The sequence below is a fragment of the Medicago truncatula genome, chromosome 7 (assembly GCF_003473485.1).
Source record: "Medicago truncatula cultivar Jemalong A17 chromosome 7, MtrunA17r5.0-ANR, whole genome shotgun sequence".
NCBI lineage: Eukaryota > Viridiplantae > Streptophyta > Magnoliopsida > Fabales > Fabaceae > Medicago > Medicago truncatula.
The window spans coordinates 25,619,947-25,692,035 of NC_053048.1; the positions used below are offsets into that span (position 1 = coordinate 25,619,947).

Genomic DNA, 72,089 nt, shown 5'->3' on the forward strand with positions numbered 1-72,089 from the left:
GTATAACAGAGAACCAATCATACCTCTGTAAAGCTTCTGGTCTACTACTGTTCCAGTATCTTCTTTGCTTAAGGTGCAGGTTGGATGCATTGGAGTGTTCATCATTTTACAGTCTTCTAGCTTGAACTTCTTCAGAAGCTCCTTTGTATATTTTGTTTGATGAACATATACTCCTTCTTTACTTTGGTTGATTTGAATTCCCAGAAAGAATTTCAATTCTCCCATCATACTCATTTCAAATTCATCCTGCATTAACTTAGAAAATTCTTTGCAAAGAGATGCATTAGTAGAACCAAATATTATATCATCAACATATATTTGCACAATCAAAATATCTTTCTTAAGAGTCTTTCTGAAGAGTGTTGTGTCAACTTGTCCTCTTTCAAAATCATTTTTAATTAAGAAATTACTTAGTCTATCATACCAAGCTCTGGGAGCTTGTTTCAAGCCATATAGTGATTTCTTAAGTTTATAAACATGGTCAGGATGCTTAAGATCCTCAAACCCAGGAGGTTGTTTAACATACACTTCTTCTTCAATGACTCCATTAAGAAAGGCACTTTTGACATCCATTTGATATAATATTATGCCATGATTAATTGCGTAGGATAGAAGTAACCTGATTGCTTCCAATCTTGCAACTGGAGCAAATGTTTCAGTGTAATCAATGCCTTCTTGTTGACTGTAGCCTTGAGCAACAAGTCTGGCTTTGTTTCTGGTTACTTCTCCTTGTTCATTCAGCTTGTTTCTGAATACCCATTTTGTTCCAATAATGTTCTTCTGAAAAGGTTTGGGTACCAGATCCCACACGTCATTCCTTTGGAATTGATTTAGCTCTTCTTGCATAGCTAATATCCATCCATCATCTGAGAGAGCTTCTTCAACAGTTTTAGGCTCAATTATTGAAAGCAGTCCTATCAATGATTCTTCTTGTCTAAAATGTGATCTTGTTCTTCTAGGACTTTCTTTGCTTCCAATGATTAGCTCCTCAGGATGTGAAGATTTGTGCTTGAATTTAGGTTGAATAACCTGCTGAGTGTTATCTTGAAAGTCCTCAGAAGCAATTTCATTCTGTGCTAATGGGCTAGGTTCTGCTTCTGAATTAGACTCAGCTTCTGGAGTGATTTCAGCTTCTGGACAAGATTCAACTTCTGTATACTTTTCAGAATCAGAAGGTTGATCAGATTCTGATGCATCTTCAGAATCAGTTGTACCTGCATTACTTTCACTTTGCTCTGAAGTTTTACTTCCAGGCTCTCTATCATCAAATTTTACATGCATAGATTCTTCAACACATTGTGTTTCTGAATTATACACTCTGTATGCCTTTGACCTTTCAGAGTAACCTAAAAAGATTCCTCTTTGAGCCTTGGCATCAAATTTCTTCAGATAGTCTTTAGTGTTTAAGATGTAACAAGTACATCCAAACTGATGAAAGTAAGAGATATTGGGTCTTCTTCCTTTAAAGAGTTCATATGCTGTTTTCTCCAACATAGGTCTGATATAGATCCTATTTTGAATATAACATGAAGTATTGACTGCTTCTGCCCAAAAATGTTTAGCTAAGTTGTTTTCATGGATCATGGTTCTGGCCATTTCTTGTAAGGTTCTGTTCTTTCTTTCTACAACCCCATTTTGTTGTGGAGTTCTAGGAGAAGAAAACTCATGGAGAATCCCATGTTTTTCACAAAAAAGTTCAAATGGCTCATTTTCAAATTCTCCACCATGATCACTTCTGACTTTCAAAATTTTCAATTCTTTTTCAGATTGTATTTGAGTGCAGAAGCTGCTAAACACTTCACATGCATAGTCTTTACTTTTAATGAATTTTACCCAAGTCCATCTGCTGTAATCATCAACAATGACTAATCCATATTTACTTCCATATAAGGATGCAGTGTTAACTGGACCAAAAAGATCAATATGGAGTAATTCTAAGGGTCTGGAGGTTGATACAATGTCTTTAGATTTGAACGAACTTTTCACAATTTTCCCTTTCTGACATGCACCACAAAGTGCATCTGAATGATAATCAATGTTAGGCAATCCTTTGACCAGTTGTAACTTGCTAATTTTAGAAATTAATCTCCAATTAGCATGTCCCAACCTTTTATGCCATACCCATTTTTTATCATTCATTGACAGAAGGCAAACTACCTTCTGATCAGCCAGATCAGAGAAATTTATTTTATAGACATTCTCAACTCTCTTTCCCTTGAATGTAATGGATTTGTCATCCTTGTTAACTAGTGTGCAGTTGGTCTTACTGAACGTTACATCATACCCATTGTCACAAAATTGACTTATGCTCAATAGGTTATGCTTCAGACCATCTACTAGCCACACATTATTAATTGAGATGGAGGAATTACCAATAGTACCTGTACCAATGATCTTTCCAGTTTGGTTGCCACCAAACTTCACTTCTCCTCCATCTTTCATTGTAAGGGTAAGGAACAAAGCTTTCTCTCCAGTCATGTGCCTTGAACATCCGCTGTCTAGGTACCATGACCTTTGTTTCTCTCTTGCCCTTAAGCACACCTGCATTTTTGGCCAATTCAGATTTAGGTACCCATATCTTCATGGGTCCTTTTGGGTTAGTTTTGGAGGTTTTACTTTTCCTCCCTTGTACCTTAGGGTGAATGCTGAGTGGCTTCTGATCATTCAATACTTTAGGTTTGACACCTTTTGGTATTGTTTTCTCAGAAGCAGTAGCTGCTTTGTTCTTCTGATCCTTTTGTTTTGGAATTTTAGATTCTGGTTTAATCAGATTCTGATGAACAGGTTCTGATCTTTTCAGAATTTTAATCTTTTGACTCTTAGGATCAGATTTTATCATTACCTTGATCTTAAGATTCTCTGGCTTTGATGTGATCTTAGCCTGTGAACCTGAAGCTTCAGGTTTTGACTGAACAGCAGTTATAGCATTTGTACCTTCAGGCACAAAGGTGGATTTCAATCCATCCTTGATACAATCACAGTAGCTCTTGAGACTGTATTCTTTGGATTTCTCCTCAGAATATCCAATCCCTTTGCCTTTGTTCTTGTATGTGCTGTAGATCATAGAAGCAACTTTGCTTCTGTCTATTCCAGCCATAATAAAATCATCCAAGGCAATCTCATGTTTATTGCCTGAACCTTTATCACATTTTTCTTGTAGCTTCTGACAAAGACTCTTGAGTCTATCTTCATATGTTGCTGATATGAGGTTAAACCCTTTGAGTTCTTCTTCAGAAGCTTTTAGTTCCAATAGAGTTGACTTTTGTTGTTTCATCAAATCAACATATTTTTCTTTTAAATCTGTCAACTCATTGGTTCTGTGTTCAAACAGTGATAAAAGTTCTTTTAGAGAATCAACAAGTTCTTGTCTAGGGATTTTGGAATATACCTCATTTTCATCTTCTGAATCTGATTCAGCTTCTGATACTGCTTCTGATGATACTGTTGCCACTAACCCAACGGCTGCCTTAGCATCATCATCAGCTTCTTCTTTATCAGAACCAGATTCACTATCCAAATCTTCCCAGGTCGCCATCAAGCTCTTTTTGATTTGCTTTCTGAATTTACTGGAGTTGAAGCTTGATTTCTTGGATTTGCCTTTAAACTTCTCCTTCTGAAGATCAGGGCAATCAGCAATGAAATGACCAGGCTTCTTACAATTGAAGCATCCCTTCTGATCTTCTTTCTTGGAGTTCTTGTAGCTACCTCTCTTGCTCAAAAATTTCTTCTGCTTCCTTGCCAGATACTCAAGCTTGTTGGACAGCATAACCATTTTTACAGATTGATCTTCATCAGAATCTCCATCAGGTGATTCTTCTTCAGATTCACTGGCTTTGTAGGCTTTGGAAGACTTTGAGGTCTTTCCTTTAGATGGTAAAGCAATGGATTTACTCTTCTTAGAGGTTTCATGCTCATTTAAACTCATTTCATGCACTTTGAGTGAGCTAACAAGATCTTCAACACTTAAAGTATTTAGATCCTTAGCTTCCTCAATGGCAGTTACTTTGGGTCTCCATCTTGAAGGTAGGCTTCTCAAAATCTTACTAACATGATCAGAAGAAACATAGCTTTTCTTCAGTATTTGCAATCCAGAAACTAAAGTTTGAAATCTTGAGTACATTTCTTCTATACTCTCATCATCCTTCATTCTGAAAAGTTCATACTGATGAACTAGCATCAAAGCTTTAGCCTCTTTTACTTTCTTGCTGCCTTCAAAGTTTGCACATAGAGAAGCAAACATGGCCTTCGCAGTAGATTTGTCACTCATTTTCATGTATTCGGTGCGAGGTATAGAAGCCACAATGATTCCTCTTATCTTGTGGTGTTTCTTATAAAGCTTCTTCTGAGCAGGAGTATGTATTCTTCTGTCTATAGCAGCTCATTCTTCATCCAAATCCAGATCATCAACTCCATCTTCCAGTATATCCCATAGCTCTTCATCCAATCCCATGATAAAGCTGTACATATTAGTTTTCCACCATGAAAACTCTTCTGGATCTCCATTAAACTTTGGAGCTTTTCCAGAGTCTGTTTTCTTGTCAGCAGTATCATAGTCATGCTTGACACTTGTGTATTTTGTAGTAGTTGATTCCTCATCTCCAGACATGTTTTTCTAATAGATCTTGAACTGTAACACGGTTAAGTGCTGTGATAACAGAGCAAGCTCTGATACCAATTGAAGGTGAAAAACACAAGAAGGGGGGGGTTGAATTGTGTTTTCTTTTTCTCTTAAAAAAATACTTCTTCTGATAAAACTTCAGAAGCAGTTTGATTGCTTCTGATGAAATGATCAGAGTCAGATTGCAGCGGAAAAGAACAGAGCAGAGAAAAGAAAGACAAAGACACAAGCAGTTATCCTGGTTCCTTCCACAACACGGAAGTAGTCCAGTCCCCCTTGCACTTCCAAGGAGATTTCACTATAATCACAAAGATTACAACTGCTCAATACTTTCAAAGTATGAGACTTCACAAAACAATGCTCAAGCACACAAGCAAGAGTCTTCCAATGCTCAAGCACTAAGCAAGAGACTTCTAATGCTCAAGCACGCAGGCAAGAGACTTCTAATCAAACAAAAATACAGAGAATTGAGTTTGAATTGAACACTTGATATACAATCAGTGGTGTTCACAATACAATACAGAAAAGACTCTAGACTTTGAATTTCTAAGATGTATCAAATCAGTGCAGAAATTCAGTGTGCTTTGTAGAATCAAATTGACAGAGTTTTGGCGCTTTTAAACTTATGTATTTCTCTATCAAATCTTCAAGTCTTCACTCCTTTATATAGAGGCGTGAAAGAGACGTTGAGATAATCAGCACGTCTAAAGAGTCGTTTGAAATCCTTTGATTATCCACCAGTGATCCTTTGCCTGATTTGGGTGTAGTCCTTTGAAGGATAAACTTCAAATTCATTCCCATCTTGAGTTGTACAAATTCTGCAGGCATGGCTGTTGTTTTGTCTTGTAGCGTAGACAGAAAACAGAGTAGTGGAGGTAGTGGTTGTACACTTGTACTTTGTCAACTCTATTAACGAGAGACAAGAGCTCAGTGCTATCCATATATCCGTTGATACCTCCCTTTCAATTCTTCGTTCTTCTTTGATAAGACTGAATTGAGAATCAGCAACTTTGAATCTTCAGTTTGATTAAAGGATCAAAAGTAGCTTCTGGTGAAGATATTGCTTCTGATGAAAACTTTTGCTTCTGATGACTTTCTGCTTCTGATGACTTTCTGCTTCTGATGACGTCATCTCTTCAGGAGCAGTTTAGCTTCAGGAGCAGTTTTCTTCAGATGCTCAGAATTTCTTTTTCTTTCCATTGTTCTTCCAAGACCTATTGAAATAACTTGAGTAGCCTTTGGTCCTGTACACTTGAACAATTATTAGTAATAACCAATTGACAATTTTTAATACCTTGTTATCATCAAAACTTAATAAGGTTCATTGTGAAACACATTTTGTTCCAACAAAGCTATCAATACGATAGTAGACAATCATTTTCCCCGGTGAAACTACATTCCCCTAGCGGAGTCGGACCCCTTTTTCTTCAACGAATTAGGGTATCCCGTTATTGTTTCTCATTCCAGTCAAATCACATTTGTCGTCCTGCATTCATACTTGCATCACATGCATTCATAGCATCTTAGGTCAAAAATGGTGTACTTTGTATTTAAGTCTCTTCGACTCGTCAAATCAAAGATTTCATCTTCAAATCTCCGGACGAAGAAACTTAAATAGGGGCATCTGTCATATCCAAATTTTTGACCTAAGGCCCCACTGACACATGTCACTCGACTCTGATTGATCTCTGATTTTTCAGTAAAAAAATTCGGCAGGGAGGTATTTTAAAATACCTCATTTTTTGATTTCGAGTCGGACCCTCTTTTCTCTTTTTTATTTTCTTTCCATCTTTATTAATTTTAATTTTAAGATAAGTTACTTTTTTTATATTTAATAATTTTTATTTTCCATCTTTTAATTTTATTTTTCTTTACATAATTTAGTTTAATTTGTTTTTATTTTTATTTCGTATTAGATTTATTTTATTTTTATTTTATTTCTTTTTAATTAATTAGTGTCCAAAAAAACAAAGTGTCACTAGGTCCAAAAATAAAATGCCCAAGGTCAAAAAAAAAATTCAAATCAAAGTGTCAACTTTAACATTCCTTTTTCAAAATTCACATAATTGTCCATTAAACCAATTTTCCTTTTTTCATCAAACTCCTCACCTATAAATAGAGCCCTCATTCCACACAATTTCACACACCAAAAGTTCTCTTGAGTTGTCAAAGAACTTTTCTCTCTTCTCCCTCTTTAGCTTGTGTTGACGAGCTATTCTTTTCTTCTCCCTCTTTTTTCTGTCCCTTCGGAATAAGTCCCTTCGGAAAAGTTCCTTCGGTAATTTTTGCCCCTTCGGTTGTCAATTTCTTTTATTTTCTTGCATTTTATTTCTTTTTAGCATTTTTGCATTTTTTTATTTCTATTTAGCATTTTAATTATTGTTATTTATTTTGCAGCAATTAGAATGTATTTAGGTCCAATGTAAATATAAATGAGAAAAGTGTGTGGGTGTGTGTGTCCTTTTATTTCTTTACCGCCTTAGATATATCCAAAAATGCAAAAAAAATAGATTAGGGATTTTGTGGTGATCCAACGTCACTACAAAAATCCACGCGCTTTTATTTTTATTGCTCCGTTAGTTTAATTTTTATTTAATATTCCAAAAAACAACAAAAAACATGCAAATAATCAAAATCACAAAAATATTTTCATAATAAACCTTGATCCAAATCAAGTGACCGCATTTTTATTTTCTTTTCTTAATCAAACTTCAATCAATTTAACTTTACTTAAAGTCTCTTTTTTCAATATTAAAAAACACAAACAAATACTTATTTGCCACTTGGTTTTTCATTTTAAAACCTTTTTCAAAACTAATAAAAAACATAAAAACCAATCAAACGTCATTTTCTACCCCGAACTACGAGGTTTTGATCCCTCACGGGTACGTAGGCAGAGAACCATGTCCTTCCAAATCAATAAAAAATGTAGATAATTAGGTCTTTATTTTTATCAGTTTAATTCCTTCTTTTCAAAAATAATAAGCAAGTTATAGCACATTAATTAAATAAAATCAAGAGGTTCTCGTAGAGTACTACGAATATTTAGGGTGCTAATACCTTCCCTAAATATAACTAACCCCCGAACCCTAAATCTCTCAATATGGGGTGTTTTGAACTTTTTTCACCTTTTTCTTAAAAAATAAAATGTTCAGTCGTGAAATAATTAGCGAGTCAAAAGCTAATCAAATAGCCTTGATCTCCGAAAAATGACGCGACACTTTGCTATTGTTTTTGTATATGCTGTAGATCATAGAAGCTACTTTGCTTCTGTCTATGTCAGCCATTATAAAATCATCCAAGACAATTTCATGTTTATTGCCAGAACCTTTATCACACTTTTTTTGTAGCTTATGACAAAGAATCTTGAGTCTGTCTTCATATGTGGTTGATATGAAGTTAAACCCTCTGAGTTCTTCTTCAGAAGCTTTCAGTTCCAATAGAGTTGCTTTTTGTTGTTTCATTAAATCAACATATTTTTCTTTTAAATCAGACAACTCATTGGTTCTGTGTTCAAATAGTGATAAGAGTTCTATAAGAGAATCAACAAGTTCTTGTCTGGGAATTTTGGAATATACCTCATTTTCATCTTCTGAATCTGATTCAGCTTCTGATACTGCTTCTGATGATACTGTTGCCACTAACCCCATGGCTGTTTTTGCATCATCATCTGCTTCTTCTTTATCAGAACCAGATTCACTATCCAGATCTTCCCAGGTTGCCATCAAACTCTTCTTGATTTGCTTTCTGAATTTGCTAGAGCTGAAACTTGATTTCTTAGGTCTGCTTTTTGACTTCTCCTTCTGAAGATCAGGGCAATCAGCAATAAAATGTCCAGGCTTCTTGCAGTTGAAGCATCCCTTTTGATCTTCTTTCTTGGAGTTCTTGTAACCACCCCTCTTGCTCAGAAACTTCTTCTGCTTCCTTGCCAGATATTCAAGCTTGTTAGACAGCATAGCCATCTTCACAAATTGATCTTCATCAGAATCTCCATCTGGTGATTCTTCTTCAGATTCACTGGCCTTGTAAGCTTTGGAAGATTTTCCTTTAGATGGTAGAGCAATAGATCTATTCTTCTTAGAGGATTCATGCTCATTCAGACTCATTTCATGTACCTTGAGGGAACTGACAAGATCTTCAACACTCAAAGTGTTTAGATCCTTAGCTTCCTCAATGGCAGTTACTTTGGGTCTCCATCTATAAGGCAAGCTTCTCAGAATCTTGCTTACGTGATCAGAAGCAACATAACTTTTCTTCAGTATTTGCAGTCCAGATACTAAAGTTTGAAATCTTGAGTACATCTCCTCTATACTCTCATCATCCTTCATTTTGAACAGCTCATACTGATGAACTAGCATTAGTGCCTTTGCTTCTTTAACCTTCTTGCTACCTTCGTAGTTAGCATAGAGTGATGCAAACATTGCCTTAGCAGTGGATTTATCACTCATCTTCATATATTCAGTGCGAGGTATAGAAGCAACAATGATCCCTCTGGTCTTGTGATACTTTTTGTAAAGCTTCTTCTGAGCAGGAGTGTGTATCCTTCTGTCAATAGCAGCTCCTTCTTCATCCAAATCCAGATCATCAACTCCATCTTCAAGAATGTCCCATAGTTCTTCATCCAATCCCATGATGTAGCTGTACATGTTGGTTTTCCACCATGAAAACTCTTCTGGATCTCCATTGAACTTTGGAGCTTTTCTAGAATCTGATTTCCTGTCAGCAGTATCATAGTCATGTTTGACACTATTGTATTTTGTAGATGTAGTGGATTCATCTTCAGTAGGCATGTTTTTCTCGGATCTTGATCTGTCACACGGTTAAGTGCTTTGATAATAGAGCAAGCTCGTAAATTGAAGGTGAGAAAAACACAAGAGGGGGGGGGGGGGGGGGGGGGGGGGGTTGAATTGTGTTTTCTTTTTCTCTATAAAATTCTTCTTCTGATAACACTTCAGAAGCAGGTTAGGAATGCTTCTGATATGATGTTCAGAATCAGATATGCAACGGATAAAACAGAGCAGAGAAAAGAAAGAGAGACACAAGTAATTATCCTGGTTCCTTCCACAAACTGGAAGTAGTCCAGTCCCCCTTGCACTTCCAAGGAGATTTTCACTAATAATCTCAAAGATTACAAATGGTCAATACTCTCTAAGTATGAGACTTCTCAAAATGCTCAAGCACGCAGGCAAGAGGCTTCCAATGCTCAAGCACTAAAGCAAGAGTCTTCTAATGCTCAAGCACGCAGGCGAGAGGCTTCTATTCAAACAAAAATACACAGAAAATGTTTGACTTTGAACACTTGATATATTATCAGTGGTGTTCACAATTCAATGCAATAAAGACTCTAGACTTAAGAATTTCTAAGATATATCAAATCAATGCAGAAATTCAAAGTGCTTTGTGGAATCAAATTTGGCAGAGTTTTGGCGCTTTTAACTTGTGTTGATTTCTCTTTTGTTTTAATCTTCAAGTCCTCACTCCTTTATATAGAGGTGTGAATTGTGTTTTCTTTTTCTCTAAAAAATTCTTCTTCTGATAACACTTCAGAAGCAGGTTAGGAATGCTTCTGATATGATGTTCAGAATCAGATATGCAACGGATAAAACAGAGCAGAGAAAAGAAAGAGAGACACAAGTAATTATCCTGGTTCCTTCCACAAACTGGAAGTAGTCCAGTCCCCCTTGCACTTCCAAGGAGATTTTCACTAATAATCTCAAAGATTACAAATGGTCAATACTCTCTAAGTATGAGACTTCTCAAAATGCTCAAGCACGCAGGCAAGAGGCTTCCAATGCTCAAGCACTAAAGCAAGAGTCTTCTAATGCTCAAGCACGCAGGCGAGAGGCTTCTATTCAAACAAAAATACACAGAAAATGTTTGACTTTGAACACTTGATATATTATCAGTGGTGTTCACAATTCAATGCAATAAAGACTCTAGACTTAAGAATTTCTAAGATATATCAAATCAATGCAGAAATTCAAAGTGCTTTGTGGAATCAAATTTGGCAGAGTTTTGGCGCTTTTAACTTGTGTTGATTTCTCTTTTTTTTTAATCTTCAAGTCCTCACTCCTTTATATAGAGGTGTGAAAGAGACGTTGAGATTTTTAGCACGTCTAAAGAGTCATTGAGTTCCTTTGATCATCCACCAGTAATCTTTTGCCTGATTTGGGTGTAGTTCTTTGAAGAATCAACTTCAAATTCATTCCCATCTTGAAGGAACATTTCTGTAGGCATAGTTGTTGTCTTGTCTTGTAGTGTAGACAAAAACAGAGTAGTGGAGGTAGTGGTTGTACACTTGTACTTTGTCAACTCTAATAACGAAGGACAAGTACCCAGTGCTCTTCAAATGACCGTTGATACCTCCCTTTCAATTCTTCGTTCTCTTAGACGAGGTTGAAACGAAAAACAGCTCCTTTGAATCGTCAATTTAAATTTACTGATCAAATGTAGCTTCTGGTGATGATATCGCTTCTGATGAAATTCTGCTTCTGATGAACTTCTGCTTCTGATGACGTCATTACTTCAGAAGCACTTGTTACTTCATAAGCACTTTAGCTTCAGACGCAGTTTTCTTCAGATGCTTTGGATTCCTTTGCTCTCCATTGTTCTTCCAAGACCTATTTAAATTGATTGACTTTGCCTATGGTCCTGTACACTTGAACAATTATTAGCAATAACCAATTGACAATTTTTAATACCTTGTTATCATCAAAACTCATTAAGGTTTATTGTGAAACACATTTTGTTCCAACAGTTGTCAAAAGCTTTCTTGAAATCAAGTTTGAAAGCAACCATACCCTTTTTCTTCATAGATCTACACATGTAGTGGATGATTTCCTGCAAAATAACGACATTATCATAACATAGCATATTGATATGATAAATGTTTGATGATGCTATATTGATTGTGAAATTGATGACAATGTGATATTCATGATGAAATGACGATGATGTAGAATAGTGACGATGAATATATATATATATATATATATATATATATATATAAAGTGACGTTGATGATGATGTGTGTTGTATTGTATGAATATATGCATTGTCGAGTTATATGTTCATGCGTACATGGCCAATCCAGTGACAATGAGATCCCTCATAAACATACTTCTGATATCCAAAGTGACAATGGGATCACTAGGTAACATAACTCTGATATCCAAAATGGTACCACATGCGTATAGAGTCGTGTCTAGAACATAGCATGTGTAACACCCCGTTTTCCCAACTTGAAAAATTAATACATAATAATCAGAGTAATCAACTTAAACAGGATGTCACACTACTTTAAAAGATAAATAGAGTAGAATTACTATTTATTTAAGGCTTAATTGCACTTTTGGACCCCTATCTTTCCAAAAGTTGCGGTTATAGACCCCTAACTAATTTAAATACATAACAGCCCCCTATGTTTTGATTCTTTGGCAGTTTTGGCCCCCCAAGGCAAAATAAAAATAAAAAATTTGACACATGGCACCTCACTTAGGGTGCCACGTTAGCGTTGACCGAGTCAACACTGGACTGGGGGTTCAAAACTGCCAAAGAATCAAAACATAGGGGGCTGTTTTGTATTTAAATTAGTTAGGGGTCCATAACCGCAACTTTTGGAAAGATAGAGGTCCAAAAGTGCAATTAAGCCTTTATTTAAACATCTTTCATCAATAATTCAAATTACATCGCAGCGGAAAAACATTTCATTATTCAACAAAATGGCACTACGGCATCAACATAAACAACTTATTAAAATTTCATTCTAGGTAGTTCATCAACATAATTCATAATAATACGTAACAAATGAAAAACAACACAAATATCTCCATTCCGTTACGTATCAGAGAGACCCTAAGACGACGCGTGAGAGAGTCAACTCACTTCAACAACTAATCCTGGTTATCTGCACGTTACCCACGTAGACACAACGCGTTAGACCAAATCCAATGGAAAGCTAACAAAATTATCTAAAACTTTCATGTTTACACCAAAGGCCAATTCAAAACCGAAACGTGTGAAAAAGACGCAAGAACATAAAACAGGGTATGCTATCACTGTGCAATTTCGCTAATGGCGAAAAGTTAGCTAGTAGCGAAATTGTTACAGAGGATTTCGCCAATAGCGAACTTCTAGCGAGTTTTTCCCCTGCTGTTACGATTTCTGCACATTTTTCACCCAAAAAACCCAAATTTCATCTACCCAAATCCCAAATTTGATAGGAAACTTAACCTATGATTATTCTACAATCTGAATAACAATTCTCACCATGATTCATTGGATTACATACACTTTCAAAAATCAAATTGAAATTCAAAACCTAATTTCATTAACATCATAATTTCAATAATCAATTTTAACCCGAATTTCTATAACAACAAAACTAACAAGGCTAAACTGCATTTTTCACCCCCTATGTTTCAAAATATTGCAATTTTGGTCCCCTATTAAAAAAATAGCAATTTTGGCCCCTTTCATCCAAAAATTGTTGAGAAGACGCCACATGTCCCAAAAAAGGGGCCATAATCACAACTTTTTGTAAAGATAAGGGGTCAAAAAACATATTTCCCTTATGTTAGGAGGTCAAAAGAGCGTATTTCCCTAAACATAGGGGGTCACTTTTGCCATTTTTTTTAATAGGGGGTCAAAATTGCAACATTTTAAAACTTAGAGGGTGAAAAGTGAAGTTTAGCCAACTAACAAAACAACATGTTAAACCCCTATTCCAGAATTATAAACCTAATTCCTATAACATCAAAACTAACAACAACTACAAGGTTAAACCCTTTTCAGAATTATACAACTCATTATTAGAGAAAGCTAGTCCCACCCTTACCTTAGATTAGATGATCGGACTCTACAAGATTGTTCCTCCTATCTCACAAGATTCTTCTCTTCTCTGACTTCTCACTTTCTCCCTTTTTCTCCCAAAAACTGTTTTCACGTAATCCTTATTTTCTAATTCTAACTCTCCCCTTGTATATAAGTCCTTAACCTACTTATTTTCTCTTATTTCCAAATCTGTCATCCAAGTCTCAATATTCTATTCTAATATATATATAAAATATTTCTATAAAAAATAACAAATATATTTATACACCAGATAACATATATATTTCTACACCAAATAACAAATATATTCCTACACCACATAACATATATTTCCACACCAAATAACATAATATTTCCACACCAAATAACATAATATTTCTACACCAAATATCATAATATATTATACTAATAAATACCAACATATAATATAACAAAATATTACTCATCAAAATAAATCGACTAAATTATAAAAAGACATCTAAACTCAATAAAATAAATAAATAATAAAATAGGGTTTACAACATGCATACAAGTCTATGTGAGAGCCGTGATTTGATTATGTGAATATATGTGAAGATGTGTGCCTAATGATGTGTGTTCATGTGATATTTGGTGATGGTGTCGAAGCATGAATTATATATTTTTGATTTAGCGATGAAGTGATAATGCAATTACTTTTTATATCATGTGTTTATGATATGAGATTTAATATGTTTGTTGATTGACTAAGTATGAATGTAATGATGATAGTTTAGGAAATGAATATGTATATCCATATGCGATGTTTTAAATTCCTAAATACTATGCTTTTATTCATATCTTTTTATGTGAATGTTGATCTTACCCTCTAGTGGCAATTTGGTCGCTTGATCGACGTGAGTACCGGAGGAGGACTTGAGGCCTATCCTCCTTCTTTGCTTTTGTTTTTGGAGTCTTAGTGGTTGTACTATGATTAGGGTGTTTGGGAGACTATTTATCTTTACTTTTGGATTTTTATGTTTTAGAGGAGCTTAGAGTTATCTGGATGATGTAGTATGAGATGTTGAGATGATAACTTTATGTTGTGACTCCGCTGCGACTGTTTTATGATTATAATGATTTATGACTATTTTGGATTTATGATGAAGTAGCACCTTGAACCTTTGTGATTATCTGTTGATTTATTATTAAATATCGTATTGGGGTTTGAGAGAGTTACATGATTGACATTTTTTTATACTACAACTTAGACAGTGTATACTTGCACTAAGTTTTTCCACCTTAAAATATTTAGTGTTTTGGGAGACACCACAAGTGCAGAAACAAACAAAGAAATTCAATGACAAAGAAAATATAACAAGTCATTTTATTAGAAGCAAAGTAATTTCAAATGACTACTCAACGACATTATCTATTTGAGGCAATTTGATGTGCTATAACTTCTTCAACAACCGCTCTCTTGTTCTCTCATATATAAGGACCTTAGCAGTTGAATAAAGACAACAAGACTTATATCATTTTTCACAAGTCCCTTACTCTATTTGCCATGATCTTCATTTCTCTATTTGTTGTTGCATTGAATGTTGACGGTAAGCCATTTTGTATCATCAATGCAAAATACATATGATAAGAAAGAGTTCATATGATTGGTCATTTTTTTATATTACCTTTTTACAAAGTTTACTGCAAAGACACACAACACTTTAATGTATTTAAGACATAATTAATTATAAGTTTTTAAAAAATACTAACACAACTCACTCAAGTACTTAAGAGATAGGTAATAAAAATTTTGGTTTTCTTGAAGGTTTTTTTTACTCCTCCATCAGCTCTAAAGCCTAGCCTTAAATGTTTTTTTTATTAAAACTGTTCATTGAGTGCAAAGATAATGTGCATAAAAATTGTAAAATCTATAAGATTTGAACAAATCCATACTCCATCATTGATTAAGTTTGTATATGCATTAAAATATATTTGTTAGCTTGTTCAAGATCCAACACTAAACATTATATTTATTGATATTGTTCATAGATTCAAATAAATATTATAAACATAAAGGACAACACAAATATACTCTATCAGTTGTCAAATATAAGCAAATTTTGACTTTTTAGATTTATTCCATTAAAAATGTATGTGGTCTATAATATAGACCACATACATCGTTAATTGAATGAACCTAGAAAATCAAAATTTGATTATAATTAACAATGGAGGAAGTATATAGTAGTTATAGCTCTGATTTGGCTTAAAGTTCACATGAAATCCTTTTTTTATTTTATACTTTTTAGTGATTTTCCTCTCTATCATCAAAGTTTATTGAATAATAATGAATTTTTATGATTGATAAGTTTTTTTATGTGACATATTTACTAAGGGTGTTAAAAAGACAAACACAACTCATTAATGTACTAAAGAGATGTTACAACTCATTAATATATTAAAGAGATGTTTAATAATGATTATTAATTTATGAAGGTTTTTTACATCTCCATCGGCTCTTGAATTATTTACAGTTTTTAAGGTGAGAATTAGCTTTATAAGTCATAAAGTGATAAAACCATATTCTATTTCTTACATGCATATGGAAGAAAGTATGGCTGAAAAGTTAAGTTTGTTTATGTTATGATTATCTTTATTTCTCTCTTTTTTGTTGCAATGAATGTTGATGGGACGTCATTTTGTATCATCGATGCAAAATACATATGATAAGAAAGAGTTCTTATGATTAGTTAATTTTTTTATGTTACCTTTTTCCTAAGGTTACTAAAAGACACACAACACTTTAATGTACTTAAGACAAATCTAATTATAAGTGTTCAAAAATTACTAATAACACGCCAAGGTACTCAAGAGTAACATAATAAACTTTTTAGTTTTATGAAGGGTTTTTTCCTCCTCCATCAGCTTTAAAGCCTAGCTCTAATCTTTTTTATTAAAACTATTTGTTGTTCATTGTGTGCAAAGATAATGTGTATAAAAACTGTAAAATCTATGAGAGATCTATAAGATTTGAACAAATCCATACCCAATCTTTGATCAAGTCTGTATTTCCATTAAATGCATTGAAACATACTTTTTAGCTTGTTCAAGATCCAACACTAAACATTATATTTATTGATATTGTTAATAGATTGTAATCATTATAAAAACAAAGGACAATATATATATATTAGTTATACCTTTGATTTGGTTCAAAGTTCACATGAAATCCTTTTTTTTTTCTCTTCTTTTTTGTGATTTTCCCTTTCTATCATGAAAGGTTATATTGAATGACGGAAATTTTATTAAGTAATAATGAATTCTTATAATTGATAAGTTTCTTTATGTGACCTCGTTATTAAGGGTGCTTAGAGAACAAACACAACTCATAACGTGCTAAAGAGATGTTTAATAATGATTATTAATTTAGGAAGTTTTTTTATATTTTTATCAACTCTTGAATGATTTACCATATTTAAGGTAAGAATGAGCTTTATAAGTCATAAAGTCATAAAACCATATTTTATCTCTTACATGCATAGGGAAGAAAATATGGTTGAAATTGTTAAGTTTGTTTATGTTATGATTATCTTTATTTCTCTGTTTTTTGGTGCAATGAATGTTGATGGTATGTCATTTTGTATCCTACACATGTTTTTTTAGTTACTTTCTATATTATATTTCATCTCATTTTACCAAAATCATTTACTCTACTTTTTTTTTTTATTACAGCACGTACTATTCGTATATGTTCTCACGATTATGATTGTATAGGGTATTTTTGCCCGTATTCTATACAACCGCGTTCTACAAAACCACTTTGTCGTCTAGTTGGAGGGATTTGGAAGCCAAGTGGAGAGCCGGTAGGTTTGTGTACATGTATTTGAGAGATGACACCCGATAGTTTGTATTTTTTTTTCATTTTTTATTTTAATGGACCATAGTCATAATTTTGTACATTGTAATAAATTAAGTAAGTAATTAGAAATTAAAGATTATATTGTCTTCTTCTTTATTAATTTTGGAGTATCTTAAATAGTTAAGTTGGTAAATGGTTTATGTTACTTCTGTGACTATCATTTTATATTTATGTCATAAATTTTTACACTTATGATTTTCATAACACTTCAATTCACATTTATCTTTCATTTTAATTTTTCTAATAATATCAAATGCTTTGTTCTCCTTTAGAACATATGAAAAATAAGAAAGTCACCATAAAAATATAAAAATCTATTAAAATAATTGTGAAGGTGTTTATAAGACAAATTTATTTTATTTGTTCTTTTCTACCTTTTCAATAAATTTCAAGGTGTTTTAAAAGATAGGTTATATGGTTGAGGCGCAAACATAGTTGAAATGTCAATCTATATCACATGATGTTTTTGCACTATTTTCTTGTTAAAAAAAATAAAATATCATTAAGGTTTAAACTTGAGGCTCTAGCTAATATGGTAAATTTGTATTGTTGTGTTGGGTACAATTGTAAAACGGAAATTAGTGTCACTTAAACTAATAAAAAATATATTTTAAAAACCTTATGGTGCATGAAAGGTGCAAGGTAAGACATGTGGACTTAGAAATAAATGAGAAGAAACATGCCTTACTCATTGTTATAATCTGTCGACACATATGTAGTTACAAATTATGAAATAGAAATGTTGATTAAGGCAACATTAAAATAACTAGTTGTGAATAATATTTCTTTATTAGACTTGATTTGGTTTTGATGATAACAAACTCACATCACAAAAGAAGAGAAACTATGGAGGCATAAGATGAAGATAAGAGGAAGATGAATACTTTTATATTATCTAGTGTGAATCATTGTAAGTGGTCTTTGTGTTTCATTTATTACTTTCAACGTCTATATAACTTTGAATGCTCAAAAATTCATTTGAACTTAATCACAATTCATTTGGTAAGTTAAATATAAGAGTTCGTATGAAGCAGCCTTTGAAAGATGTTGTAAAATTGACTTTTTGACATCATATAATCGATTACCAAGTGTTGATTTCAAATTTTTTGAACGTTGGAACATGGTAATTGATTACCACATGCTGAAAGTCAATTTTATGAAACAGTGTTATTTCAAACATGTTCATTTTGATTGTCGAGTCTCTTTTAATGGATGCCTTGCTTCATGCACGTTTTCTAAATCCTCTATAAATATGTTTCAGATCAATACAACATAAACCAACTTTCATATTCAAGAAATGTAAGATCAAATATCACTTTCGCACTTAAACTTTCAAACTTCAATTTTATGAAACCTTAATTATATTTTCATATCCAAAAAGTTTTTTGAGCATTAAGTTATATTCATTTGAAAATGATAAGTTATATGATAGAACCATACAATATTTTCTTCAACCATTTCTTGTAAGATTTTCCTCAGTGTTTGGTGAAAATTCTTGCTAAAGATAGTGTAGTGCTATCTTGTTTGATTGTGAGAATTTCATCATGGCTTTAGGACATACGTGTATCATAGAAAAGAGTATGGCTGAGAATATAGGTTACTTTCACCAAGTCGGGCCCGTTTGAATGTATAATGATAAGTTAGTTGTTGCTCTGCTATAAATGTGATGAATGATTCCTAAGCACAACTCCTTAGAAGGTATGTTTTTCATGGAAAAAAGTGCAAAGAATAAATTATGTTTTTCTTTCGTTACTTGAGAACAAGCAACAGTCTATGTTTGGGGTTGTGATGACAGATCATCTTACGTTATTCTTAGCATGTTTTTCAGTAATTTTTATTAGGCTTTAGCAGCAAAAAAAAAAGGAGTATTAGAAAACCTGACTATGATTTTGGGACTTTTGTAATGTTTTCTATATGGAAAACATAGGCAATCGTTCTAATAGTCCACCTTTTTGCTGCTAAATCCTACTGAAAATAACAGAAAAACATGTTAAGAATAACATAAGATGACCTGTCATCACAACCCCAAACTTAGACTGTTGCTTGTCTTGAAGTAACGAAAGAAAAACATAATTTATTCTTTGCATTTTTATCAGGAAAAACATACCTTTCCGGGAGTTGTGCTTAGGAATCATTCAACATACTTATAGCATAGCAGCAACTATATTACCACAGAACATTCAAGCGGGCCCGATTTAGTGAAAGTAACCTATATTGACAACCATACTCTTTTCTATGGTACACATATGTATCTCCTAAAGACAGTAGGGCTGGTCACAATATTTGCCTACTCCAGTCGTCACATGAATGTATCTTGCTACCAATTTGAAACAATTCTTAACAGATAGTCAAGTTAAAGTTATTAACACACTTGGAGGACTTTGAGGGTTATAACTTGGCTTAAGTTAAGGGTGGATTTATTTTGGGAAAACATGCTAATAAAAGAACTTGGAGTTAGTTCACTAACCTAGGGATTCCTACTAAACATTAATGTATTGTCATCCTTCCTTCCTTGATTCAAACAAGATGGGTAAAATAGTAGAACTTATTTGTCTTTCTTTTATTTTGACATAAATATACTTTTTTTTAAGAGACCATTTTTATGGCTCTTGATTTTTTTTTTTTGTGTAGATCCATGTTCATCTACATTTTTTCATTTTTTTCTGACAAAAGTGTTCTATTACCCCACCCCAAACTTAAAATGTTGCTAATTCCAAAGGTCAACCCCAAACTTAGTTTCAAAGCATGTGCAGTCATAATAATACCTATCTAACTGCAAGTGAAATCAAGCAGGGTGCATTTAAAGTGTAGGAATGTGACATGATTCGTCGCTAATAATGAAAAGAAATTTTCGTCTAGAGGCTCAAGTGGTTTCACAAAAGACAATAAGAATATAATAGGGTGGCTTGAAAGGCTCTAGGTACCAAAGAAAAATTGTCTCGTGTGTAATATAACCTAACTGATCGTTCGTAAAGAACGGCCGCAAATTCAAGCAAAAATAGCATTCATATGGAACACTCATAATATGTATTGGAATATTTAAATATCTAACAACCTAGAATGGATATGGAAATATTTGGCTCTGAATCTCACCGGTTATGATATTCGGAAAAGAGAAGGTTATCATATAAGTACCTTCACTAGCAAGCCCCATAAAGTATCGTGCTCTTGAATGTAAGGGTAAACTAGCATCAGTCTAAAATGCTTTAAATGAACACCTAAGACTAAAAAAAAATTAAGCATAAAAGGAAAGTTCGTATATGTAAATGCAAAAGAAATAAATTTTTATTAGATAATACTTGAAAGAAAAAGCAACAGAAAAAGAAAAGAAAATGATTAGTCAGATCATCTCAGCTTAGCCAACATAAAAATGCGGAAAATAAAAATAATGAGTTGCCTCCCATTCAGCGCTTGTTTAACGTCTGAGTCCCGACGGTCAATAGGTTGCCTCCTATTCGACGCTTCTTTTGAGTCATTAACTTGTCGAAATAGATTGCCTCCTACTCAGTGTGTGGTTAGCTTCCTGAGCCTGACATATATGTCTAAGTGTTAAACTCAGATCCTGGAGCAGACGGTTTTTCCCTCCAACTACTTAGACATGTAATATAGTCTCGCACGTGCATGACTTCCTCAATTGGGACCTTTGTCATCCACCTAGTGTGGTCTTTGATCTCAACACGATTGTTCTTGCATATGCGGTTTATTTCGAAAGGCACATACCAAGCCTTATGCATGAGAGTAGGTGGATAGAAAAGTTCATGGGATTTGATCATAACCCTGTCCCTTCTTCTGAAAGTGTTCTTGTCTTTGAATTTGACTGAAACTTCATCCATGAAGCTGACTTGTTGGATCTCTTCTGGTGAAACTTTCTTTGCTTCTTTAGCTTCTTTAACACTTTTTATTGTAACAATTGTGATTAATCTTCTGCTCTTGTTTATGACTAGATCATACTCGTTATCATACTCAATCTATGTAATTGAATCAAACAAACACAAAAATAAATATGAAATAAAAAAATAACATGATATCATGATCAAATTAAACTAATCGGTGCAAAGAAATTAGACGAAGAAAAATTCTTAGAATATAGCCTCTAAGATAATTAAGAAATTTTATATTGAATATTATAGAAAAATACAATGAAAGGGATAAAGAGATAACAAGTATATTGTATTTCTTCACAAGTGTGTCTTTATATTGTAATATAGATCCTGTTTATTGGACACAAATAGGTAAATGAATAATCACATTACAATCCACTAATTGATATATTCATAACAATTTATATATTAATCATGTTTGAATTTAGCGTTAAATATGTTTTTGGTCCTTATAACTATGTCAACTTTTCGTTTTAATCCCTTTAAAAAAAATTCTTCAACTTTTAGTCGCCCAAAAGTTTTCCATCTTCACTTTTGGTCCCTCCTTTAAAGTAAACTCATATGTAGAGTTTCTATTTTTGAATAAAATTTATAATATTATAAGAATCTCTCCAAAACAAATTAGAATTTTTTAACAAAACATGAATTAAATATGATTTTATATTTTTTACAGTTAAAAATTCAAAATTAATTTATGTTTTGTTAAATTTATTTTTTTACAGTGTGCAATATTCTACACATTTCTGCAAAATTTCATTAAAAAATAAAAAAATTGACTTCAAATAGGAACCAAAAAATAATGATTGAAAATTTTATAGGGACTAAAAACTAAAGGAAAATTTTAGAGGGACTAAAACGAAAAGTTGATATATTTATAGGAATCAAAAACATATTTAACCCTTAAATTTATTGACATTTTACTATTTAATTATTTTAATAGCAAAGTAAATGTAGGACAAAATAATTTGTTTGACTAAATCTTATTTAATAATAATAATAATAATAATAATAATAAGAAGAAGAAAACAATAAAAATTATTTATTGAAAAGTATAAAATATAATTGATTGAAGGCTTAAATATGTATTTGATCCTTGAAATTAGGGGTCGTTTAAAAATTGGTCCCTGTAATCGTTAATTCTGGCAATTTACCCTTGCATTGTTTAATCATTTAAAATTTTGTCCCTCTCCCCACTTAATCATTGCCACGCCACATGAAATTCCAATTTTATCCCTGGGTTTCCAATTCTTTCTTCAATATTTTGTCCTCTTCTTAAGGGCAAAATTGGAATTTCATGTGTGGCAGTGATTGCCACGTCATCAAATTAGTGACGTGGCAGTGATTAAATTGGTCAAATGATGAAATTTTAAATAATTAATGATTGCAAAGCTAGTTTGCAAGGATTAGCGATTACATGAACCAATTTTTAAACCACCCCTAATTGTAAGGATCAAATTCATATTTAAGGCCTTGATTGAATGTAAGGAAATTTTTCTTAAGGAATCAATTTATATTATTATGTTCATTGAATGTACCGAGAAACAAATAAATACTAGTCAATAGGGATTGGATGAAGAAAATGTTGGAGAATGGAATGTAATTATTATATTAAAAAAAAACATTTATGATTAGTTTCTTTAATAATTAAAAGTATAAGACTATTGAGTACTGTTTGAGGAGTTTGGAACGTTTTCTTATACAAATCAAAGAAGAGAGTGGAAGAAACAAGTGTTTGAGAATGAGCATAGTTGTTGAAGTTATGGTTGCTCTTGTAGCAGTTTTGGTGGCACTGATCCATTTTTTACATGTTTTAGTTTTGAGACTAAGATCATTAAGAGCAAAGCTTCATAGACAGGGTATTCATGGACCTTCTCCTGATTTTTACTTTGGTAATATTAAAGAGATGAAGACACTTTTACTCCAACAACAAACACAAGTCAAACAAATCAAACAAGAACATGAAGATGAAGATGTTTGTGCTTCTATATCTCATAGTTGGACTTCAACTGTTTTTCCTCATATTCACAAGTGGAGAAAACAATATGGTAAACTACTTTCTCCTTGATTATATTTTATTTTCTGAGAAAACAATCATTGATCACTATCTTTTTATGTTCCATGTTTGGTTTTGGTTTTTTTTTTTCCTTTTGGTGTTTGTTTGTTTGGTTTTGATTAAATTTTAAGAAACTAAAATTAAAATGGATGGTTTGTGAAAATTGAGAAGGCACTTTATGTTGTTAGTAGTGAAGTTGTAGAAATGTTATGTAGTAGACACTTTATCAGGTTCTGCCAAATTGTGAAATGGTTAGGTTACAGTTGTTCTGAAAGGTATTGTTTGCACAAGGTTTTGATTTTAAAGTTCTTGCATTGGTTCTAATACTGAATCAGTTTGTGATATGGAAAATCAAAGCAAGAACACAAAAGTCAAAAATATCATCAGGAAGGAATAGTCAATCCTTCAGAAATATGGAAGAGGGTTTGTACCATATAAAAGATATTTAGCTAAAAGACATGAAAATTCTTTAAATTGTTGCAATTGGATGACAGAATGAGGGTCAAAGTGCTTGTGTGTGTTTATAGTCTTCTATCTATTAAGCACGGATACCAGACACGACACGGACACCAACACGCCGACACCGCTAATAATTTGAGAAAATCACATAATTCATTATAATTATATGTGTCGGTGTCTTGTTGGTGTCAGAGATGACACATATCTGACACCGGAATACGGCTAATCTGAGAGTGTCCGTGTCAATGTTTTATAATTTTCACTTTGTTTGTCAAAAAAAAAAAAAAAAACACTTCCTGACATAGGTAGCTGTGATCTAATTGCCTAATTGTAAGTATATGATTGTCAATTCTTTTTGCAATCTTTCCTTATGATCCTTTGTAATATCTTCCACTTGATTTTAATTCTATTATTTTGAAGTTGAGAACTTTGATTTGATACATGTAGGTCCCACATTCTTGTACTCTACTGGGAGTATACAATGGTTATTGGTGACAGATGTGGAAATGGTGAAGGAAATCCTCTTAAACACCTCTTTCAATCTAGGGAAACCTTCTTATCTTTCCAGAGATATGGGTCCACTCCTTGGCCAAGGTATAGTATCATCAAGTGGTCTGATTTGGTCTCATCAGAGGAAGATAATCGCGCCTGAATTGTACCTAGACAAGGTGAAGGTAAGCGGCAATACACCACAATACTCTGCTCCGTAGAAATTATGTATTGCATAGAAGATAAAAGAATATATATGTTGGTAGATTTAGAAGGAGCTAATGATAGGCATGTATGCAGAGGTAATGGTATTCACTTAAGTATTGTCAAATAGCGGCTATGGCAGTAGTATTTCGGTATGGCATAGTGGAACTTGAACAATTTGTCGTTGTCCTGCAATACGCTATTTAGTACAAAGTTTTGTCAAATAGCGAGCACTAAAACATAGTGGAATTTGCACAAAACCCTTTTTTTTTTCACGATTTGCAATTGACAACACTAATGGTATTGCTGTCACATACAACTAAGTGCTTATAAATGTTGATTAAAATATCATTGTAATAATTTTCTGTTTATGTAAATCATGTTGAAGGCAATGGTTGATCGAGTAATTTACTCCACAAACATACTGATAAGATCTTGGGAGAGTAGAATAGAAAGAGATGGAGTAGTTTCAGAGATTAAAGTTGATGAAGATCTGCGAAGCTTGTCAGCTGACATAATTGCTAGAGTTAGTTTTGGGAGCAATTATGTCGAAGGAAAAGAAATATTCACAAAGCTTAGAGATCTTATAAAACTCCTCTCCAAGATATATGTTGGAATTCCGGGCTTTAGGTATGCATGATCATTGAAAGACTTTCGTACCGATAAATCGTGAGCAATATAGTGTACTGTTTTTCCATTTTAATATATTTCTTGTTCTTGTTAATGATGATACTAATGTGGAAAATGGTACCATGATATGTTTTAGATACTTACCAAACAAAAGCAATAGACAGATATGGAGATTAGAGAAAGAGATAAACTCAAATATATCCAAGCTCGTAAAACAACGCCAAGAGGAAGGTCATGAACAAGATCTCTTGCAAATGATACTTGAGGGTGCAAAAAATTGTGAGGGCAGTGATGGCTTCTTTTCAAATTCAATCTCACAAGACAGATTCATTATAGATAACTGCAAAACTATATTCTTTGCGGGACATGATACTACTGCAATTACATCATCTTGGTGCTTAATGTTGTTAGCTAAATACCAAGATTGGCAAGATCGTGCTCGTGCAGAGGTGCTTGAAGTATGCGGAAATGGTAATCCAGATGCAAGTATACTTAGAACCATGAAAACGGTATGTTTTACACCAAATTTCCATTAAATATATTAAAATCCATTGCCTTTCAGATTAATCATCTTGACCATAGACTTCTGATACTTGAATGACGTATATTGAATTTCGTCTGTCTTTGTGTAAGCTAAACAATATGCTTGTATTAGAAGAATTTCAAATACAACATTTTTGCATGTCAATTATCAATATTTTCAATATATGTTTGTCTCAATTATCAATTTTGTACTACATCTTTTTAAAGCTTCGATAACATTCTTATGCCTTAAGTAAACATCTTATATAAAAATGTTGCAATATTTGCAGTTAACCATGGTGATTCAAGAGACTTTGAGGCTTTATCCACCAGCAGTATTTATCACCAGAACATCATTCCAAGATATTAATTTAAAAGGTATCAAAGTTCCAAAAGGAATTAATATGCAGATTCCAATTGCGATATTGCAACAAGACATTGATATCTGGGGGCCCGATGCACACGAGTTCAATCCTGAAAGATTTGCAAATGGTGTGCTTGGAGCCTGCAAGATTCCACAAGCTTATATGCCATTTGGAATCGGTTCCCGTGTCTGTCCTGGACAGCATTTATCCATGATAGAATTGAAGGTGTTTTTGTCGCTCATCCTGTCAAAGTTTCGCGTCTCTCTTTCGTCAAGTTACTGTCATTCACCGGCCTTTCGTTTGCTGATAGAACCTGGTCATGGAGTTGTTCTCAATATGACAAGAATTTAGTTGAGCAACAATTTAACTAAAATGATTTTCCCCTTGTTCATTGGGGTTCCTTTTTCATTGTTCTTGCAAAGGTTGAGAAATCAGACCGTCGATTTTATTTCAAATGGATAATAAGAACATTATTTCTACCTATGACTTATGAACCATTTGCACTCTCTTTTGAATTCTCACTTTTAAGAGTTTTTTCATCATATTGATTATTTCCTAACTCTTACCAGCATATTATATTCCTTGTGGACTTAATATTAATGGCATAGCTGTGCATACAAAAAAATTAAAGGAAGTTATTATTAAACAAAGTGGTACTAATGGTCAGTTTACAATTGTCTCCGACGGGATTTGAATTTTGTCCCTCCAAGTTACAAGGTCAAACCCTTATCACTGAGTTGATACCTCGTATGCATTCTTTGTATGGCAATAATATATTCCTTCGACCCTATTAAATATTATCCATGTCTCATGTTCAGTTCATTCAATAGATTTATACCATTGTCCCTTATGCATATATATTTGAATAGTAGGCTAGTAACATTATAACGATACAAAGATGTCCAGTCGTAATCTTTTTCTTGATTATTTAATGGAAAAGGAATAGAGGACTGTATGTTGAGAGAATAAGATGGGTGAGGAAGGAATAAAGTGTGGTTACTGGAAAATTGGTAATTCAAGATAGTGCTGCTAATAGTAGCCAAAAGTCACTCATGAGTATGCTCATTTTTGCTGCATTAGTCTGAAAATGTCGATTTGGCATTTATGAAAATCGGGCAATATGATTGGTCATCACGTCATATTCTTTTCCATGAGGTTTATGATGTGGCTGTTGCGACTTGATGATGTAAGGAGATAAAAAGTGAGATGTGCAGAAGATCTGTAATCTATTCACTCCTGATAATCTATTACCACCTGATGTTAGTCACTCATTCTGTCTATTTCATTACTTTTGGAGGATCATGAAGATGTGTTGATTTGGAATGAGAAGAATGATATTTACATGGTTAGATCTGGTTATTGTTATGTGATGCGTATGTCGATGAAGGAAGAGAGGTGTCAGGCCCAGGGAGATTGGGATAGTGCGTGGAGTGCACAAGTTCCTCCAAAAGTGTGGAATCTAATTTGGAGGATTTGTAGAAGTTGTTTACCAACTCGAGATCGGCTAAATGCATGCCATGTTTTCTGCCCTTTACATTATGAGCTGTGTGAAAATTATGTTGAATCAGATTGGCATGTCTTTTTTGATTACCATACAAGTGCAGATTGTTGGACAGTAACAGGATTGGCTACAACTCTACAGTCTCAGTTGGCTCGCTTCGATTCGGTTGGAGCAGTTCTATTGGATGTTTGTGTGTGTGAGCCAGAGAGCACTGTTAGTCGAGTGTTGATGATTATATGGGGAATTTGGCAGAACCTGAATTATTTTATTTGGAATCAGAAGCAGTCAAGAGCAGGACAGATTGTTAACGCTGTGCAAATGATGCATGCTGAATGGCGGATGGTGCAGAACGCGACTCAGAATGTTGTAGCAGCAGACAGCCGCGACTGGAACAGACAAGTACTAGCGCAGCGTGACTTCCGGTGTAGCATGGATGATAGTTTCTTTCGAAATTGTGACAGAACAGGTTATGGAGGCTGCATTCGTGGTAGGGAAGGTGACTTTGTGAAGGCTTGGACAGGTTGGATGCAGCCTGAGATGCAAGTGTATGAGGGAGAGGCCGTTGCATTTCAGACTGTCATGAGGTTGGTACAGACAATGGGAGTATCAAGTGTGACGTTTCTATGTGATTCACAAGTGGATGCAATTCCTGCGAGCACTGAAGGCTTATCTGAGTTTAATGTTCATGTCAATAGTACTCGGAGTATTTTAGCTTTGAATTGTACCTTTGAGGTTAACTTTATCGGAAGGCAAGCGAATATGATAGCTCACTCCTTAGCTAGAGCCGCTATTTCTTATGCTAAAATACTTAACTCTATTGAAAGCCCCATACATGATTGTTTATTCCTTAATAGGGTACTTAAATTGGTAATTAATATATCCATAAATAAGCTTAGAGGCTTAACAATGTATATAGACTAACATACATGGTTGTCACACTGGTGAGTCAACTTGTACACTCGTACGAATTTGCAAGGCTAGGTGGTCAACAGGAGTTGACTCGCACTCAGACTTGTTAATGGCAGACTTGATCAGACTCAAATAGATCTGTGAGTTTGAGGCAAGTTTACGAGTTCCGTTTAGTTTATAAAAAAAAAAATACAAAACACAAGCACCTTTGGAATTACACAATTTCACTAAAAATGAACTTAAAAGGAGTTTAAAAGACCTACCTTGTCTCTTCCTTTTCTTTTAGAAGTTAGAAAACTCGATAGAACAACATACCTTTTCTCACTATCTCGCGTTCACACCACACGTTTATTGTCGTCTCTTTCCTTTGATGATTTTTTGTGTTGTTCTTTCATACGTGCTCTATTTCGTTTCATCTTGTTGATTTTGTTCATTTGCTATTTTCATGTGTTGTTTTTTTATGTGTGCTTTGCTTTTGTTTTTTAAAGTAGCAGGAATGAACTATGAACCTATCTACATTTGTTACCTTGCTTACTATATTATTGAATTTTTATTTTTTTACTTTATCATGGAGTTTGAAATTGATTTTTCTTTTGTTATGGTAACTAGTGGTTTGTTATTTATATGTGACATTTTACATGTTTTTTCAAAGACATTTATTTTTCCATAAACTCTTACAAGTGTACAACGGACCCTCCACGAGTCTATGTAGACTCGCGAGCTTGACAACCTCGCTAACATGGTTAAATTATTGACAGTGCAAGTAAGTATATATCAATCATATTCTATAAACTCGTCAATGCAATTTCCCAAACTTCTTCCTATTGTTTCTGTTGAAAGATGCAAGCTGTTAACCTTGGCACAACCTCGCAGTCTTTTCAGCCTTCTTTGGAACCTATGGAAGATGTTGACTATGTTGTGTTTTCTTACAAGCATTTGCGTCTTGTACCTTAAATGTAACTGAGTCTTTTTGTAGTTACTCACTCCTTTGCTTCTCTACAAAAATAGGTGTCAAAATAAGGGGGGTTTCATCCTCTACATCCACTCCACAATTTTATTTTATTTTTTTGAAAGGACAAAACTCAGCTAATATCATTTATAACGTTGGTACAAGGAGAAACATAATCATAAACATAACGACTAGCATGGGCAATGACCATCTTAACAAGAGTATGGGCAACCATATTCGCTTGTCGCCGAATAAACTTAACTTCAAAGTTGTTATGAGATAATAACATTAATCTCAGATATGCCTACATACTTAGACTGGATAGCATCGACCAGGAAGGCTTAATTAATGTTACATCTCTTGAAAACCTGAGTTATGAACCCAATTCAAAGCCTCCCATAAACCCAAAGTGTCACCTTCAGGTACAGCGATCACAGTTTGCAACCAACCTGTGCAAGCAGAAACAAACTAGCCCCTACCCATATCATCACGCAGGCAGCTAGTAGTACTCGTAGCCCGATTAAAACTTGCATCAACATTACAGCAGATTCACTATCATGTGTAACTCTGATACACCAAACCTGTGCCGAATTCCAAACCCATGATGTTTTTTCCATCTCAATTAGTAAATTTGGAGATGTAATTTGTAAGAAATCAGTGGAAGTGAAAGTAGCTCAATAGACCAGGTTTCATAGACGAGATATAAAGTGTAATTGCTAATAAAATCGGAGCGAATATTATTTTGGCCAGGAAGGCCTAATTAATGTTACATCTCTTCTTTTTAATCACCAACAAGCACCACCACATTCCTCTACTTAAAATCGAATTTACTTAGCAAGCATGTTTTAATTTATATTTTCGTACCACCACTGAAACTGTTAACGGGTTAATGTAACCAAATAAGCACATACAAACGAAAACGAATCCTCACTTGTTATGTAACAAATAACTTCTTCCTGGTAATGAAAATATTTCAAGCAAAACTTCTAATCGGGTACTTTCATTGCATAAAGTCAATATATGTTCAACACAGGTTTATGCAACCATAATCAAAATCAAACCATTACAATAACAAGCTCTAAAGTCACCACAACATATATATTAGAAAACAATCAAAAATATCTTCCATTTCATAGCACCCGTAAAATAACAAACTAACATGCTATTCATTCTAATGGAGCATTGCTGTTTATCACTCTGTCATAACTGGCTTGTTCTCGTTGGCTTTGAATCTCTGTTCTTTTGGCTTCTGCTCCTCGTTTTTCCTGACATACAAAACAATATTTTGATTAAAACCCAACAACATAATCTCAAAAATCAACATCAACATGAACATATATTGATCAAATGATCTACCATGTGAAGGGGAACCAACCAGGAAAATAACAGAAAAACAATGCAGCAGAAGTTGAAGCAATATAGAAAATCTCACTCAACAAGAGCAAAACAATTCAGCAAAAGTTGAAGCAGTCTATGTTAAAGTTCAACAAGAACTTACTTCATAATGTCATTATACATACAAAAAAACCCAATTATTCTGGTAATATCAAAATGATATGCAAATTGCAAACATGCAATTTTGGTACCAATAACCACTAACAACCATAACAGATACAAAAGCTTTGTAGAACATTTTGAAATAAGAAAAACTAATCATCCTCTCGAGACTAAACCTTAGACTAAACCTTCACTCCTCTATGAGGGGCTAAGGATTTCTTTTAATAATTCGATGATATGCAAATGACCCACATTACCAACATAGATAATATTCATTTTATGCAAGCAATGCCAATACCATGACCCATACAGACACATACACAAACACGAAATATACACAACTATATATGCGTCTTAACACGGCAAAAAAATACGCAGCACATTTCAAATAATATCTGTGATAAAAAGTTTACAACTCCTTTTTGACAATGGAATGAATTCCATAACTTCAATACACTAAAGCCAACACCATATTTTCAAAACAACAATGGAAATGAATTCCATAACTTCAAGAAAAATATCAAACCATTCCATAATTTCATATGGTTAATCGCGTAAAATTATAAACAGTTATATTCAAAATCTGTCTTAACTAACTAAACTTGTTATATGCACACAAAAACTTACAAAAAGAAATTGTGCTCAATGATTCAAAAGTCTAGTAATTCAATCAAAAACTCGAAACTACCGTTCTCAAATGATTGTGCACAAATATCAAACCACACCATAGTTTCCAATCAATAATCATGTCTAATTACAAACCATTATATTCAAAATCTATGAAGCACGGATGCGGACACGGACACTGACACTGCTAATAATTTTAAAAAATCACATAATGCAGTGTAAATACAAGTGTCGGTGTCGGACACGACCGGGACACGCCGCCTAATCCGAGGAGTGTCCGTGCTTCATAGTTCAAAATCCTTCGTAACTAACTAACAGAAATTGTGCACAATGATTCAAAAGTCTATTTATTCGATCAAAAAACTCGAAACCACCTCAAAATCCTGTTCTCAATGTCGGACGGCTTAAAGAGGAAAATGAAAAAGAAAGAAAAAAATAAACTTCAGTTCAAGTCAATTTGAACATTAAAACTATGCAGCACCAACACATTAGAATAAAGACGTGTCTGAGTTTCCGACCCTGAATAAGACCCAACATGAGCGGTTACCTTCAATCACATCCATATTGTCCAACTTATTATCAATGCCTACATATCAGTGTTAGCATCGTCCTATGTACATTTATGAGCTTAATAAATTTAAACTGGTTATAAAACATAAGTTCAAACCTAGTTAGATAAAGCCTGGCCACCATATGTTGCAAAACACCTATTGGCCTTCCACCACTTATCTACATGCATAAGTTTTGTGAGATTGTTTGGGAGAACTTATGAAAACAGCAAATGACAATTTTCATAAACTTGTTTCAACTTATTTTCATAAGTTCTACAATATAGCTTATACAAACAACTTATACAAAAATAATTTAACATCTTTTGCTATAAAAATAGCTTATACATAAGTTCTTATCATAATAAGCACTTTTCTATAAGTTGTTTATCAAAACAGGCCCTAAGTAACAATAACACACAAATTTCCCTCTTTTTTTTTTTGAGGGAAAAATTTCCCTCATTTTATCATTTCCAACATAAAAAAAAAAAATCATAAAAACAGCACAAATAAGTAAATGGGTATTCATTAAAATCATAGAAAGATGCTAAAAATGAAAACTTGAAAATAATGGAATTGAACAAAATGAAGAAAAAAGAGAGAAGAAAAAACCTCTTATCGGAGGAGCCACCCTTCTGGCTGAGGAAGGATCGGAAAAGAGGAGAGTTCACGTCGTAAATCATCGTCTCTTTGTTTTTCTGATGGAGAAAGAAAGATTACACTGCAATTCTGCAAATACGAAACCCTAGTTTTTGTGTTTCACAGATTCTGAAAGCTTCGAGAATTTATGATATGCGAAATTAACGGGTCGGGTCTGAGTTGATTCAGCTTGCTTGTAAAGCCCATATTGCTTCTGTGTTTGGGGGCCATCCCCAATGACTAAAGAAAAAGACTGTTACTTTTCCCATCCTACAGCCTTCTCACGCGCCCTGTGATTTTGACCAAAATACCCTTTATCTGGATAATACAATCCGGACAGAATTCGGATCCTATAATCCGAAACGATCATCAAATCACCCTGATTCATCTGGCCTGTGATACTTGGAAAACATAATTCGGATACAATGTACACGTTCTATAATAGAAATTTCGCACACCCTGCATTTAAATTGAGCAGGAAAAATAGTTGTTTTTTTTCCGGAAAGCGAAATCCGGACAGCTAGGTTATATATAGTTCTCCAGAACCTAACTGAAGCAGACCACCTTTATCACAAACACTCCCTACACCTCCAAAAACACCATTTAGGGCGAAAACATGGTTTGGAGCAGCAATCTGGCCATCAAGGGGGGTTAACATCATCATTTTCGACTGAATGCAAAGGTAATGTGTATATAAACCTTCCCCCATTAGTTTTTTAGGCAATTTTCTTTTGATCACGTCATATGATCTGTATTGTACCTTTCAGGACTATGCAATCCGGACTGGATTCATGCGTTCCGGAGTTCGAAATCTGAACTGCATCAGTACAGAAACTGTGTCATTTTCTGACTATGCCTGCACTGTTTTCAGATGTGGTTGTTCCGGTTGATGCCCCAAATGTTGATCCACCTGAGACTGAACCTCTTAATGCATTGCCGCTTCTTTTACTTGAAGATGCGCATGATTCCGGTAATGCCAAATCCGAGAATCCCCCACCACCACCACCAAAACATGAAATTTCTCTAGGTGGTTCGAAAGCAGAGGATGCTCCTCCTCATATTCCTCCTGTTGTACCACCTCAAGTTGTTGTTGTTTGTATCAACCAACGAAAATATTTTACCATTAAACACAAGTTTGCAACACATAATGATTTGTTGGAGTGGGATAGAGAGAAAGCTAGGAAGCTTGATTTTTCCACTGTTATTGGTAAATCCGATAACGGTGGCAATTGAAGAAACGCATTTGTTACTTTGGTATGTGAAAGGGGAGGTTCATACACCGAGTACAAGAGAAAGAGTCGGCGCGAGATAGCTGGTTCGGTTAATTGCGAGTGTCCGTTTCGGCTGAGAGGTTACTTGTTGACTGGTGGTGAATGGAGCCTCAAAGTTGGTGATGGTAAACACAACCATGACAGGACAGATGTGTTGAAAGGTCATAAAATCGTCGGTCGTCTAAACCCAAATGAACGTGTTCACCTTGAAGAGATGGTGGATTCAAACGTTTCTCTGAGGAAAATGCTTACCAACTTAAAGAAGAGGAACCGTACCACTTCAACTACTATCAAACACGTTTATAATGCTTCTTATAGGTATAGGCGGTCCATTAGGGGTACGAGGAATGACATGCAACATCTCTTGAAGTCTTTGGTTGATAATGGTTATGTTTATCATTGTAGTAAGTATCCTGATTCTGAGGTTGTCAATGATGTTTTTTGGGCACATCCAGATTCTATCAAGTTGTTTAACACGTTTTCCACGGTGCTTGTCTTGGATTCAACATACAAGACAAACAAGTATTGTCTTCCATTGCATGAGTTTGTCGGTAACACCTCTACCATGAAAACATTCTCTATGCTTTTGCCTATATGATGTATGAGAGGCAAGACCATGTTTATTGGGCTCTTGAGAGGTGTCGTGAGATGTTGCACTCCAAAGATCTCTATCCCAAAGTAGTTTTCACCGATCGGGACAATGCTTTGATTAGTGTTGTGGAAAAGGTTTTCCCTAAAGCTACTACTTTGTTGTGCTCATATCACATTGGACAAAATGTGAGAGCAAAGTGTAAATTGGATTGCAAAGTGAAGGAACTCAAAGGCAAGAATGGGAAAGCGATTAAGCCTGGTTCGGTGGTGAAGACTGTGATGGCTGCATGGATGGATATTGTGGACTCCGAAACGGAGGAAGCATACATTGATAATTGGACCCGATTCAAAGTTCTATGCGCAAAATTTCCCAAGTTTTTGGAATATGTTGAAAAGACAATTTTGGATCCGTTTAAGGAGAATTTTGTGAGGTTTTGGGTTGACAAACACCTTCATATGGGGAATACTACAACAAACAGAGTTGAATCTGCACACGTTCGGTTGAAAAAGTATTTGAGTAGTAGTATGGGTGATTTGAGTACAAACTGGCAATCCGTTCATAACATGCTAGAGTTGCAACATACCGCAATAAATGCTTCATTTCATACGAGCATAATAATGCTTGAACATAGGTTCAAAGGAAAGATGTTGTGGTCTAATTTGATCCGGAACATTTCAAAGGAAGCATTACATCATCTCGTAGTGGAGTACAATAAAGCACTTGAAATTGGTACGGATAAATCAAAATGTGGTTGTTTGAGTTTGATCACTTACGGATTACCGTGTGCTTGTATGATTGGTTTGAAGATCAAGAACGGAACCACCCTCTGTTTGGAAGAAATTCACACCCATTGGAAGAGGTTGAGGTTCGAGTACGAGGTTGACCCGAAGCTGCCAAAAAAAGAAGACATCTCTCTATTGCCATAATGGGATATTCTTCAAGTGATATTTTTTAGGCTTAATTGATCTGCCGGTCCCTTAACTTATTTCTTTTATTCAATTTGGTCCCATAAGTCTTAACTTTCTCAAACACGTCCCTTAACTTATTTCTTTTATTCAATTTGGTCCAATTTTGATAATTTTAATCCCCTAAAAAAAGAGACCGTTGGATTACGGAGGTCTATCGGATTTTATAGTGTATCACCAACACCTAATTTATTTACTTTCTTCTTCTTCCATCATCTTCATTTATCCTTCAAAAAAATCCATTTTTTTATCACAAAAATTCATCATTTCAACTTCAACAAAAACACATAATCAAATAAACCCTTAAATCTAGAATTAACATCACTATACTAACTAGAATGAACATCCTGAATTTTCAATTATATCTTCCAAATGAACAGATTTCTTCAAATATCAAGAATCATTCATTCATTTTCTACAGCAACCAACAGATTTCTTTGGAATAAACAAGTTTTGAATATTAGGCATAGGTCAACAACACTACCATTAGCAATGGTAACATCAAGAATCTTTTTCATTTATTCATCGTTCCTCACATCCAATTGAATATGCCATGGCACAATTCGTGTCTTCTCCCTTGCAGAATTTCCAGTCTATTCTAAAACCATAATCAATCCAAATCGTATTAAATTCAAGATGATTGTTCTTAATTAATAAAAAATTATGAATAAAAATTAAAATTGGAAAAAACCTAATTGTGTTATGAAACGTTAGATCTGGTGATATGTACGTGAAATTGAAGATGGAGGAGGGGGTGAAGGGAAATTATTTGGGCGGTGAGATATTCAGTATGAATCAACAGAGAATTGAAGATAGGCCTTGCTTCTTCTTGAGGTTGCCTTCATGGCAGCACCAGAACTTAGGGTTTTGTCTCTACCAACCATTAATGATGAAATTGAAAACGAAAACAGAGATTTGAAGAACAGTGAAGTTTTTGAATCGGTGAGGATGAGAGAAGAATGAACGATTATTCGGAAGAGTAAAGGTGAAAAAATGGGTGTTAGTTTTGAATTGAGTTTGTGGATGAAGATGAAATCTGATTTATGGTTAAAGGTGATGAATTTGATAAATGGATGTTAGTTTTGATTATGAGTTGATAGTGGTGATCTTAATTCTAGATTTAAGGGTTTATTTGATCATGTGTTTTTGTTGAAGTTGAAATGATGAATTTTTGAAATTAAAAAAAAAAAAAAGAAGTTTTTTTGATGAAGATGATGAATGTTGTATGAAGATGAAGATGAAGATGAAGAAGAATAAAATAAATTAGGTGTTGGTGATACACTGTTAAATCTCATGGACCTCTTTTATCCAACGGTCTCCTTTTTCAGAGGATTAAAATTGACGAAATAGGACTAAATGGACCACGGAAACATATATAAAGGACCAACTTGAACATTTTAAGAGTTATAGGACCAATTTGAAGAAAAGAATTAAGTTCAGGGACCGGGTGTTCAATTAAGCCTATTTTTTTAAAAAAAACTATGTTACTTTAGGTTCTGCCTAGGATTTCTGTTTTAATTTCATGTACTAGTGCAATCCGGATTTTATAATCCGGACAATGTTAATGCGTTCCGGATTATAAAATCTGAAATGTAGCATTTACGCCCCATGCAAGCGCATTTAAGGCTCATGCAAAAGGTGTATCAGGAAGTTCCGGATTTAATATTCCGAATTAGATAAGTGAGTTCCGGATTTTAAAATTCAAAATGTATCAGTGCACAGACCAGAATGACAGTTTTCTTACAATATTGCAGGCTCGGTTCAAGGACGCCGATTACAACATGAAGTTGCATTTGAAGGAACAATTCCGGCAATTTGTTTTACCAGAGACCACCTCTATGCGTCCACCGCCAAATAAGGTCACCACCAAAGGAGCTCCTAAGAAAGATAAGCAAAGCATTCGATCGACAAGGAGGTCCCTTTCGCTATGGAAGATTGTTGACTCCCAAGAGCAAGAGACACAAGGTTCACAAACAAGATCAACAGGGACGAGTAGGAAGAGTGCACGGAAAAGCAACATGTCACCTACTTCTCCTAAGCCAACTCCAAAAAACCCGAACAAGCCAACACCGTTTAAAGTCAACATACCACACAAAGACCAAAGTTCAATTTGGATGCATAAATTTATTGAAAAGGTTATAGATGTACTCGGTGATGGCCATTGTGGGTTCCGAGCAGTTGCAGACCTACGTAACTTGACTGTTGATGATCACACATTAGTCTGGTACAACCTTTACAAAGAGCTTATCGGTGTAGAAAATGCCTGCTCTCGGACGATGATTAATAATGATAGGCGGTATAAAGAGGTCTTAGACGCTCTATCCTACGCCGGTATTGGGAATGCACCACGGGATAAATGGATGACCATGCCGGATATGGGTTTCCGCATCACACAAAAATTCAACCAACCGATTGTTGTGTTGTCCACTGGGTTAGGGCCATCGTCAACCTATTTCCCTCTATGTGGTCCACCGCCGCCACCAAGTATCTCTCCATTGCTATGTCTGGCATATGTGAATGACAACCATTTTATGGCATTGGATTTGGATTTGAAGGATGGTTGTCTAATTCCTCCCACTTGCAATCTATGCAGACGACACCATCGAGAGGATGCAGACAGCTGGCCTGATAGATATGCTAGTCGGATGGTAGATTATAATGAGCTAAGTCGGGCGGCGGGTCAAGCGGTGGTAAAAGATGATGAAGAATTGTACATTATTGAAAATCTTGATCCCGATGAGAGGGTTGGTCATGTTGGTCCTGGTCCTGGTGTGAAGGCTGAAAATGATGATAGCTCCATTGATCTTTCGGCGCCATAGATTAGATATATATCATTGGTTTAGTTGAAATGTATATCATTAGGTGAAATGTGTAATGATATAAATTCAACTTTTTTTTGGTATAATGATATATATATAATCATTTTTTAATATAATATTTAAGTTAATTGCCTTTTATACATACATATATAATGATTTATTGAAAAACAATGATAAAACCCACAATGACATGCAAATCTGTTTCAGTTCTGTGTACTGGTTGATTTCGGAATATACAATCCGGACACGTTCAGATTACATAATCCAGAATGCTTCGAGTGTATTTTTGGAAGAAAAAAAATAGGGCGCGCGAGGAAAGACATAGGGTGGGAAAAGTAACAGTCAAAGAAAAATTACTTAATTGTTTTTTATGAAATTAAACTATGTCGGCTAAATTGACATCGAGAAAAATCAAAACTAAGGCAGAAAAAATTGAAATGATGGAGGTGTACGTTTTAAGGTCTCAAACCAACACCACTAAAAAAATTTAATTAAACCACATTTCAGACTTGTTTAAATTGTCCAATTTGTAGTTACCTCGCCTTTAAAATGATGTAATTTTCCCCGTAAATGTTCTCAATACTTAAAAACTCGGTATGCTGTTGATAGTGATTTGAACAGCTTGATAACCACAGATGATCTAATAGCTATGGATGGCTATAATATCATTTTAAAATTTGAATGAGATTAACTCAACAATCCTCGTAAAATCAATTGATAAGCCGAAAATTGTCTTACTTATAAACAAATTTTATGTGGTTTAGTTTTGATTGGTTTTGGGATATCCAAATTACAATTTTGTAAAAAAAATCTATTAAAATTCATATTATACGGACACTTTAAAACCATAAGTTTGAAACAAAATATAACATACAATATACTAATACTAATAATTAACAATTATGAATGAAACTGATTGATTATGTTTGAAAGATATAAAATAGTAAAAAAAATACATTAAATTTAACTAATAAGTATTATTGAAAAAATAAAAACCAACAAGTAATGAATTAATGCAATATATTACACTAATAGAGAAATATATGTAGTTCACAAGTTCCAACTCAACTAACAAAAATACTTAAATTGTTAGGTCGAACACTATCATCGGAGTTCAAATCCGATGCCTCCACGTACGTGTGTGAGTTTATAGCGATGTTGTCATTTCATCTATCATCTAAAAAAATATGTATTCATATTTATTATGTATGCGGTCAATTTGATTCAGTTCAGTTTTGGAAAAAGAATCCGAACTCCGATTCGATTTTAGCGGTTGTTAAATTAGAGCATATACAATAAATTTTGATTTTATGCAATTTTCGGTTTTCTTTAATCAATTTGTGATTTTATTTTAAATCAATTTAGATGTGAACACCCTTTTCTAAAGCCCCTAGACCAAAACTTGTTACGCCTTAGAAAAATAATTGTTCACATAGTTAACCATTCTGCTCCTAAGCCATAATTCGTAGGTGAATTAAGAAAAAAGCGTAGATACTGACTACTATCTCGGCATTGCCTGGAGTTATTATGGTCACAAGATATGTTTAGTCACAAGAACCAAACAAATAGTGTTTGAGTGAACATATAAAAAATATTTTTTTTTAATAATAAAAAAGAAATTGTTAAAAAGATGATTCGAATATCCTTATTTATTAATTTTGTTAGTTCTGCAGCAATTTAACCTAATTTTTTTTCCGTTCATTTGCTTTATTAGGTTTACAATTATTTAACCTAACAAATTCCATCTAAAAATATGCATCACACCAATTTCATTTATATCCTTTTGTTTTTTTTTATTTTTTTGAAGGAAATATTTTCTACACTTATTTGATGATGCATGTTTGTTCTAGAAACTATGAGTATATCAATGATCACGTTTGATGCCTTCTATTTTATACTTTTTATTTTTGACAATTTTTTGTACTTTCTTTTTTAACCAATTTCATGCCTTATTTAATACTAATAAAATGCATCGCACCAATTTCATTCATATCCTCTTGCATTTTTTTTTGTTATCCTCTTGCCTTTTTTTTTGACAATATTTTGTACACAATACTAGAAAAATTCATCGCACTAATTTCATGCCTTTTTTTTACAATATTTTGTACACTTTTTTTTGAACCAATTTCATGCCTTTATTTCATTACTATCCTGTTGCCTTTTTTTTTTTTGACAATATTTTCTACACTTATTTAATACGTTTACAAACAGAATACTCCAATTTCCATGCAAACTCGGCTACCCTAATTTCCATGTAAACTTGGTTATATATACCAAGCCCTAAACGTGTTTCTCTCAAACAAACAAAAAAACCCTAAACCATGGTAAATTTCACATACACACAAGAATCATATATTTTGATGTTCAAAAGTTTGCAAATGGAAAGAGGTGGCCTTACAACTTTCCTCTCATACCACTGCTTAACTGGTAACTTTGATTCAAAGAGGAAAAAAGCAGCAAAGAGGAAAAAAAAAATCATACGAAATTAAAATTAAGATATTGGTCATAAAAAATCTCATTGGCATGCATTGTCAAGAGTTACATCAAGGAAAAACTTGATATTGGTTATTGACGATGAAGGAGAAGATAGCTATGTGACATCTAATGTAGTTTATAAAGAAATTTTTTAAAATGTACTTTAATTTTTTAATGAACTGTTTGACTTTCTTATATAAAAATTCATGTATGTCGCATTGATCAATGATACATATACTAGAATGATTTATTTTTCAAATTGCTCGAGTTGATTGTAGTGAAATATATTAATCAGTAGTCTATAACAGACCCACGCTATAATCAGTAGTCTATAACAGAGCGTGGGTCAAGAGTCTAGTTTTAAGAATGATTTCTATATGTGTGTATTTCAAATAATATTTATTTCTTCTTGTGACCGTGGAAAAATACATCGACCTATAAAAACAACATTCTACATGTTATATAATACTTCAGCCACTTACTCAAGCACACATTTTCAAGAGAAATGAATGATATTTGAACATCTACTTTTTAACAATTTTTGTGACAACTCTCTCGTTCATACTTTTATTGTACTTTTATTCTCTCTGTTTCTTTTTTTTTTCTCTCTCTCTATTGTTATTGTCCAATAAAAAGAGAGGAAAAAAATTGTCATTAAAAATTATTGAAAATTGATTGTCAAAATATCATTCCTCCATTTCCAAGTATCAATAAAATATCTCGTTGAGCTGCTACATTTTATTCAAACCATTCGATAGCTCCCAGCAAACAGTTATCTCTCGAGTTCTTTTTAGGTGAAAATTGTTGAGCCTTGAGCACCTTTTTCTCTCTGATTATGCTCCCTTGTAAATAAGACTTCATTGTTTTTCTTTATTTTTAAGTTAACTTAGTTAATTTTATGATAATTAAAAACTACTTGCCCTTACTGAATAAGTAGCCTGGTTTTGATCGAAATTCCTTGCATTAAAACGACTCACAATAGTCCTCGGATTTTGAGCCAGAGGTAAATTCTACTAAGTTGATTTTAAAGGATTCTTATTTGTCAACCTTTAGTTCGATTTAAAACTACAATTCGAATTAAAGGTGAACTAAATAATAACAGTTTGAAATTACATTAGTTGAATTCACCTCATATAGCTTCTATTTGAGTACAACTTTTTTTTGTTAAACCTTTTTTTATGTAAACATTTAGTGATTCTTGTATATATGTGACTTAAAATAGTTAGACAACATTATTGAGTTTATGGTTTAGAAGGTTTAATTTGAGACATTGATGGTAATTGGTTATTGGGTTTCCCCAGCAATTATGATATTACTATCAATATGAATGTAGAGCTGCAAGCTATTTTTCACGACCTTCAAATGGCATGGAATAATGGATTTTGACCTGTTGAATGTGAATCAGATTGTTAATTGGCTTTGGTTTTGATTAAGGAAAGAGTTTCGACAACTCACTCTTATGCACCTGTTATTGACCTCATTGAGAGGTTTATTGATTAACCTTGGCTCTTGTCTTTCCATCATTCCTTGAGGGAAGGTAATAGTTGTGCGGATTAATTAACAAAATATGGAGTAAGATTGGAGGGTGACTCGATCGCTTGGAGACAATGTCCAACTCCTCTTTCGACTACTCTTATTGCTAACTCTATGTGAACGAACAAGCTTCCTTCGGGTTTAGCTTTTTTTCTTTCTTTCTTTCTAGTTTTTATCTTTTTTTTTTTCCTTTCCCATACATCAAAATAATAGTTAGACAACGATGTCACTTTGTAATCATATTTACAAATTAAAAACTGGCCATTGAGGACTTCTTTCTTGCCAGTTGAGTTAACTCCTCCAACAGTAAACCTTTCAAAATTTGGGTAAGATTTACCCTCAACAGATTTTAACTTAGCTATACTATTAACTTGTTGTTTCTATATATTTTCGAATCCTTGCTTATGTCAAGGTTCAAACCTTTGTTTTTGCATATTAGTTTCAAAACTCACAATGCCTTTCCTTACTACTTAGATCAATCCCTCATCCCTTGGGATCTCTTCACTTGTTGTGAATGGTTCAACCTCAACACTAAACAAAGGTCAAGGGACTTCTTCATAAATAAATATAAGACTATTATTTTTTCCACCCTATGGCCTTCTCCCGCGCCCTGTAAAATTTCCAAAAATATCCTTGTGTATTCCGGATTTTAAAATCCGGATTTATGTTTACTATTTCGGATTTTATAATCTGGACAATTCTTATGTATAATCAGCCATCAGACTCTCCCACATTTCAGCAGTTTTGAATTTTGCTTTTAAAAACAACAAAAAAACTAAGTAAAAAATGCTAAAAACCTATCAAATTAAATCATAAAAATAGCACCAAAAAATTCTAAAAATCAAATAAAACTAATGAAAATTTTTTCGGATTTTTCTGAGAATATGAAAAATTTTAAAAAAAATGAAAAATGGATCTAAACGATGGAATTTTGGATTTTGAGGGGCGGAGTCCTGTAAGAAGTTCCTTCTATGGGAGTCATGTTCCTTGAATTTTTTCTGATTTTCTGGGGAAGTTTCGGAGCAATCCGATCAAATAGTCCGAAAACCTGATTTTTGACTAAGAATGGGTAACAATGACCCAAAACAGAAGGATGAGAGTTAGGAAGATTTATATCATCCATAAAATGAATATCCATGTTACAAACATGTTTAGAATTTGTGCTGATACCGTTCAGATTATATAATCCGAATTGTTTTATCTTGAAAAATGGTGTTTAGGGGATTTCCGGATTATGTAATCCGGAAACATCATGTAACGCACCCTATTTTTTGAAGTTTTTGGATTACAAAATCCGGAAAAAATCCGTTACTCATTTTTTCACCCTTTAACAAAAGAAAACATCATTTCGAATTATATAATCTGGAATGCTCTGAGAGTAATTTTTTTTAAAAAAAATAAGGCGTGCGAGGAAAGACATAGGGTGATGCCTTTAAATATAAGCAAAGTTCAAGGGACTTGAGAACTTGGCCTCGCCCAAAATTTTGAGGCTTCTATTTGGGTTGGCTTCATAATCTATTGGTTTGACTACCAAACTATTTCTCTTCCCTTGATGTAGTCATTCTTGACATTCTCTTAGTCGGCAAAATGACTTGTACCTGAATTCATGATCAAGTTTTTTAAGAGTACCTTAGGTATTCGATGTTCCATGCAAAACGCACTTATGATGCTATCATAGATTTAGACGACGCTTTAGGAAATTTACATGGGAGCCAATTGATGGTAAAACTAAAACTATTTTATTTTGTTAATCTTTAAATTAAAAAGACTTAAATAACTAAAGAGTAAGGGTGATCAAAATCTCACATAGCTCAAATTAAGAATTAAATATTGATAACAATTTCAAGTAAAACTAAAATGTATATAAATTGAACAAAGTGTAAATAAACTTCAAATATAACATGATTTTTCAACTAGCAAAATTTCGAAAATAACAATTTTAAAATGGAAAACAAACGTACATAGTCATAGACGAGCCTGTACTGTACCCAAAAAAGTGCATACACGACCACACGAACACGAGTTTGTCATACAAAGTACACTGATGGGATATGTATAATTTTCAAAAGAAAAAAAAGTGACATGTGTGGGCCACAAATTATTCAAACATTAAATATTAATGGACCAAATTTAGGTAGCTATGTTCCTTAAAAAAAAAATTAGGTAACTATATGTGGTAGTGAAAATTTCTTGGATGTTAATATTGGTTTTTTATTTTTTTTTATTTTATGATATTGGTGTTTTAGTGCATTTTAAATGAAAAATAATGTTTTTTTTTTTAAGGAAGATGAAAAATAATGATAGATGTTAATTAAAATAAATCATTTAGATGAGAGAATAACAGTTAAAAGAGATAGAAACAAACATGTCAATGATATCAAAAATTAATGACACTCAAATCAAATCCGTGTTAACACCGTAAAAATTTACGAGGTATTTTACTATGCAAAAACATTTGTTGTTGACTTTTCTTCTCTTTTTTTTTTTATATGATAAATTTAAGAGTGGAAGGAAAATATCATAGTTCAAAGAAAAAATCCTTATACTAAAAAAGTTTTTATACAGAATCTTTTTATCAAAAATATTTTATTGACTAGAATTTCACCTCTTAGATAAATAAGTGGAAAATTTGAGGTTTGAACCGACCTCTATATATATAATGTAATATTCCTACCAATTGAATTATGTTGATGTATTTGTAAAATATTTACACTTCCTTCTTGCAAAATAGTATGTTTAATGTTATTAAATATTTTTAAAAAGGTACAAAATAAAAATTAGTAGTAATTAATTTTATTATTCTTAAATAATCTTTGAAATAATTTAAGTTTTTTTAATAATCCTTTTATTCGTATTAGCACAAAAAATAATAATCTTTCTATTCGGATCATAGAACAAGTTCTTATAAGTGACAATTTAGAAAACACAATATTTGTTTTGATTATTTTGAGAAAAATAATTGAATATTGGTTCTATCCTTTTCTCTTTTTTCACTCACTTGTTACACAAAATGTAGATATAAGAAAAAATCATGCATGTATACACATGGATGGTTCATCAAAAAAATTATTGTGCAACATGTAAGGATAGAAAATGAGAGATCCAAATTTCTGCTAGTACCTCTTTTTAAAGGAACACTCCTCTAAAATCAACCATATTTTAAGATCCCAATGAGGTGGTATATTAGAGTTAATGGTTTTTGTTGGTACAAACAAATTTTGTTTTCAACTCAATCTAGTTTATAATAATTTTTTTTTTGGGTTCGAACTCCGAACCTTATATATATTATACATTATTTCTATCAATTAGAGTTAAGATCACGATGACAATCAAGCTTATAATATATATGAACTTATGTAATTTCTAAATTTAAAGATAAATTAGGCTTGTTTCCACACAAAAAATGAAGGTTGAACTTTAACATAAGGTTGATTGGTTGACATTGAAGGGCATTATCTATACTGCCATGTATGTATATATGTATGGATGGCCACCCATCTAATCACCATTTCGTCGGTGCCCTTATAAGTTTGTTACCAACCAACTCACACTATTAATAATTTCCTCTAACTCTTTGTCTTACCCTTACCAATGTCGACGATGACAATTCTATCCCCACTTCATGTTCTTTCAAATCAATGCTAAAATCACATAACTGTCCTTCACATTGTTGCATTTGCACAAGGGAGTGTAAATGCGTAAGTGAATATGAAATACGCCGAACCAAGAATGAGTGAGGCTATAAATAAGGAAAATTAGTCACTTTTATCATTAAATGTGTACTAAGTAGGCATAATAATAATTCTTGGATTAAATATGTTTTTGATCCTTATAAATATATCAACTTTTCGTTTTAGTCCCTCTAAAATTTTCCTTCAACTTTTAGTCCCTACAAAATTTTCAATCTTCACTTTTGGTCCCTCTTTTAAAGTAAACTCATATGTAGAATTCATATTTTTTAATAAAATTTTCCATAAAAATTCAAAATATTACAAGAATCACTCCAAAAAAAATTTAGAATTTTTTAACAAAACATGAATTTAATATGAATTTTTATATGTTTTACGGTTAAAAATTCATATTAATTTGTGTTTTGTTAAAAAATTATAATTTTTTTTAGAATATTATACACATTTATGCGCAATTTCATTAAAAAATACAAAAATTAAATTAAAAATAGGGAACACAAGTAGTGATTGAAAATTTTATAAGGACTAAAAGTTAAAGGAAAATTTTAGAGGGACTAAAACGAAAAGTTGACATATTTATAGCGACCAAAAACATATTTAACCCATAATTCTTTAATATTATGAAATTACATAGTTTTTTTTAGAGAAATTGCAAAGTAGTTATTGATTATGCAGTTTGTTAATCAAAATAATTATAGATGTTAAATGTCTCCTTTAACGTCTTTTCTGACGGTCCCTTGACATGTGCTTCCAGTTCAATGGATCTATGCTTCTAATTTATGAGGGTCTCATATTCAATAGGCTTCTTGGATTGCTCGCAAGCCCCTCAATCGATCGGGTAACTTTTATTACACAATAAAGCGAAAGAAGAGAAAACTATTAAGGACACAACTTTACCTGCAGCCTAAGCTACCATAGTGTTAGTTTACTTAGCTACTTGTTAGCATTTGTTACACTACTGTGTACTCTCATTCTTATGTGTGTTTATATATATATATCGGTTGTAACACTTCATTCATCAATAAGAAATCATTTCTATTCATTTTCCTTGTTTCCTAATATGGTATCACATGCCTTTTTTCTCCTCATCGGGAAAGTTAGTTACGATCCTCTAACTGTTTTCTGTTGCTCCTTATCCTTCATTCTTCTTCATGGATCGTTATTCTTGGATCTTCTTCTTCTTGCAGATTTCCATTCATTTCTTGTCTCATTTGTTATTCTCTGCTCTTTGATTCAGTGAATTCATCTTCAATTGATCCTTGATTCTTCATTTTTGACGCTATTTTACGTGAATTTCTTCGTTTCTTGTTCATCAATCTTCATCTTCATCATGCCTCCAAGAGCAGTTCCTACACACCTTCAACAAGATATTGATTATGCGTTTTTTGTTCATCCTAGTGAAGGACCAAATTCTCTAACCGTTTGTCCTAAGCTCAATGGTACCTTGCTTGGAATCGTTCTATGCAATGCGCATTGGGGACGAAGTACCATTCATATTCATGTTCTTCAAGATTTGAATCCTAATGCATGGGAACGCTGCAATCATTTGGTGCAGTCGTGGATTATCAATTATGTTTCTGATTCTATAGCATATGCAATTGTTTTCTATGATTATACATTTGAAGTTTGGCAAGATCTACATGAACGTTTCAGCAAGATTGATCATATTCGCATTGTTATGTTGCGTTCTTCAATCAATAACTTGAAGCAAGGTCCTAAGTATGTTATTGATTACTTCACTGAGTTGAAAGCACTTTGGGAAGAATTCTCCTCACACGTACCATTCCAAATTGCATTTGTGTTAATACATGTCGTTGTGAAGCTACTAGAGTTGCTAAGAATCATAGAAATGAAGATCAGACAATGCAATTTTTTGATAGGATTGAATGCTAATTTTTTAGTGGTTGAAACTCAAATTTTACTCCTTGATCCACTTTCATCCTTGAACAAAGTATATTCTCTTATGATTCAAGAAGAAAGTAATACTTATTTTATTGTTCCTATGAGTGTTTCTGATGATAATTTAGTTCAGATGAAAGCTTCTGATGCAAGGAAATCTCAAACACGTGATAAAAGCTATTTCATGTTGGTTCTTCAAAACCTAGCATAATTTGCACTTTTTGCAATCGTACCAATCACACAATTGATTTTTGCTATAAAAAACATGGATATCCTAACAGTAATAAACAACAGCCTCATTCTAATGTTGTTTCTCAAGTTGAATCTGCAAATTCCTCTTCTAGTACAAGTATGAATGCTTCTGAAAGTTCCAATACTGATTTGTCCCAAAAACAATACTCTCAACTGTATCTTTGTTGCAACAAGAAAACTTGGTTACTTCAGCATCTTCTCCACCTGGCCCTGCTTCCAACAATATCAATGCTAATAATGATGATGTTGATGATGATGATGATGATGATGATGATGATGATGATAATAATAATAATAATAATAATAATAGGGAGCCCCTAATTGTTGGTGTACGCCCTAGAGGCCAATAGTTAATGTTAAACTTATCTTATGTATCATGACTTTTATTATTGAATAATATATGACACTCTTTATTATATTTAGATAATGTTAATAAAGTCCTTAGAATAGATAGTTCGTGTAATAATATATTAAGTGTAACTTAATCATGAGATTACATTATCATAAAGAACGCTATTCTTAAATGTATCCGTAGTCAAAACATTAATATGAATAAAGGATAATAATAAAGCGTCGAGACTATTATGTATGTAGACTGATGACCGCATCTCATGGGTCATAGATATGAAATATTAAGTTTATACATAAGTATAAATATTAGGAGTAATATTTATACTGGATTGACCCACCGTGAGAATACTACATAATAAGTTATGAAATTGTCATAAGATATTCTCACAATGATAATAGTGTATATCGCTCTTAGACCTGAAACCACTATGATCCCTAAATGTGGACTCAAGTGTTTTGTTGCCATTCTAACGTTGTTTGTAAAAGGATAACCATAACGTTGGTTGATGGGTACTTGATGAATCATGCTGAGGGGCATGAGTGTTCTAGATGAGATTCGTCCCTCCTCATAAACATGAGATATATCTTTAGGCCTCTTGATGAAATATGAATGTAAAACTGCATGGCCATGCCGAACTAAGTCAATATAAGATATTGGACTTATTCGTTATTCAGTATATTTTGGAATCAAGAAATATAAATATTGATCTATACAAGGGTGACAATATCTATGCCTTGGGATCAATAAAGATATCGAGACAAAAGAGTAATTGTAGACATGAGTATTATCATGGAAAGGTTTTGTCAGATCACTTGACATTCTTGTCACTTGGGTAGCAAAGATGTGTTGCTAGATACCACTCATTGTTTATATTATTAAATATTAGATTTAATATTATTGCCAACGTGACTAGAACCTATAGGGTCACACACAAAGAACAGTCAAAAGAGAAATATATAAGTATGACTTATATAAGGGGTGCGTTTAGTAAATAACGCTAATCAGTTAGCAGAATTACTAAACTCGATATTGGGCTTAATGAAATCCAATAGTGGCTTCTGACTTACAGAGCACACAAGGAGTTCTATAAATAGAACCCTAGTGCTAAAGTTTGATGTTACACGTTTTGGAGAAACCCTAGCTCTCTGAAACTTCTGATTCCTTGGCTAGCACCGAGTTTTGGAGGACCACTGTTCGTGTGGACTTGATAGAGGCTTTGTTGTGATCGTGATTCCAGTTTTCAGATTCCAGCTTTCAGATTTCACACTTCGAGGTAACAATTGAATCAGTGATTCATGTGTAATTCGTAATGATCCAAGGAAAGAAAATCGAAAAATTTTATCCGCTGCTTATTCTGATCTGAATTCGATTTTCCTTCACTGTTATGGTCCCTAAATTTACTAGTCCACCCATGCTCCTTCCTATTTGATTGCCAGTAGCCAGTTACCCTTTATTTGGGTTTTAATTTTAGTTTTACATTGTAAAAAAAAGGCAATAACAATTTGATAAGTGATATAGGGTGGATCAACATCTTTCACCATTAGATGTAACTAGTATATATGTTATTAAGGTACAACCTATGCATCTAGTGTTTGTTTTTTCTCCTATTCATCTCTGCTCCATCGACGCATTCTCATCCTCAACCATCTTCGAGGCATAACTTTTGTGAGATTTGCTTCGAAGAGGTATTCGAATCAGTGAGTCTAACTTGGTTTAAGAGGTTTTAACTGTTAGATCTAGTCTTGCCATGAGAGTTGATAAATCTATGTGGAGGCTAATAATACAAGTTGGAAAACCTGATATTTTTAATTCTTGGCAAAAGTATTTTCTACTTTTTCTCTCTTTTATGGAGAGAAGGGTGTTTGTGGAAATTGAGGGATTTTTATAGTGATGGTTTTGTGAGTTACGGTGTTTAATTAATTGATTTTTCTGGGGTTATAAATTTATGGTGATTAGATGAGTTTGAAATTTTGGTTACTAATGACAAACCAGAAAGGGATTTTGATCGTGTCTAAGTGCCCAAGTAGTAACTTGAGGAAGAAGAACAACACAAACTGAAATAGAAAACAAAATTTGATCGGAAGATTTGGCAAGGCTAGCACATCCTACGATTTACAAGTATATGGTCCACCATAAACTATGTTGGGCCATCATCACCCTTGCTTTCACCTATAAAAATAGTAACTTGCTATAGGAAATCAAATATAGAGGTCCATCGATGGACCTTTAAATATGAGGACCATACTAGGGGCTCCCATAATAATAATAATAATAATAATAATATACGGTGTGACAATTTATATATCTAAATCTTTTTTTTTTTTTTTGTGATGAAATTAAATCATTCTTTTTAGGATTTTGATTTTTGTGTTTAAAAGAAGATTTGATGTGAACATAACATTAATTCATGATATTTGGAGATATATTTGTGTAGAACTTTTTTTGATTCAATGAAGATGATGAAGATTCAAAGGAAGAAGATGAAGATGATGAACATCTTCATCATATTTCTGGATTTTTTCATTTTTAATAAAAATATATTTTAAAAAATAAAATTATGTATTTTTTTTTATAAAAAAATGAGAAAAAAGATGTATATGTGCTTTTATGAGAGATAAAAGACCTAAACGGAAAAAAAAAATAAAGATAAAGGACCAAACTGTTACAAATAAATAGGCTTAATTGCACTTTTGGAACCCTATCTTTCCAAAAGTTGCGGTTATGGCCCCCTAACTAATTTAAATACAAAACAGCCCCTATGTTTTGATTCTTTGGCAGTTTTGGACCCCCAATCCATTAGTGAGGTGCCACGTGTATTATTTAGGGGGCCACGTGCACCTCACTAATGGACTGGGGGTCCAAAACTGCTAAAGAATCAAAACATAGGGGGCTATTTTGTATTTAAATTAGTTATGGGGCCATAACCGCAACTTTTGGAAAGATAGGGGTCCAAAAGTGCAATTAAGCCAAATAAATAAGATAAATGACCTCTAATTTAATCTTGTCTATAATAAAATAAAAATTAAAAGTATTAAAAGTTACCTTATGATTAAAATTGATTTTTTTATAGAAAAATTGACTCATTTATTTGGCATTTAATGTTGCCAATGTATATTATATTTTGATTGATTGATATTATGAGGGGGTAAATACTCCCTAAGCAAGAGAGGGTAATCTAAAAAAAACATATCATCTATGGTTCTACATATATGAATAACACCTACACAATTATTACCAAGTCATAACTCTTTATATTAGTATAATAGATGGTTAATGACATAGAATTTGATTTCACTTATTTGTATATATATCAAACATGAACACTAGAAATAACTTGATAATGGATACTTGTTTTCTTCCTTTATTATTACTTTGTTATCATCAAAACATTAACGATATGTATTTAAGCCAATATGATTCTAATAAATCTACTATATTAATTTCTTGAGTTCCATTTGTTAAAATCTTTCGGTGTTTAATGAACAACTACCTGAACTATATTGATCACATAAACTAATACGAAAAACTTCTTATACCCTAGCAGTAAAAGATTCCCCTTATAGTAAGCAGTTTCTTCGTTCTAGATTTTGTGTTTTTGTACAAGTTGACGAAGATAATAAAAACATCTTTTGTAATATTACGATGATAATATTACAGTATTACAATTATAATATTATAATCTCACAAGTAGTAAAATATATCTTAAATAATATTATCAACGTAATATTTCAATAACATCTTCCGTAAAAAAATGTGCATGCCAACCTATTTAACATAATTTTCCCTAAAGAAAAATAGGAAATTTATTGAGAATATTTTTGTTCTTTTGGGTTTAATAAATTTCATAATTGATCAGAGTGTAGTATAGTAAAGGATGGATCATTTTGTTTATGTTGTATTTTTCTATACATGATTTTAAAAAGCAATTTGGTGGTGATACATTTATAACATATAGATTGCAACATATAGATAGAAGAAACTATAAAAGGTATAAACAATTATTACCAAGATGAAAAATACAAAATCGAACAATTTCCTCATATTCTTAAACCTTCTTTTTTTTCAAAATTGAGAGTGATATCAACATCTTTTTCTCATTTTTTCTTGAACCAACATGGTTGCAACTCCAAATATTCCATCAATCTGTCCTAATAAAGGATGTGGCATCATGGATGCTGTTGGGGTCACTAATATTTGTGCCAAGTGCTTCAAAGAAAATTACAAAATAAACATCACTAAAATAGTGGGAGTAGAATTTGAAGGCTATGTTTCGGAAAGCTGTAATATATACCTTAGCCCTGTTGTTGTCGCTACTAAATCTCGAAGACTCTCAAACATGAAGATGAATAAAAAGTAGGTTCATAGCTTGCCACAAAAAAAGTAGATTAACCTATGATATATTATCATTGATAGGGATCATCAATGTTTTCTTTTCTATAGTATTAATCAAGATTTAGATCTTTCCCTAAAAAAAAACTGTATACAAAATCAATCAATTACACTTAACCACCCTAACTACTACTAATACTATATATGCGCTAAGGATGACAATTACATTTTACTACCTCAAATACTACTACTACTATATGTGCAAAGGGGAGTGTTTACAAAATCAACCAATTAATAACACTTTTTCACCACCCTATGTACTACTAATGTCGTAAAATGTTTATATACATATTGTAATTAATGCACTTTTTTCCCTAAATACTATAATCTCATTCGGGGTAAGAATGGAACAAACATTGCGCCTTCATAAGTGAATAATAACCTGCAAAATAAATATAAACAAAAAAATCATAAACTTATTGCAAGTTTAGTTAAGACAAATAAAATGTACATACTTATCCATTCATGAAATGACCTCTTCGTCAACGGTTGTAACGACAACTAAGGTAACCCGCTTAAGAGTACGTCAAGAGTTACTCGTACTCGATCGAAAATATATGTCATGAGAGATGAGGAGAGATAGATTTGGATTGTGGATGAGTGTGTGTTGTGGTTTGGATATGAGAATAAATGTGTTTAGTTTTATTAGAAAAAGTGGAGAGTATGTCAACCTATTTTTAAAAGTGAATTAATGTTGTGGTTTGGATCTGAGTGTCTTTGGTGGTTTAGGGTTCGTTTTAGTTTTTGTGTTTTCATGAAAACAATTTCTTTGTTTTTGTTTATGTGTTTTTGTACATGTTGACGAAGATAATAAAAAGATATTCTATATTATTACGATGATAATATTATAATCTCATAAGTAGTAAAATACTTCCTCCGTCCCTATATCTAAGCACTCATTTGACTTTATTTTTGTCCCTAAATGTAAACTCCTTTTCAAATTACTAGATGCATTTATTTATTTATTTTCCTAAACATACCCCTAATTAATACTACTAACTTGTCTTGAAATATGAAAAATCAAATTTAATACACATACAAACAAAGAACAATATGGTAATATTAACATACAAAACCGACACATTAATTACACTAACAACTTTTCTTACGAAATGTGAAAAATGAAAAAAGGGTTACATTTAGGGATGGAGGGAGTATATCTTAAATAATATTATCATTGTAATATTTTAATATTATCTTCTGTAAAAAAGGCGTATGTCAACCTATTTAACATATTTTTTCTAAAGAAAAATAGAAAATTTATTATGAATATTTTTTTTTTATTTTGAGTTTAATAAATTTAACAATTGGTTAGAGTGTAATATAGAAAATGGTGCATCCTCTTTATAAATCACCAAATACATCTTGATTAATTTTCTAGATATATTATTTTTCGTTCATTCATTATAAATCCCGCGACATATCTAAAAAGGAGAAAATGACTGTTGTTTGTTTTGCATTACGTTAACAAACAAAAAAGTATTATTGTATTTTTTGGGTATTGTTTATGTTATAACTACAAGAGCTATAACACTAAAAATGGCTATTGAAGAGTTATGTTTGTAAACACGGTCATACTACTTGAAGAATTCGTTGACAAGGTTATGATGGTGGTAGCTGTTGGAACCAAATGTGTTTAACACTACCCTTTGAGAGTTTTGACGATAACAAGGTATTAAAAATTGTCATTTGGATATGCTAATATTTGTTCAAGTGTGCAGGACTATATACAAGGTTAAATATATCTGTAGGTTCTGGAAGAACAAATTAAGAGTTATGGAATCAACAAAAAGGAAGCCTGAAGCATCTGAAGAATAGTGATTTTGAAGTCAAGTGCTTCTGAAGTGATGACGTCATCAGAAGCAAGTTCGTCAGAACCACCTCATCAGAAGCAACATCACCATAAGCGGTCTTTCATCAGAAGCTGAAGATCATTAGGAGCTGAAGATTACCAGAAGATGAGAGAGTTAAAGCTTCAAAGGCTGTTCAAAGGATTTAATCTCGTCTAGCATTGCAGAAGACCAGAAGAGTGAAGCAACGGCTACTTTGAAAGGATTTGAAGGCATTGGATACTTGTTATTTAAAGAGCGTTGACAAACTACAATTATACGAAGTGTACAACCACTACCTCCACTACTCTGTTTGTGTCTGCATCAAGACAAGGATAACAACTATGCCTGCAACGATGTTCCTCCAGACAAGGAATGCATTTGAAATTGATCCTTCATAGGACAATAACCAAATCAGGCAAAAGATCATGGTGATTGATCAAGCTCCAAACGACTCTATTTTGATGTGCTGGCAATTCACGTCTCTTTCACATCTCTATATAAAGGAGTGAAGACTTAGAGAATGGAAAGGACTCTACAATAATTTAAAAGCGCCAAAACTCTGCTGAAATTGTTCTGCATCAAAAGTTCACTTAGAATTTCTTAACAAAGTTCATATCTTAGAAATTCTAGAGTCTTAAGAGTCTGTATCTGATTTGTATTGTGAACACCACTGATTGTATATCAAGTGTTCAACCTCAAACATATTTCTTTATAATTTAGTTTGAATAGAAGTCTCTTGCTTATGTGCTTGAGCATAAGAAGGTTATTGAATGTGTTCAGGAGCATAGGAAATCTCTTGCTTGTGTGCTTGAGTAGTTTGAAGTTTTTTGCTAGTTTTAGCAGTGAGCAATTGTAATCAGATATTACATTTTAGTGAACTCTCATTGGAAGTGCAAGGGGGACAAGACTACTTCCGGTTTGTGGAAGGAACCTGTATAATTGTTTTGCGTCCTTCTTCTCTCTCTCTCTCTCTCTCTCTCTCTCTCTCTCTCTCTATTTTTATCCGCTGCATCTAGAATCTGAACATCACTTCAGAAGTTGAACTCTATTTGCTTATAACTAGTGACTTCAGTAAGAGAAAATGAAGAAAAAGAAAACACAATTCAACCCCCCTTCTTTTGTTTTTCTCACCTTCAGCAACAACATGTGAGGAGAATTAGGGGGTCAAAAAAGTTTGATCTTGAGTGAAAATCCATCTGCATTTTATGTACATTGTTTTGCTCATAATTTGTAACTTACATTAGATGATATTGTCAAATACCATCTTCAAATTTGTGGTGTTTTAAATTTAGTGTAACACTTTAATAAATATTGTTATGAGATCTTCCAAATGGCGAGGCATGCTTCGAGAAAGACAAATAGAGAATGTTAGGGAAGCCTTTACATCAGGAGAAATTTTTGAGTGGTCAAGGTTTTAATTACGAACTTAATCTCAAACATTTTGTTGATATTCGTTGGAGTTCTCATTTTCTACTTTGATTAATTTGATATTGATGTATCATTATGTAATTGATGTTCTTGAAATTTTGAAAGTGGATTCACATACCTAAGAAACCAAAAGTCTTAAACAAATAGTATTATACTTTTGATGAATACTTTTGATTTTGCACTAACATTTCCTTTGATTAAATTTTTTTTGGGCATTTCAAAATAATTATTGCAAACATTACATAGAAAATATCAAGATATCGTCAAGGCTATGTAGTTGGTTAACTTCACAAAACATCAGTTACAAATTCTAAAAGATGTTAAATGCGAGAAAATTAAAGCGTGGAATTAATGTTGAATATTTCATAATAGAGAACCATTATCGCATTGAAATATTTTATATTGTTTTAGACATGCAACTTCAAGAGCTTAACAACAATTTTAATGAGACAAATAGTCAGTTGGTCATTCGTATGGTTTGTTTTAGTCCAACAAATTTGTTCCCTTATTTGACAAGGCAAAATTGGTTGAATTTGTAAAGATTTATCTGTGTGAATTTTATCGTATTACTTTGCCACTCAATTGACTATCTCTAGCAACTTGAGAACTTTTTCCTTATCATCTTCATTTGAAATAGTTGTATAACTTTATTCTCGATCATGAAAATGTAGAAAGACTTCTTTGAACTGCATTACAACGGACAACATTTTCAATAGGTTCCTTCTCTAAATTGCCAACCATTTTATATGTACTAAGTTGCCCGTCTTATCAAGAAATAATATCAAGCCTATTAAATATAGACAATAGGCTCTAAAATGGTAAACAATTGATTCGGGACTTTGATCATCCGCAGTCATTCTATGATAAGAAACATCATTGGCACGAGTCAAATGTAACGCCCCTATTTTTAATCCATTTGATAGGGAACGTCACATGTAATAAGGCCGCGTAAAATATAATCCGAGCGCGTAAAAAAAAAATGGCGCGTCAAAATAATATTATTTCCATCTACGTCTCAATTACATTTTTCTTTCTTTCCTTGAACATTATTTTTATCATTTTATTTTCTTAAGAAATTTTCTACTAAATAAAATACGAAATATAAATAGCACACATAAATCATAATATATATATATATCATTCAGTCTAAGCCTGAGGCTCATAATGCTAAAGTCATCATAGCGAATATTTTACGATGATCCATAAATCTTCATGAGACCTAATATTAACAAAACATAGTTACAATCTAACTAGAGTCATAATGCATCAGTCATACGACATCAGTCCTACTATGTCACCAAGGCTGGCTACCATCCAAATAATGAAGTTTGAAGAGACATTAAGTACACAACAAACTAATTAGCACTCTTAAACTTTTTCCTGCACACTAGAAGTCATATCTAAACATGGCCATTAGGGGTTCCCCCGATGAACTCTCCATCCTCTAGGTACTCATCTGGATCCTCCTCCTCAGGTGCAATTCCTCCTCCTGCTCCATTCTCATCAACTTCAGCGGGATCATCAACATGGTGAACAAAGGGCTCACGTGGCTCTGGTCCTACTAGTCCAGGTGGGACAACACCCATGTCATGAAGAGCTAAGTACAACCTCTACAATGGTAAAATTATTTCAATAGTCTCATGAGTAATAATAGATATAGTCGGCTGTCCACCAAGTCTCATAGTAATCCAAACAAGTTAGGTGAAGTACAATGTTTGGGTTGCCAGATTTATTTCCCAAATGTCGTTCAATGGATCTTCAATGAACTCGATCATGCAGGTCCCCGAATAAGCTAAGAGTCCTCCAGACATCATCTACAAAAACGTCCGAACATATAAAAAAAACAAGATACAAAAAACAAACAAAGAATGATGAATCACTCGTACACAAGTTTTCCACGTGATTTATTACAAAAGAAAAAAGAAAATAATATATATACATCAAGATAATATTATAAATATTTAGATATAATATTCTTCTTTTCATCCACTGTGATTACAATAATCACAAAGCATATTACCAAAAATCTTTTTCTTTTATAGGGTTAATTTAGAATTAATAGTTTGACATTCAAAATGACACATTCATGATTCCTTTTGACTTTTCTCTCGACTCTAGTTTATTTTCTTTTCACAATTTACTACTCCATGGAGATTCCGCTCTAATGAGCATAATGCCGTTTTAGCAACTATATCATGATTATTAGTACTTTGAGCAAGCTATGCTTAAACTCCAATCATTCTAGTTCGATTGCACTAGCTTATCATAAATAGTCTAGTTTTGTCAGGCTCACCGTGTCTGGTGGTACGAGTACCTTCAGCCTAGAAGTAATCCCATACTATTGATAGGCATTCGAAACACAAATGCCCTCGATAGGTCTTCAAAGTAACCAAACCATAAATATCGTCATTCCCATCTACACCTGAGTGTACATGGACAAGTTATAGCTCCTTAATTGTCCCTACTTTCTAGACAAGATAAAACACTCATACTCAACTCATAATAACTCAACAAGTAATAATCCGCATATGTTCTTTTTCTTTTATGTATACGTATAAAAATTTCAGCAAGTAAGAATTCATGTAACTTAGTGAAACCAACACATATGCATTTGTTTTAACAACACCTACACATACAATTTATAGTATATCCATATATGCTATATCTATATACTTATATTCCAGGAAAAACATTCATATTGTTATACTTTTAAGTTAGAGATCATGGTTTTGCATTCTTAAGTTTTTTTCCTTAGTAAGGTTTTATTAGGTTGATACCATAAAATTAATAACGTGAGATACAACTCTCTCTCTTAAATTATTTCTTTTTAAGAGAAGTTTTTAATCACGATTAATATTATAAATTATCGCGTCAAATCATAATCGATACTTTTATTGTTTAATATATGTTTCAAACCAATTTCGCACATTTAAATCACTTAACATTTATCGAAAATTAATATACTCATTTACTTACACAAGAGTAATACTAAATTATCGCGTCAAATCATAATCGATACTTTTATTGTTTAATATATGTTTCAAACCAATTTCGCACATTTAAATCACTTAACATTTATCGAAAATTAATATACTCATTTACTTACACAAGATTAATACTAAATAAACATACTAGAACTATCTAATCAATTTATCATTTACAAAACTTTTTCTTCTATTTATGTATCATATTTTCTATGTATCATATTTTCAAAAACTCTTAATTATATTAACTAAACACATATAAGTCGATGTCCTTTGACATGTACTTGATTGCTAGGAATTAACTCTCACAAATAGAGTTATTTAATCACATATAATCAATTAAGCACATAACTTATGCAAAATCTTTAACATTTATTAGTAGTAATTCCCCTTACCTTTGGGTTTTTCGAAAGTTGTTGGAATATCGTTTCCATCGAAATCAGCTCCGATATCACGTGATTTTAGAGAGAAGAGAGTTTGTGGTGTGAGTATGTGTTCTGCTAAAGATCAAGAACTTATTTATTGGCAGATGAAAGGGTGCAAGTGTACATTAATCGGAAAAATATATGTACGGTTTCTCTTTCTTGAATATCTATTTTTTTTTATTATTTTTTTTAGGGGAGAAAGAACGTATATGATTTTTTTTTCTTTTCTTTCTAACAAAAAAAAAAAATGCTATCTGCACCCTTTTTTTTATTCTTCTTTCGTGCTCTTTTTTTTTATTCAATAAAATTTAACTATTGATAAGAATTTATATCACATTTATTTTTCTTATTAGATCATATAATAGTTTACAACTAATATAATAACCATTTATTAAGACACGTGACTTTGTTCATAATTCAAATTATATATTTGTTCATAGTTCAAGAAAATCATAACAGTCACATTTATTTTTGCTCATAGTTTACATATTTATATATTTACAATGTGCTTTAAATTTTTTACTCAATTACATTGTTCTAATACATAGTTAAGAATGACATATTTGACATATTCAAGTAACCATAACTTTAAAACGTATAAACAATTAAATTTTCAAACATTTAATACAATCTCAAACACATCAATTGCAATGTCTTAATGATTTATTATTAATTTAATAACTCACATCTAGGGATGTCAATGGGTATCCATGGTGTCGCGTCATTTTTTAAAGATCAAGGCTATTTGATTAGCTTTTGACTCACTAATTTATTTCACGACTGAACATTTAATTTTTAAGAAAAAAGGGAAAAAAGTTCAAACTACCCATATTTGAAAAGATTTAGGGTTCGGGGGTTAGTTACATAAAGGGAAGGTGTTAGCACCCTTTATGTCCGTAGTACTCTATGAGAACCTCTTGGTTTTTATTTAATTTTCGTGCTATAAACTTGCTTGCTTTTGAAAAAGGAGTTAATGTGATGATTAAAAGAAAAAGAAAGTGAGACCTAATTTATCTATATTTTTTAATGTTTGGAAGGACATGGTCCTCTGCCTACGTACCAGTGAGGGATCAAAACCTCGTAGTTTGGGGTAAAAATTGACGTTTGATTTGTTGAGTGTTTTTTATTAGTTTTGAAAAAAAGGTTTTAAATTGAAAAGCCAAGTGGCAAATGAGAATTGGTTTGTATTTTTTATGTTTAAAGGAAATGGACTCATGATGAAATTAAGTTGATTGAAATTTGATTAAAGAAATAAAATAAAAAGACGATCACTTGATTTAGGAAGGTTTGCTTATGAAAATGTTTTTGATTTTTGTTATTTGCATGTTTTTTGGATAATAGCTAAAATTAGAACTAACTAAACTACAAAGTAAGATAAGAGACATACACACACGCACGCAGACATGCACCTAAGACTATTATATTAAGCCTATTATACATTCTAAAGTCTGTGGCAAAATAAATATGCATGATAAATTTACATTAAGCCTAAGTATACATGCTATGTTCTATGCAATAAAGATAAATGACATAAAAATAAATTAAAATATGATAAAACTAAACTGAAAAATGCATGAATGGTTTACATTAAAGCCTAATATACAATCTAAAATCGATCATGGAATCTCTTTTAACTTTGGAGAGCAACCACAGCCTTGCAATTGGAATGGAGTAGAACAGCCAATGCGAACACTTGATTAATGATGGAAACTTTAAATAAAAAGAATAAGTGCTGCGACAATGCAAGAATTAGCAGTAGCAAACCAAAGAATGAAAATAGACCAACAAGCAGCAAACGATTAAGGATTGAATTAACTGTGCAGCACAAAATAGAATAATTGGAATGGGCAATATACACTAACGACAATGGAATTGGATGACACGACTTTCAATGGAATATGGAATTGCATCAATATGGAACATGGAATGAATTGGAATCCAGCAATTATAACAAAACCGATGGAAAACAAAAGAAGCAATACAGAACATAAAGCATAAAACGACAATTAATTTGGATTTGGAACCGTAACGTGAAAGTAATTAAGCAGCAATAACAAAGCCTCGACCATTGTGAAAACAATATGCATAAGAATTAAATCATAGCAGCAAAATATAAGCACAACAATATGAAAGAAGCAATGTGAATTAAAAAAGAAATAAAAGACAATTGAGACATCAGAATTGCATGAAATAAGGTTTTTCCAATTTATATATCAATCGGCGGCTGCAGATTTAAATTGAATGAATGGAATTAAACCATGAGCAGCAACGATGAAAATAAAGTAAACAATGCAAAACTTTTGAATTCAAAGGAAAAATGCAGAACTGAATTGTAAATTGTGGTGGCTAGGTCTTGGTTTTCAAGCTTTTTTTTGAAATATTTTGTGTGTCATTGACTGTGTGTGCAGGTTTAATTTATAGTGAAGGATTTGAGCTTAGGGTTTGTTGAGAATGAGCAGAAAATCAGTAACTTTGGGAGGAGAAAAATGAATTCGTTCCTGGATTTTGGAAGAAGAACGTGTTTTCTATGTTGTGATCGTGTGACAGACTTCTCATCTGGATTGAGACCCTTTTTGAATTTTATCAAATAATAATAATTAAAATGAAAAAATGAAAAATAATGATAAAAAAAAAAAAAAAAGATTATGCAGGCTTGGACCTTTTGGACTTATCTAAAAAAAAATGAAATAATTAACTAAATAGATAAATACTAAACAAAATAAAATTAAAATTAAACAATTTAAAAAAGAATAAAATATGGAAATTTTAACTAAAAATAAAAAAATGAGAAATAAAATTAAAGAGAGAAGAGGGTCCGACTCGAAGCAAAAAAATGAGGTATATTAAAATACCTCTCTGCCGAATTTTTTTTGCACTAAAAAGTCAGAGACTGATCAGGGCCAAACGACGTATGAATGTAGGGATCTTGGGTCAAAAATTGGGGTATGACACATGGGTACGGGTAGTATGATATCTATCCTCTTCACGTTCGATAAATATGGTACCCGTGCCCGTCCTCATACCCGTGCGGGTATCTCTATATGGGTAATTGTAACACCCCGTTTTCCCAACGTGAAAATTTCATTTATTTAATCAGAGTAATTCACCTAAACGGAATGTCACACTTCTTTTCTTAAAATCATAAACTGAATAAATAACTATTTATCCTTTAAAATTCAATAACAAAACCTTTAATACTTCGCAGCGGAATTTATTCGATAATCAAAACAGTCTTTGGCACAAGGCCTCATCATTAATATCTCATACAAATTCGATCAACATCTTATTCATGAAAATTCTTTAAGCAATACGTAAGGAATAGAAAGACAACATTAAAATTCCCATCCCGTTACGTATCAGAGCACCTAAAGACACACATGAGAGCTAATCCACTCACAACAGCAACTTAAACTCGATCACCTGCAAGTTACTCATACGAAGAGCAACATTTTCAAGCAGAAGGGGTGAGATTTCACAAAACAATAATATCAAGCATATAATTCAATAATTATATTTAACAACACAAGTAACTTCATCTATTAGTAATAATAATTCTTCATGTATAATTCTTAATAGTACAACCAACTTCTATTATCATTTACTTCATATTTACCACATTATAACATAATCATATAACACGTATTAATCAAATCATAACAACATAGATCATCACATCATACTCAGAATTCATATATAACATAACAACATCTTAATTAATTCATATATAACATAACAACATCATTAATTCATAATAATAATTATTCATCAAACATCTCATTATCATTTCATGAATAAAAGACAACTTATCAACTTAACATAAACATCATCAAGTACATTTAACAACTCATAGATAATATCATGTAATCATCATCTCTCTATAATAATAATCATATACGACACAACATAATCATCATCTTATAATATATAACAACAACATATTTATCATTTTATATTAATATAACAACACGTACTAACACCATAATCAACATCATAAATCTTCAACATAAACATCTTAAACATAATCATCTTAAACAATAGCATCTTTGATAAACAATTACCAAGTAATCACAACGTTCGATCATCATCAATAACATAACATAATATTCACTTAATAATAATTAATCATCTATGGAACAACATATTCATCACTTTATAATAATATAACAACAACGTATTCATCATCTTATGAAAACATAACAACAACATATTCATAGCATTCACTTAATAATAATTAATCATATATAGTACAACATATCCATCACTTAATAGTAACAATTATATACAACATCATAACAACTTAACAATATCATAATCAACATGTTAAACAACATAGCAATATCATAACAAAATCATAATCAACATGTTAAACAACGTAGCAATATCATAACAATATCATAATCAACATGTTAAACAACATAGCAATATCATAATCAATATCTTAAATAACATAGCAACGTAACAATATCGTAATCAACATGTTAAACAACATAGCAACATCTTAGTCAGCATCATATAATTCACATCATAAACATCGTAGGTACTTCTTTAACAACACATGGGTAGAAGACAACTCGACAACTCATAGATGATAATTCATCGACAACTTAACAACTCATGGATGATAATTCATCAACAACGACTTTGACTCGACAAATGCGACAATGCAACTTAGACACTTATATGCATGTGGTACCAATCGTCATCATAAGTATTAATATACTTTTATCGTGCGGAGGACAAAGCTCCTAATCGTGGTGAGGACAAAGCTCAATGAAATGCTATGCATGGACTCTTAACAACAAAACACCGTAATCATCGTAATCAACATATCATCATGCATCCAATAATTTGGAGCTAAACGTCATCATTTCATAATATATATATATAGACATCATGCACTTAGTTAAATAACAGCAGTAGCACAGTCAAATCACACAACAATAGAGAGATATCAATATATCAATTGCAATTCACAACATAACATTATTAATGTGAAGCATCAACAACTTAAACATCAAACATCTTCCACATAAGGCATATAAATATTTCACATAACCAACAACAGCAACATAGGCGACACATAAACATCTCAGGATATAACAATATCAAATGATAATCAACAACAACTCATGCAACTTAGTTGAATAACAATAACAGCATAATCAGATCATATCAACAGCTTAATATCAATTCATTTTCAACAACTTCCTAATCATTCAATAATAATTCAAGTAATGCAATCAATCAATAAATCACATTATAAACTCTTAGCATTTCGATATAGCTTCACAATTCACAATCATTATCTTTAATAGGTCACACTATGTACCTAAAGTTCATTTCTAACCAATCCAAGCAACTCAAGTCTCACAATGCACTAAAAACACTCAATTCTGGAAGTGCTCGCGAGGCGAGAGCATCTGCTCGCCATGGCGAGTACAAGCCAACTTTCCAACTAAGGTTGTTCTAAGTTCAATCTTGTTCTAAATCATTCTCTAATCAATAGTGAGCACCTAAAGGTACTCAAAGGCATCTAAGGTTCAACTCAAAAGGTCGAAACACAAAATCTAACATGCTCTCTGCCTTAGCTCGCTATGGCGAGTAAGGTTGCTCGCAATGGCGAGCAATACCAAAACACTCGCGAGGCGAAGGGGAAGGCTCGCGTGGCGAGCGATGAAGATCATCACTCGCGAGGCGAGGATCATAGCTCGCCGTGGCGAGCGATGAATCTAGGCTCGGACATGATGCACTTTCTACACGAAAATCATCATCTAACAAGGTTCTAAGCCTAATTTCAATTCCAGAATTCATCTAAATCATTATCTAAGGTCTAAGGACAGTTTCTACATCTTTTTAACAAGTTTCCACCGTTTAATCATCAATTCTATCAATTTGACCTAATTTCCGATTCTTCTTAAACTCATCCTAATTCATGTTAAACTTAACCATTGATTCACATACTTAATAGAATTGCAAAGTTAGTCTCACCCTTACCTTATAATCAGGAAATCGCAGCCCCTCTAGGTCTCTCCCTCTCCTCTTGGCTTTTCTCCATTTTCTCCAAAAGCAGTCGTACGTACGTTATGTTTTTCTAAACTAGGTCTCTCCTATTTATATAAATCTTTAATCTACTTATTTTTCTCTTAAATCCAAATATTAATATTCTATTCCAATATATACAAATATATATAAAATATTTCTATAACAATAATAAATAACAAATATATCTCTATAACATATATATATTTCCATAACAAATCATTTATATTTCCATAGCTAATGACAACAAATCATACATATTTCTATAACAGATTATATATATATTTCTACAATAAATCATACATATTTCTATGATAAATAACATTTATTTCTATAACAAATCATGTATATATTTCTATAACGAATCATATATATTTCTGAACCAAATAACATATATACATTTCCTAAATCAAATAACATATGTATTTCTAAATCAAATGACATATATTATATTCCTAAATCAAATAACATATATATTTCTATAATATAATAACATATATTTTCTACAACAATGCATGTATATTCCTTTAACAAACCATGTTTATTTCTACAACAAATAACATATATTTTCTAAACCAATTAACATATATTTTTCTAAAACATATACATATTTCTAAATCAAATAACATTTATATTATACTAATAAATATCAACATATAACATAACAAAATATCACTCATAAAAATAAATCATATAAATCGCACAAATCATATAAGTATATTCTAAACTTATTTAAAATAATCAAATAATTAGAGAGGGCGTTACAGTAATCCACGGGTATCTAGATACCCACATATATTCGCGGGTACCCATGAATTTTTTATGTTGTTTTTTTACAAAGAAAATAATTTTTCAATTACCTACAAATTACAACTTTTAAACATCCATACATAACATATTCCATTCAAATTTCATAATCCATATATCCAAAATCCAAATAAACATCCAAAAAGAATAAAAACCTCCATATAAATTCTAGAAAAGACTAAAATCCAAATAATCATCTAAAATAAACATCCAAAATTTCATATGCATTCCAAGCTTCAATAACTTCACTTCCCACTTCCAGAAATAAAAGCATAAAAACCTCCATATAAATCGACATAACAATGATATTTGAAATAAAATCTTGTAACATTCACTAACAATGTAATTCACTTCTTATGTCAATGTCACCATCCATATCTTCCAAGATTGAGTTAAATTCAATGTTCAAAAACTCTTAAATATACACACACACATGGATAATTTAGTAATTTACTTAATTTATTAACGGGTATGGATACCTGCGGACACCGATATCATCAAATCCGTATCCGTGTCCATAAAGTAACGGGTAGTTAAATACCCATTTATTATACCTGTGGGTATCCGTTTAGCTACCCGTCATGTGCCCATGACAGATTTTATCCGCGGATACCCACAGACACGGATTTTTTTGCCACCCCTACTCACATCTTTATCCTCATAAAACCACCTTCACATGACAAGGTATAATTTCACATTAAACTCGATCAAATTAACATATTAACATTACATATTAATTTAATTCAAAATTAACAAACCTTATCATCATATTCACCCATATTTTAAATCCTCAATTATTCAAATTCTATAATTAACCGATTAATTACTAATAGAGCTAACATATTTGGAAGCCCCATACAAATGTGGGAAATAGATTATAAACATCACATAAAACCCATTTGTTTAGTGCATAAAATTTCATTAAACTTTTCCTCAATGTGTTTGATGTAATCAAACCTCACTAACATATTAACATGGCAATGATGACATACAACTGGTGGCATAACAAATATTCTTCTTGCGAAGGCTATAACAAAAGATCTATGGGAGGTTTTGATTAGAATTCGTATGAATTACTGAGCAGATTTCAAGATTTAAACAACCAACGAATATTCACTTTATGAATATAAACCCTCTTCCTAGTAGTTGTCTATCTTGGTCAAGATCTTCTCATGGATTCAATAAATGTAAGATTATCACCAACATCTCATACCATACAAATAATGTGTGCTTTATCTAAAGGACAACTATCAATGTCCATGAAGTTAAAGCATTGGTTCCTTGGTATTGATGAAGTTTCAACTCTACAATTGTACTTTTAAGTTTAGATTCAAAACTTGTGATGGATGACATTAATCATCCACATGTTGATGCACACAAAATTCAGTAAAATTGATTTAAGTTGTAGGTTATCTATAACAAATTACTATATTGAAAAGTTGTTTTTGTAGGTAGACAAACAAATGAGGTTTCTAACACTTCTTCTAAAGTATCTATATTTTAGTCTTATTTATATGTTTTTCATTATATCCTTAATTGTATTGCCTTTATTATTTATAATAAAATAATTTTCTTATTCTTTTTATATTGAAAAGGTAATTTATTAAGAAACAAAATCAGTTGCAATGGAAGCAATACAATGAAAACAATCCACAATCTAAACAACATTAATATAATATAAAGTAAATTTAGCAACGTTATGTCAGGAAGCATTTGCAGTTTTTTTGCATGCATAGATATATAAGAAGCTAGGGGTAAAACACTAATAATACGACAATTTACTATATCCAATCCGTTCTAAAGTATGAGTTGTCAATATGAGAGATATTAAAAGTTCAAACCACATTAAAAATGTATTGTTCAACCGCTGTATGGTGAAAAACAATATCAAGAGAAAACTGAAGAGCCATACAAAAAATCCTAAACCCTGAACTTCCTTAGCCACATCAGTGTCAAGTAAGGCTACCAATGGTTAATGAATGACCATACTTCGCCTCTAGGGGAATAAGTTGGAAATGACTTTGATTCCTATACATTTCATCAAATATTCAATTCTTATTATGGCTATTGTGACACGACTCTGTTCCTTTCATGACTATTTTACTATCTCGTAATCTTATCTCTTATAGTGTATGCCCTATTTATAATGAAAGTAGTGAAAATACGTTACATGCTTTTATTTTCAGCCTGCATGCCAAGGATGTCTAGTCCTTTTGTCACCACCAGTCGGTTACTCCTCATATTGGCTCCATTGGACCCATTCGTAATAATTTCCTACAAAGATGATATAATTCATTTCAAATATTGACTCAATTGGACCCATTATTATGTGGAGATTGGATGTTCTCGCAACACATGTATCTTTGAAGATATTAAACATTTTTTCCAAGACATTGGTGTTCAAGTGTTTTCTTATTTGCATCATATCTTGAAAGCTTTTTCTTCTCATACCTCCCACATTTGTCAAGAACTTGCTCCTACCATCACTTGACTACCACCTAGTGTGAATTCAATAGCTCTTAATGATGATGGCAGCGTGTTCCTAAATTTTAATATGGGTGGTTTTGATGGTCTTATTCATGATCATAAAGGTTATTTTTGCATGTTTTATTACGGAAAATTAGTATATCTTGCATTGTCCATGCTATGATTTTGGGTTTATAACATGATTTAAGTTTTGTTTGGATACTGGTTTAAAACAAGTGTTGTATCTTTATGATTCAATTACTATTGTTGACCTCATCCAAAAGGATTTAAATATGCATCACAAGTATGAAAATTTGATCATGATTGTTAGGCATCTTCTTCACAGAGATTGGGTGGTTAGTTTGTGACACACTTTACATGAGGGTAACAATGGAGCTGACTTCCTAGCTAAAAGAGTGCATTAAGTGATAATAGTCTGGTTATTTTATATGAAGTCCCTCCTGTATGACCATTGTCGTCTTAGCAAATGTCATGGACATTGAGTTTATTTGACCCTAGTTTGAGTCTCTTTCTTGTTTATCCCCCTCATGTAATAAAAAAATAAAAAATCAATCTCATTATGTTTATTTAATCTTGATTAGTGGATTAGGATTCTAAGAGATTTTAAAAGACTTTTTAATTACGAAAAAGTCTTGTAGTATTCAATCAAGACTCTTTGCAACTTAAAAAAAGTCTTGTGGTATTCAATCAAGACTCTTTGTCATTTTAAAAAAGTCTTGAGGTATTCAATCAAAATTTTTCATCACTTAAAAAAAGTCTCGTGGTATTCAAAATCATTCAAATTTCGAAGGATTGTTTAATAAATTGGATTTTGATGGATTTTCTTGTGAAATTTTAGCAATAAAAAGTCTTTCATGAAAACCTGAAATTTCTTGGGATTATTTTATGTCTCTCTTCTCTCTCTCTCTCTCTCTCTCCTCTCTTTTCTCCCCCCTCTCTCTCCTCTCTTCCCCTTCTCTCTCCATCTCTCTATCTCTCATAAAAATAAATAAATAAATAAGAGTTTGTATTAAGAATATTATAAATTAGAGAGTGTGTTTTCATTTCTTTTTAAAGAGTCCTTAAAATTCATAAAATCTTTTGAAATCTTATAAATTCATAAAATCATTTCACATCCTTTAAAATCTTATGATGTAAATCCATTGAAATCCAAATTGTAAATCCTAAGAGTCTTTTAAAATCATGAAAGTCATTAAAATCTTACAAAATCTTTTAAAATCACTTAGAATTTTTAAGCAAAAATTGTCCTTTAGAATCCTAATCTAAAACACCATTAGAATGCTCAAAAAGTTCGAGGATACACTCATTAACAAGATCTTTTAGAAATAGGTATAAACAAGAAGCTCTAGGGGCAATATGGTAAAGCCAAATTGTCTCTAATGTTGTAACCAACCTCATTAGTATATGTTGTGTTGGCTCTTTAAAGGGCAGCATTGACATTGAACCCACATAATAAAAGTCTCAACTAGTCGCTACGTTCACATTTTCTCACTCTACATAACTTTCTCTTTCTCTCTCTCTCAACAACCATCAATATTCAATTATACCACCCTTCCATTCCACCACCCTTCTTTTTCTTATTTTCTTCTATATACAATACAAGTATATTAATAACACACAATACAAGAGGAGGGAGAAAGAAAATAATAAAAAACAAAACAAAAACAAAAACAGAAACAAAAGGTGGTAGATGCATGAGCCACAACACACACATTATCTCATACAACTACACTCACCACCTTGTCTTCCCTCAATATTCCTATAAACCCCTTCTTTCTTTTCCTTAAGATTTTCTCACTTGGATTCTCTCTTCTCTTTCTGTTGTCACCTTATCCTTTTTCAGGTACCCTTTTACCAACAACAATGGCTTGTTGACTTGTTCTTCCCATTTCCGTACGTTTTTTTGTGTCTATTTTTCTTTATGTCCTTTCTTTCATTTAGTCTCCTTTTTTATATGTTGTGTCCGGTGTCCGTGTCCGAGTCTGTGCTTCATATGATATGATGACACTGATGAGTTGTAGAATCGGAATGTTTGAGTTGACTGATGCTAAAGTCTTGGTCTTTCTATAGTTTCCTTTAATGGGTGTTTTTTGAATTTTGTTGTGAATGTATGTGTGTATTTTGGTTTGTGATTTGTGTGGTCAAAATGGGTTTGTCTTCTTTCTTACTACCCTTTTCCAAGAAAGGTGGTAGGTTGATGGAGTTGACTTAACCAAAAGTAGAAAGACTTTGGTTATGTTTGTGATTTTGTTTTCAAGAAAGGTGTTTCCATTCAATGTTTTGAGTATTTAGGGTGTTTTATTAAGAAAACTAGGATACCAACTTTGTTTTCCTCAAAAGATTTGTTTTTCATTCTTTTCAAATTAGTTTTAAAGGGTTTGAATGATGGTTTTTGCTATGATAAAATTGGATTAATGATTTGAATGATGTTTACAAAGGTCTATTTCTAGGTAAGAGTGATTGAAAGTGTGTCATGTTCATCTTTTCTCTGCATTTGTATCTGTACATGTGTATGGATGATTTTGGCCAAGGTGGTTTTAAGCATCAAGTACATGACAACTTTGTTAGCACTTCAAAAAAGTCAAAGCAGGAAAAACTTTTAGCTAAATCTTTTATGTGTGGTTTAGTTTTTGATTTCTAATTGATGTTTTCATTGTTTATTGTCAACTTTTGTTGATTTTCTACCTATTTCTGGTCCTATAACTAGGAAAAGACCATTGCTTTTTGTAGTATAACTTGTCATGTGTGTATGTCACCCTAAAGATACATTTTGCCTTTACTAATTGTGGTGTGTTTGGATGAACAACTTATTGAATAAGTTATCATACAAAAGTGCATATTTATTAACTGATTTTCTAATCCAAGAGAGAATGTAGTTCAACTGTTTTTCATATAAGTTGAAAGCTATTTTCAGAAGTTATCTTTGGGAGTTTATTAAAATAAGTCAAAAACAGTTTATGGATATGCTATACCTCATAAGCTGTTTTCATAAGTTTTCATGAACACCAACACAAATGTTTTTAGCATAAGATAAGCCCAAATAAGTTGTAAATATGCTCTTTCAAATGCACGTTTGGTTGCATATTGTTTTCTTTTGGAATTTACAGCATTGTTTGGTTTTACAAAATTGAGCTGATTATGAAACTTTTTCTTCCCCTATAGGTCTAAGTAATCGCTCACCTGCTTTAAAGGAAAAAAACGGGATGGTATAAAATTAATCATCATGCTTTGGTGATTCGGTAAAAAGA

At 32.5% G+C, this 72,089-nt stretch overlaps 4 protein-coding genes and 1 long non-coding RNA gene across 13 annotated transcripts in view; 4 read left to right on the forward strand and 1 right to left on the reverse strand.

Moving 5' to 3' along the window:
- Positions 1-15,954: 15,954 nt before the first annotated feature.
- LOC25498212 (uncharacterized) lies at positions 15,955-17,430 on the forward strand. Of its 2 annotated transcripts, none has more exons than XR_005643164.1 (2): positions 15,955-16,036; positions 17,144-17,430. It is a non-coding gene; the product is annotated as an uncharacterized lncRNA (long non-coding RNA). The 2 variants fall into 2 exon arrangements; XR_003006817.2 differs by lacking the exon at positions 15,955-16,036 and adding an exon at positions 16,898-17,039.
- Positions 17,431-18,047: 617 nt separating this feature from the next.
- On the forward strand, positions 18,048-26,448 carry LOC25498214 (cytochrome P450 714C2). 2 transcript variants are annotated; one of them, XM_024769359.2, is made up of 6 exons: positions 18,048-18,240; positions 23,026-23,256; positions 24,171-24,397; positions 24,805-25,046; positions 25,183-25,555; positions 25,859-26,448. In XM_024769359.2, the coding sequence occupies exons 1-6, from the start codon at positions 18,207-18,209 to the stop codon at positions 26,282-26,284; spliced, it is 1,533 nt and encodes a 510-aa protein (XP_024625127.1). In that variant the 5' UTR covers positions 18,048-18,206; the 3' UTR covers positions 26,285-26,448. The 2 variants fall into 2 exon arrangements, with proteins under 2 accessions (XP_024625127.1, XP_013448551.1); XM_013593097.3 differs by lacking the exon at positions 18,048-18,240 and having other exon boundaries at positions 22,820-23,256.
- An 827-nt stretch (positions 26,449-27,275) lies between these two features.
- LOC112416628 (uncharacterized) lies at positions 27,276-29,297 on the forward strand. Its single transcript, XM_024770893.1, has 2 exons — positions 27,276-28,301; positions 29,184-29,297. Exons 1-2 carry the CDS (start codon positions 27,276-27,278, stop codon positions 29,295-29,297), a joined length of 1,140 nt encoding a protein of 379 aa, XP_024626661.1.
- A 966-nt stretch (positions 29,298-30,263) lies between these two features.
- On the reverse strand, positions 30,264-32,771 carry LOC25498216 (wound-induced basic protein). Its single transcript, XM_024769621.2, has 2 exons — positions 32,577-32,771; positions 30,264-30,557 (listed from the first exon to the last, which is right to left on the reverse strand). Exons 1-2 carry the CDS (start codon positions 32,645-32,647, stop codon positions 30,485-30,487), a joined length of 144 nt encoding a protein of 47 aa, XP_024625389.1. The 5' UTR covers positions 32,648-32,771; the 3' UTR covers positions 30,264-30,484.
- Positions 32,772-70,303: 37,532 nt separating this feature from the next.
- LOC25498220 (ethylene-responsive transcription factor-like protein At4g13040) overlaps positions 70,304-72,089 on the forward strand; it is a 5,154-nt gene continuing 3,368 nt past the window's right edge. Inside the window, exons 1-2 of one of the 7 annotated variants that reach the window (XM_039828311.1) lie at positions 70,304-70,734; positions 72,004-72,089. The exon at positions 72,004-72,089 is cut by the window's right edge and continues 55 nt beyond it. The gene's annotated coding sequence lies outside the window, so the exon portion shown is untranslated. The remainder of the gene's footprint in view (positions 70,735-72,003) is intronic. The other 6 variants (XM_039828310.1, XM_039828313.1, XM_039828312.1 and 3 more) reach the window with 6 other exon arrangements.

Excerpts from the sequence above, each read along its gene's own strand:
- LOC112416628 (XM_024770893.1), top strand. The coding sequence starts at position 27,276 with ATGGTTAGATCTGGTTATTGTTATGTGATGCGTATGTCGATGAAGGAA. Across the intron at positions 28,302-29,183 it reads TTAATAGGGTACTTAAATTG|ATGCAAGCTGTTAACCTTGG; the intron begins GTAATTAATATA and ends TTCTGTTGAAAG.
- LOC25498216 (XM_024769621.2), bottom strand. The coding sequence starts at position 32,647 with ATGATTTACGACGTGAACTCTCCTCTTTTCCGATCCTTCCTCAGCCAG. Across the intron at positions 30,558-32,576 it reads GGTGGCTCCTCCGATAAGAG|GAAAAACGAGGAGCAGAAGC; the intron begins GTTTTTTCTTCT and ends TTTGTATGTCAG.
- LOC25498214 (XM_013593097.3), top strand. The coding sequence starts at position 22,950 with ATGAGCATAGTTGTTGAAGTTATGGTTGCTCTTGTAGCAGTTTTGGTG. Across the intron at positions 24,398-24,804 it reads TGTACCTAGACAAGGTGAAG|GCAATGGTTGATCGAGTAAT; the intron begins GTAAGCGGCAAT and ends ATCATGTTGAAG. Across the intron at positions 25,556-25,858 it reads TACTTAGAACCATGAAAACG|TTAACCATGGTGATTCAAGA; the intron begins GTATGTTTTACA and ends CAATATTTGCAG.